Genomic DNA, 72,089 nt, shown 5'->3' on the forward strand with positions numbered 1-72,089 from the left:
CCAAAATAACATCTAGCTGACTTAGAGGCAAACAAATTAAGTCAACCATGAAATCTCTACCATCAATAATCAAAGGACACTTCGAACAGACATCAAAAGTAGACATTGAACCACTAGTTGGTGTCTCTACTATTAATTTAAAAGACAAGGAAGAAACAGATAATTTTAATTTGGACACAAATGCATGTGATATGAAAGAGTGAGTCGCACCAGAATCATACAAATAATTAGAGGAGTTCCATTGATGAAACACATACCCTGGATTAAGTCTTCGGAATGAGTAGCTTCAGCACCACTCAAGGAAAACACCCTTCCTGTCGCTCTAGGTTTGCTAGCGCTCCCTCCAACGTTTGTTGTTTCTTTCCTATTCTGGGGACATTCACTAGCTTTGTGTCCCTTCGCTTGACATTTGAAGCATGTTATAACTCTTTACGTCCGACACTCAACTGCCCTATGACCTGGATGCCCACATTTGAAGCAATTGTTGTGTGGAACAGAACCCATACTTCCTCCTCTAGAAGTTTGGCTAGTCATTGGAGCTTGACTCCTTTGTTGCAAAGAACCTTGGTTATTCACTTTAGAACTCGAATCTCCAACAGACTTGGTGTAAGGCTTACCCTTACTAGATGAACCAAACTTATTATTCCTCATGGGTCCTCCACTCTTATAATGAGTTACCCTAGCACGGTTGTCTTCATTATATACTCGGTACTTGTTTACCAATTCATGATAGTGAGTGATCCCTTGATAATTGAAAACTTGTTTAATCTCAGGGCGAAGACCACTCACAAACTTCACACATTTTTCCTCCTCATTTCCCACACCATCATACATAGGACAAAATCTAACCAAGTCTTCAAACTTAGTCACATACTCAGCCACAAAATTTTCTCCTTGCTTCAACTCAAGGAATTCTACTTGTTTCTTATGTCTCACATCTCGGGGAAAGTATTTCTCCAAGAATATCTACTTGAAATTCTCTCAGTTCACTTGAGTACCTGCAACTATCATTCTTTGCAAAGCACCTTGCCACCAAATGCCAGCCTCTCCAGAAAGCATGAAGGCAGCCAAAGTCACCTTCTGTATCAAAAGACATCCCATAGCTTGGAATATCTTTTCAACTTCAAAAATCCAATCAGCAGCTCCATCAAGATTATAACCCCTACGGAAGCTTGGCAGATTATTTCGCTGGAATCTCTCTAACCAATCTATCTCTGGTCGTTGGTTCAAATTACCAAGAGCTTGAGCCATCGCTTGTAGAGCATCAGTGATTGCACGATTGTTCCTACCTCCTGTCATTACTTTTCTGATCTCCAGAAAAGTTAACAATTATACTATAAGTAAACAACAAACTTAATCAATCATTGCACTAACATATCAACAAATTCCACAATCAAGTCATTCCATCAATTATCTACCAAACAAGCATACTAGACTCATAACTCACGGCCGATTAGATCGACTTGCTCTGATACCACTAAATGTGACACCCTTACTACCCCAACACATATATTATAGTAATGAAAACTTACAAATAAATTTTTCAATTTCGGTAAAAGGGTTCACATGAGAATCTTCAAAATTATTCTTCAATAACCACAATAATAAAAATGAAATGCAAGAGTTTGCAAATTGTTTTCAAAAATAACATTTACAATTCCAAATCCATATAAAAACCTATGTTCTAAAAATCCTCTGCCCCGATGTCACAATATCAGAGCATCCCCACAATTCTACCGTTGGCATTCTAGATGCCACTCGTAGCCAGATCTTCCGCACCTAAAACATCCACAATTTGTACGGTAAGAAAAGAAAACTTCCATATGTAAAGCACATACAAACACACAAAAATGTAATCTCATTACATAATGAAATATTTACAAGCATTTCTATATATCATAACTCTATCAATCATGCATCATTTTCACTTCATAATTCACAATTACACCCATTTATCTCAAATCTTGCAATTAACATTATCATTTTCACATTCATAATTCACATAATCTTACAATTAACACTATGCCAAAGCCATGCCACAACTGACATAAGTGATACGGGTTAATTGTCTCACTCATCCCACACCGTGCCAAGGTCGCGCCCTCCCTATAGCATCACTTACCTAGGGGTCGTGCCATCCCTGGTCATTGATGTGAGGAACCACAAACACATCACAATCCACACAATCTATTACAATTAACCCTATGTCAGGGCTGCCATATTTAACATATATTCATAGTCCTAAATATATACAAAATCACATGAGACCAATAATTCTCCAAACATAAATAGTTATAAAATTACTCATAATCCTAAGGGACTCTTCCTCTACTCAATTCCCTCATGTAACTCTACATCTAAATAATCCCATTTTCCCTCGTACCTGGATATGTAGAAGTTGAACCTACACAAGATCTGGTTAATCTCCCTCGCTGGGTTCCCCTCAGTCTGAAGCAGAAAGTAGAGGAATAGAAAAGAAAGCGGAAGAAAAGAAATCAGAAAATGAGAGGTGTACTTTTTGAGAGTGGCAGAGAGCTTAATTTATAAGAATCAGGCTTCACCGGAACGGCCCGTTCCAATTTCGGAACGACCCGTTCTAGGCCCTTAAATCATGGGTAAAAATCACATCTAGAACGACCCGTTCCCAAACGAGAACGGTCCATTCTGGTGTGCATTAATTACTCACAACGACCATAATTTTGGGAACGGCCCGTTCCAAGCCCGTTCCCATTTAGGATTATAGGCAATTTTTAATAGTCCGGAAAGGCCCGTTCCAACTTGAGAACGGCCCGTTCTGGGCTACTAACTCACATATATTTTGGTAGTTTGGAACGGCCCGATCCAATTCTGAAACAGCCCATTCCAAGCTACTAAATCACCCCTATACATTGATAATAAAATTACCAAAATACCCTCAATTAAAATAAAATAAAAAATGAAATAAAAGTTGGGATGTTATAGCCATTGAAAGAGCTTTAAGGAGTCCAAGAAGTTAAAGATCCATCTAAGAAACTTGAAGGAGGAACTACATCAATCTAGTCTATCTTAAGGTTTCCATTATTTCTCCTACAAAAGTAGGTGAAAAAATTTGTGAAAAGTTTGTTTTGGCTTCCACCTCCACATGTTGTTAGAACCTTGACTCTGGATACCAATGATTGATTATTTTGTAAAGATATATTTTTATCAAATAAGCATGATTTAATTTTATTCATGAGTTCAATATAGATAGAGAAAAATTGTGATACAAGAATCAAATATTGGTATTACCCTATTACAAAAATAAGGGGAAAATCCTAAAATGATATAAACAAATTAACTTTAAATATTTAAAATGTAAATAAAATATTCTTATAAAAAATAATTTATTTTCTTAAAAATATTAAGACATTCCCAACACCTTGATCCTTATAGCTCTAAATTAAACAACAATAGTTACAACAATTCAACAATTAATCAACATATATTATATAATTAAAATCACACAATGTTACAAGAGTAAATATGGTATTCCCTTTATTCATTATTGTTGATTTAGATATATAGATTTATATATATATATATATATATATATATATATATATATATGTATATATATATATATATATAGGTATAGATTATATATAATATAGATATAGATACAATTAAAATAATAAAAGAAATCTAAAATTAAAAAATAAAGAAATTATATAGTAAGATAATAGTGATTTTGTAACATAAGTTATTAAATTACCTATTAGAGATTCAATTTTAAGTATTTTACGTGCCTATCATTCAGGTTAATTAAATTTGAACCTTTCAAAGGGCTTGGTTGAAATGTGTATTTTAATTATAAAATCATTTTACTTTTAAAAAAATAAAAATAATGAAAACAGAAAACACAATCCTATTCCACATATAAACACTTAAAAGCTGAAAATAAATTAAAAATAAGGTGGAATTTTTATAATTAAAACTGAAAATAGAAGAAAAAATGTTGTTTGAAACCAAACCAGTATTTATTTTATTTTTTAAAATGTTTTCTAAGTTGTTCAATAATTAAAGGATGTTTTATAGGTGTTTTTTCTTCTCAAAAAATGTAGGTTTATTAAATGTAAGAAAAAAAATGTAATTCTTTGGAAATAATACCGTAGCCGGGAGTTGAACCCGGAAATTCAACAATCGAATTTAACCAGGTGAGCTACTACGGATGATATGTTCAATTTGAGCAAATAAAATACTTGTTATCTATTGAATCCCAACTTTCCCTTATAAATTAAATTTTACGATTTATTTTATTTTATTTTATTTTATGCTTTATCTAAGTTTGTGTTTTTAATTTTAACAAAAGTAATGGTCATGAGAAAGAAGAAATTTTCAAATTTCAAGTAATATAAAATTGCGCAGAAAATATTCAATAGTCTTATATATAGTACCATGTTTAAAATATTTTAGCATATAAATTGTTCACGGCAATAAAAACAACAATATAGTTCTAGTATTTATACATTTTACAAAGAATGATAAAAATACAATATAAGTCTACAGACCTAGGTTTGTCAAAATCATAACAAATAACCTAGGTTTTTCAAAACCAAAAAAAAAAATGGACATCCTACATTCTATTCAAATGATGATAAATATGATATGATGGGATGGAAACAGAAAAATCAATAAAAATTGATGATAAAATGTTTATAGAGTGATATTCAAATAATATAATATTTAATATGATTTACACATCACTCTTATTTTTTTTAAAATAAAATTAAAAAAATTAATAACATTTGATGTAATATTAAAGAGTAATGTTTGCACCAAAAATTAAATAAAAAAATTATTGTGGGTTAAATTGGATATAAAATTATTGTGTATGATTTGAAAAAGAAATGTTAGTCATTTTGTAGGGTGAGATGTGTTAGTTAATGTTGCAATGTAACAAAAACGTAGTGTTTTAAATCATATTTGGACAAAATCATAGTATAAAAGTGGGAATAAGTTATTAAAATGATAATGTTGTGATTTTATTTAGTGAGATAAGATAATTATCTAATAGTGATTATTATTAGAGAAGATAATATACGGTTATTAAAAGATATTATGTAGTTAGAATGACAAAATATGGTTCAAAATAAAAATATTATAATCGAATATAGATATGGATAATTAAGTTAAGGGAGTGAAAACTAAAATGTAGAGACCAAACATGGTTAGAAAATAAGAAATGGAGACCATAGATGATTACAAAATAAGTGGATAATTATTTTTGATAGAGTGAACGATTAATTTTTTGTATGCATGTTTATGTTTTTTTCTTCTATTTTACCCTTAAGAGATACATGATTGGGAAGATATTAAAATATAATAAATGGTATAAATGTCTAAAAAATAGTGGAGACCAAAGGGAGTTATCCTCTTCATATATGGTATTGATTTACCTTTAAGAGATATGTTATTGAGAAAAGATTAAAATATAATAAATAGGTACAGATGTCTAAAAAAAAGTGGAGAGGAAAAAAGGAACATATCTCCTTTATATAATTATATACAATATAGATATAAATTTAGATTGTACTTGCCAAAAATTATGAGTATGAGGTTATCAATCCGAAGTCCTCAATGATCTTCAGCCTTCATGTTGCGAGCGATGGTGGTATCTATAAAAGAGACTTTGATCAATGTCAAAGTTAGTAAGTGTTAGGTGAAAAGACAATCATATATTCCTCTAGTTTAAAGTTTTGCTATTAACAAAAAATAGGTTTTTGATCAATAGAAGTTTTTTTGTAAGACACAACTTCTCAATAAGATACAAGTTTTCATAGGACGAATCCTTGTATAAGAAAAAAGCTGCACTAAGACAAAACTTTAGATATAAAGAGAGATATTATTAAATCTTTATCATTTATGATCTCTAAATAAGGAAGTGGCTATGTTTGAAAGTTTCCTTAACAGATCGAATTTGAAAAGTTCTTCCTCAGTACCTAAACTTTACAAAGAGGAAAGAAAGACATGCTTTGTGTCAGAAAAGGAAAAGTTGGTCCCTGGAAATGGAAAGATGCAGTTAAAATTTGTTTCAACATTGCACCAACTTGATACACACATAATTCTATCCACTTGGTGCTTAAGGGTGATAAGTAACTTCTTTGATCAAATAAGAAGTGACAATTCGATTAAAGCATTTCATGCAAACATTTATTACACCAATGGACACTTCTCTCCTCAAGAAGCAAAATATGAAGATAGATGAAGCAAGTCATGAGAGATAAGCCCAAGTATTTCTAACGGTCATCTTCATTGGAAACCCTTCAAAAGGAAGTTTGAAATTCAGAAGGAAAAAATATCGATCATTGTAAACACTATCTCCTAGTATTTCATCTTGAGGATGATAGTTGATGAAATTCTAGTCTCCGTGAGATTTGGATGCATCGTCTAACTGATTCGTTTACCCCTCAGATTGAGCAACCATTTGCTCTGACTCAATAGCTTTCTTAGGCTTAATCTAAAAATCAAGAAATTCCTCTTCTAGATCTTATAGTTTCCTATGAATCGTTAAGGCATCATTAATTTTAACATGAATCGATTCTTCAACAATAGAGGTTGTAGAGTTAAAAATCCTATATGCCTTTGATGTATCAAAATATCCAAGGAAAATACACTTGTCTTTTTTGGAATCGAACTTTTCAAGTTGATCCTTAGTTTTGAAGATATAGCATTTACATCCAAATGGATGGAAATATGATATGTTGGATCTTCTTCCTCTCCATGATTCATAAGGAGTCTTATTCAACAATGGTTTTATCAATACTTTGTCTTGGATGTAGCAAGTTGTATTTATTGCTTATTCCTAGAAGTGTTTTGGAAAAAAGTTTTTAAAAAGAAGAGATCTAACCATTTCTTATAAAGTTTGATTCTTCCTTTCAACTATTCATTTTGTTGACGTGTTCTCAGTGAAAAGAAGTTGTGAAAGATATCAAATATTTTAAAATCTAAGTTTTCAACTTCAATCCCATGATCATTTATAATGGAAGTTATGCAAAAACCTTTTTCATTTAGAATCCTTTTACAAAATAGTTCAAAGACATTCAAAAACTCGTGTTTGTGGGTTAGGGAGTAAGGGTGGGTATCGGATTGGTTCGACTTGTTTAAGGCTTGGTTCGTGAAATTCGCATTTTTAATGGACTAGATAAATTCGAACCACAAAATAAATGTGTCGGAACCTAAAAAATTATGATCTTGCTCATAGATGGTTTTGACTTCCATTTGAAAGTCTTATTAGTTTAGGAATGCCTGAGAATTGGACTAATCCCTCCCTAATGGTTTTTGAAAAGATTCGAAGGAGTTGCCACCAATATTTTACTCAAAATATTGAAAAAAGAAAAGGGTTTCAAAAATTAATAATAGCCTTCATAGTCAGAATAAGGTTCAAGGGTCGGTTACGCATGAGGAAGGTATTAGGCATACTACAACACCCTAATTTGGTATCTTATGATGAATTTAGCGTAATAATGAACATAATTAAATATTTACCCCTTTTATTATGCACACAATAATTTATATTATATGTTATTTACAGGATAAAACACCTATTGTCTACATGCACTACAAGAAAAATGCAAATTACCGACAAATAATTTTCAACGTACAAATCCATCGAAAAATTTATATTTCTGACAGATTTTACCGACGAAAAAAAATCCGTCAAAAAATTTATATTTCCAACGGATAGAAATTTGTCGAAAAATTTATATTTTTGATGGATATATCCATCGGTAATTTTTGACGGATACAAATTCGTCGAAAAATTTATAATTCTGATGGTTAATTTTTGATGGATACAAATTCGTCGAAAAATTTATATTTCTGACAGATATATCTGTCGGTAATTTCTTATGGATACAAATCCGTTAGAAAATTTATATTTATATTTCCGACGGTATAATTTTTGACAGATATAAATCTATCAAAAGATTTATATTTCTTATAAAAAAATTTGTAAGAAAAGTTATATTACTGATGGAATATTTTTGACAAATTATTATTTGTTGACAAAAATTGACAATCATATATTAAAAAAGATCATCAATAAAATTATATATATATATATATATATATATAGAGAGAGAGAGAGAGAGTGAGTGAGGAGGAGGAGGAGGAGGAATCAAATGACTCACAAAGTAACTCTTAGTAAAGTTACTCCGCTCAATAACTCATAGTGTGTTTGAATTTCATCGATCTAATTATTAAATTAAAAGTTATTAAATTTTACTAATAATCAATATAGAAAAAAATGATTAGCTTTAGATTAAATTATTTGCAAACAATATAGTTGAAAAATTAATTATTTTAAATTATTTAACTAGACTCTTATTGAAAATTTACTATATGATCTTGATATTTTTATATAACTAATATCTTATTCTAAATTTGATATGAAAATATTATGATATAATTAGATAAAATTTTAAATCAGTATTTCATTAATGGTTGATAATTAGAAAATAAAACAAGGATAAATACATTTTTTGAATTTTATATCTTAGATTTAAGATGAATAAATATATTAAGTTAATTAATAATTTATTTAAAATGTTAAAATTTAATTTATAAAAATCATATTTTAAAAGAGAAGGGTTATAATAACATCGGTGTAATTTTTACTAAGTAGTACACCGCTCAATAACTTTATATTAAATGTGAATTTTATATTAATTCAAGATGATTTGATACTTCATTCTTGTAAAACAAAATTGACGTAATATATACATTTCAAAATATACTAAAATATGAATACTTTGATTATCTTCAAGTTATTCTTCAATTTTAATAAAATTTGATATAAACATATAAAGTGATATGAACTTTCAATCTAACAGTTGGATTTACAAAATTCACATTTAATATAAAGTTATTGAGTGGTGTAATACTTAGTAAAAGTTACACCAGTATTATTATAACCCTTCTCATTTTAAAATATATAAATTATTATTTAAACTTTTAAATTTATAATAAATAATTTAAATCGTATCATAATATTAATTTTAAATAGAAATAAGTAGATTGTTAATTATAAAAGTAAGTATATATATAAATAAAGATTAATTAAATAAAATATAATTATTATTATTGATAATATAATTATTATATATATTATATTTTTATAACGGTCCGGATACACCAAAATGCGAGAGATCCAAAGATAGTATAAGTATGAGATTGTATAGTTGAGGATGACTTAAATGAATTAATTTGTATTACTTATACTAACAACATGCATCTGCCTTTCTATAGCTTATCTCATCAAAACTCCACAGTTAAGCGTGCTTGACTTGGAGTAATATAGGGATGGTGATCTTTTAGGAAGTTTCTCAGAAACTGCGCAATAAGGGCAAAATACGTTGAAAAGTAAAGTATCGAACGGATATATCCGACGGTACTTTTCGACGGATGTATCGAACAGATATATCCATCAAAAAATTTTGACAAATTAAATTTTTTTCGACGAATTTTTTTTCAAGGCCCATTTTTCTGACAGATTTGCATCTGTCCGAAAGAGAATTTTCGATGGATTTTCCTTCTTTCTGATGGATTATGTCCGTCAAAAATTTGCATTTTTCTTCTAGTGATGATTATTTATTTATTTATTGCATATAAGAAAAATAAATAAGACAATAAATAAAAGAATAAACAAAATAATAAATAAATAATAAATAAAATAATAAATAGAAGAGAAGAAATTGGAACCTCTGAAGCAAGCCTTTTATAAGAGAATCTTTCCAAATGCGTATAAGGGCGCATTTTGGCAGCCTTTCACTTTATAAAAAGTCTCACTATCACTCAGAAATATAGAGAGGGGGGAGCTATGCAACTTGAGGTGTGTCTATTCCCTTGGCCAAGAGGTTTCTTATATAGCCATCTAGGAGGCAAAAAAATAAAAGAGTTGTTCGATGTGAGACTTACTCCTTTGAATTTCTTAGAAGTGGGACTAAATCTACAAAAAAAAATCTTTTTTAGACACCAACAAACGCATCAAACTCTACATTATCTTCATTATACACCATATTATTTTGCATTCCATCATCCTCTAAAGGCCCTTCAAAATCATTTACACCATGCCCCACAAGCCCAAATGCATCATTCAACATGTCTTCCATTGGATTTTGAGGTTCTAAAGAATCTTGTATGACATGTGGACTTTGAGAGGCCCTAGATTCACTTACACTTGGTCCTTCACCATGCAAATACCACATTTTGTAGTTTTCAGGGAAAGGTCTACATGTTAGGTGTTCTTGAACTACATCCCTAGTTTGCCACTTTTTAAAGCCACACTTTGAACATGGACACTTAATAACATGACCATTAGCATGTTCATAAGCAAAGTCCAAAAACACGTTCAACTCATTTGCATATTCAATTGCGTTTCATGGTTTAGTAATCCATGTTTTATCCATTGACATGACTAAAAAACAATACAAAATGTAGCATTGTTAAAATGCATAATGGCTGCAATTTTATTTATGATTAAAGGGATAAAAGAATAAACTTTGCAAATTTACAACACATGGAAAAAAGAAGAAGAATATGTAAGATCCAAAGGTCCATAAAATGAGATGTCAAATTAAGCAAATAAAGAAAAATCAGAATGAAAAACTAGAGGATAAATTTCTCATTCTTTTCACATGGTAGTAAAATAATTTACTATATTTTTTTTCTCATTCCTCTTAAATATAATTAAACCTATTTTTTTCTTATTCCTCTTAATTAACTAGTTGTGACACCCTTTACCCCAACATACATATACAGTAATTATAAAAAAAATAAAATATTTCATCATTAAAAATCAAATTTTCAACCACGTAAGGGTAAAGAGTTCACATTCATAAACTTAATACAAATAACATGTCGGTAAAATTACAAAGAAATAAAACTAAATTTTCCAAAATAATTTAATAAAAACATCTTAATACTAATCATATCTATGTCCCGATGTCACATGTCCTATCAGAGCAAAACCCAACATAGAAGCCTAAGCTTCATCATCAACATCCTCAGCCTCACGCTGATGATCACCTGTATAACAGTCAAAACAAAACAACACGAGAAAAGGGAGTGAGAAACATCTCACTCTGGCTCACAGTGTAGAAATACACACCGGATAGCCAAACACAAACAATACAGATATAGCATAGACATGTTAACACAATATTACATCTTACTCATCCAAGACATAAAAATATCAATTTATTATATAACATTGAAAATGCACATGTATGGACACGGACTACATATTATCATGCATGTGGCGTCAGTAAAACATCACATGGCATATTGCCGCTAGCAATACACGAAGAGTAGTCTAGGAGTACATGCCGGGTCACACCCTCTGCGCACTCTCACTAGAAGGATATACTACCAGAGTCTCGTCGGGATAGCTAAGCCGCGCAAGATACATCCCATGCACACAATGGGCGAGACTGGGACTTCCAAACCGAGCTATCCCCAAGGACTAATCCCCAAAGCTTTTACACTAGGGGCCTTCTCTGGCGGTGTATTCCATATCGTACCCTTAAAACACTTATACAAATGATGCATGTCAATCAAGACTCTATGCATTCTCATATCACATTATCATTTCTCATTCCCATATCACATTATCATGTCTCATTATCACTTTTCACATCATCTCATCATATTCACATAATCATCATTTTTCACATCATCTCATCATATTCACATAGTGTCTACAGAGCACTCAAAATCATATCAAAACTGATATATTTTCAAGATTATATACATATTTACACATCTCATTCAACAAGGAATACATCAGAACAATCAGAAAACAAAACAGAAAACATTCATATTTTGCCTGTTTCTCATAGGGTTCCCACAGGAACCCACAGAGCACTCTAATTCATATCAAAACTTGTTTATTTTCAAGATTATATACATATTTACACTCAGCAAATATCAAGAAACACAACAGAAAACTCAGAAGGTAAAACAGAAAACATTTAAAATTTGCCTCTTACAATTATTAATGCATTCCCTTAGGGTTTCCCATAGGAACCCATAGAAATCTCAATTCATACGATTAATTACATATAAGAAAACAATAGGCAAAACAGATACAATTGGGAAAAACTCCTCATACATAAGCATACAAAAAATGCAACAAACACAGGATTGGGGGCCAATCCCACTACCCAGCATACAATCCCACACCCAGAGCAAGATTTCTCACTCCCCCCTTACCTCGATAAGCAGGAGCCGAATCTTGTTGGTCGCCCCCTCTAGGTTCCCCTTCGTCTTCAGAGAGAAAGGAGGAAGAAGATTAGAAAATGAAAAAATGAGTTTTAGAGAGTGCAAAACGCTTTATTTATAGGCATCAGGTCGCGGCCAGAACGGCCCGTTCCGAATCTGGAACGGCCCGTTCTGGGCACACGGAATAGGTACAAAAGCCTCTCCCAGAACGGCCCGTTCCAAAACCAGAACGGCCCGTTCTGGGGTTTCTGGAACAACCCGTTTCAACGTGGAACGGCCCGTTCTGAGTCAAACTTTGTTCTTTTAAAATCACATCCGGAACGGCCCGTTCCCAAAGTGGAACGCCCGTTCTGGGTTAAAATTTTACCCATGCATGTCTGATTTGGAACGGCCCGTTCCCAAAGTGGAACGGCCCGTTCCAGAGCTGCAAAAATCCAGGACTGTTAATTAATAAATAATTAATTAACACACACACACACATATATATATATATATATATATATCAAATTAAAATAAAATATCAAAATAATTTAAAACATGATTTTCTTCAAATAATAATTATAACAAAATATCATAATTAATAATATTTATACAAAATAATTTTCATAAATGATTATTATTAAAAACCTTTAAAACTTCAATCAAACTCATTTAATTAATCAAAATAATTATAAGGAAATAATCTTCATAAATACAAAAATAAATAATAATTATTCGTAGTATTAATAGGAAAAATTCGGGGTGTTACACTAGTTGGTTCATATTCTATTGAAATACAAGGTAAAAGGTATATGTATAGTATTATTTATGAAAACAAAAAAGCATATATTACAGCAATTGTATAGAAGTAGAAAAATGGGAAGTGAAATTACCTTTGTCACTAATGTTGTTAATCAAGGAATCAATACGTCCAAAGGCATCCTAGGCCTTATGCACAACCTAAGGAATCAAGGAATCAATATATAGCTAACATATAAAACTGATAGCTATATATGAACACAAAGTTTTCATGAAAGATCTACGCAATATATTCTTTGAACACTCAAGTTACTTAAGAGGATTTGTGTTCATAATTATGCTTAATGCATTGGAAAGTTATGGTCACAACATTTATAATTCAAACACACACTCACTCTTTTATGAGAATGGCTGAGATTGATTTGCTTAACCTAAAATTAATAATCCATAAAAAATTATATACATGTTTGGATACCAGTTGAAAGTCACATTCAACAAAAACAATATGATTAGATGAAAAAAAAACTTGTGAATATAGTTTAAAAAAAAACCAGTTTAGTTCAACTCAACTAGTTTCTGTTGAGTAGAATTCCCAAACACAGTATAAATGGTGGAGACTACTTCCTCCCACTTGATTTGTTACGGCCTATACCTTCAATTTTGTTTCAAATATAAGACGTGATGTTATCTTTATCCAAAACCACATTATTGATGCAAGCATAAGCAAGAAGCAAGGAGGGCAAGTGATTACTTCACACTCAGTTTTTTCGTTGAATAAAAAATTTTTTATGGGAAGGGGAAGGCATGAAAAGAAGAAGAGGAAGAAAAGAATATACATGGCTATCACCTTTTCTACAAGTCTACAACAGTCCAACAACACAGCTCAGATGAAATCTATTTTCCAACCCTCTTAAGTGGTGGCCCAATAACATACACCTACCAACAGAAAGAAAACCTCAAGATAATTAGACACAAGAAATACTAGGCTCCACTGATTAAGCAAAGTGAAGAAAATATTTCTTTTTGTGCTTACAAAATGTTATAAAACCAGAATAAACCGGCCACTTCAACTAGGCACTAGTTCAGTCATCGGTTCAAATAACCCAAAAAATCAGTGAAGAAAAGAAACAGGTTTGAACCAGTTTTTCTAAATGATTTTTTTGTTTACACATAGATTGTTATTATTTAACTATTATTATGAATTCTTTTATCTTGAAGGACATGTAATAACTTATGCTATTATTTTATTATTAAAACATATATTTAATTATTACCGGTTTGACTCATGTTTGAAACATGAACTAGTTTCCTACACTGTTCAGTGATTAGTCAACTCTTGAAAAACATTAATGTATATAATTAATTTTAGAATATGAAATCACTGGGATCTAAGCAAACATTTTAGAAGTGCAATGAGAAAGACATGTGCTGACCAGAAAAGTAGCTTTGCTAGGTAATCACGTGAAGTGGCTACTGTATTACTAAACTCATCACTATTGTCTATGTTTCCTTCTACTGATTGTGTGACTAGGGAGTATTCAGTGATGCAATGTTACATGTAGTTGTCATGATAACAAGGAATTCCCTGTTATTCACGTAATGTCATGTGAAAGATGAGAAGCTAATTTTGCCCGATCAAGCTATGTTTGATTATCCATTTGAAATTTCTAATTGCAGTTAGTTGGTCTCAAACACAGTACTTATATACTTGACAATTTTTTTGTCCCTTTCAGTTGAGTGTGAGTGTAAATTACAAGCTAACTTTAGTTAAACTAAAGCTAAAAAAAATGTTACTTTTATTTGAAAATTTAAACTCAACTCAATTTAACTTTCTAACTATAATTCAAACACACACTCACTCTTTTATGAGAATGGCTGAGATTGGTTTGCTACAGTAAGGACCTCAAGCAACAGTGAAAGAGAGGCATAAGAAGACCAATATTGAGAATATTACCTTTTAAAAGTGCTACAGCAAGGACCTCAAGCAACAGTGAAACCAAAGAAAAACTTCATGATATATCTTTCTTAAATATTGCATCTGGGATAAACTTCATCAACAGATTACTTCAATAGCAACTTCAATAAAATCTTCCTATACAAACCTTCAAATTGGTGGGATATCTTGGTTTAAATTAAAAAATTAATAAAATTAAAATGTGAAGCTTAAAGAAGTTAATATTGATAGAAGAAATTAGGATTTTTTAACAAGTTGGGGAAGTGAGGTCCATCTTAAAGGCATGAAATGAGAGCTGATGCTTGCTTTTGTTATCTCTTTAATCCATTCCATCGATTATTTGACTCTCAGGAATAATGGTGAAAGAGATAAGACAACTGCATTCCTAGAGAACAAAGGGCTTGGACCTCTTGCAGATTTAGGGTCCACGAAATCAACCCTCTGAATGGAGGCGCAAAGAACTGGGGACCAATTTTATTATGGCCACGGATCAGTACTACTGCAACACAATTTCAGTCCTATCTCATGTTGCATCTATGACTAAAGCTATGACTAAAGCTTTTAAAAAATAGATCATGACAAAACAGAGTCCACGACCGCAATTTCGGCCTCATCAACGACATTTGTCCCATAATTTAAAACATGCCCACCAACAATACACCCTTGGAAAACCCATGATATGAATCTATAAATGCACCAAAGAAGCGATTAGCTAGTAAACTTTTACCTGAACTTTACCATTGCTAGTTCCAACAGCAAGGAATGTACCACGTTGAGCCCAGCCAACAGAACAAACGAGGTCATCAATCCCCAAGTCACATAATTTAGTAACCTGCAAGATCAAATCAACACAGGAAATCACAAAAGACAACTCCTTTATTTACCTTTTGAAAACCCCTTTTTGTAGATGGAGATGCGCACCTGTGGGCTCGATCCAAATGGATGAAAGAGAACCTGCACTAAGAGATTGGCATAGGCTTGTGGGCTCGCTGCGGTAGAAGGCCTTTGATGGTGATGAATGGGACGGAGCAGAGATGAATGGGACAACAACTAGGGTTGTTCACAGAGCATTTGGCTTTCCCACTCAAATGTCGAATGTGAATTTTTGATAAGAGGGAGGTGCGGTAGTTTAAGCGGAAAAATAAAATATTTTAGAGAAAAAATATTAATATCCTTCCATATTAATAATTTTAATTAATTATGATTCAATTTAATTTATAGTTTTAAATTTTTAAAATTTCTTAATGAATTTTTTAAATAATTAATAAAATGAATATTTACTTAATAAATAATAAAAGACAAAAAACGGGAATTCAAATTTCGAAATTCATTAAGTCAAATCTAACAGAAAATAAAGTTTAGATTATAAGGGGCATCTTTAAAAATAGAACAATGTTATATTTTACATATATTTTTGTCGTTAAAATGCTGGCACTTATAAATGTCATATTTTGAATGAAAATAATGGCAGTTTTATAACTGTCGTATTATAAAGTAAATAGTGGCAGTTTCTTGAAACTGCCATATTAAAATCGCCATATTTAATTAGTTTTTTTGTAGTGTGTATTTGCTCGTATCCTCACCCTTTAGAGCAGTTGAGTGTTGGTTGCGTACTCTATTGGGTAACAAGGCTGACAAACTGTACACCTGATCTATAGTCTTCGATTAGAAGCTCCATTGTTTCTCTTGTGATAATGTGTTCCTTTATTTGTAGCTTGTTGAAGAGGGAGTATTATTATGGCTAGCCTCTCCAGGATGCTTGTTGAATGGTGAGCATTATTATGTCTGGCCTCTCCAGGCTGCTTGCTGGCTGAATATTATTATGTCTGGCCTCTCCATGCTGCCTGCTGATGTTGAGTATTATTATGCCTGACTTCTCTAGGCTGCCTGCTGATGTTGAGTATTATTATGTCTGGCCTCTCCAAGCTGTCTGTTGATGCTGATGGTGTGATTTCCCCTTTTATTTGGGTAGGACATTTGATGAAGACGATGATTGCTGGTAGGTGGTGCCCTTGTGCTGGTGGACAAAGGAGTAAATGGGTGATAGGTTTTGGTATTGTCCCTGCCATGTGAGTATTGCGATGCCTCTCTAGGCGTCTTTTGTGGAGTCCTTTCAGTTTGTTGATGACTGATTGCTTATGTTTTCCTAATTGATGATTGTTGATGCCCCTAGTTTGGGCTACTTTTGCCTTTTGTCAGGATGCAAAAAATGTTGGATGCTTATTCATGCATGATTTTTATTTATTTATTTTTGAATAATCCCCCTTTGATAAAGAAAACTTTCTAAGTGTGTGAAACGCTTTTGGATGCGTGTAATGCATGTTTTGATTTTAGTTTTTTTTTTAAAGGTGGCTATTCTTTTCTCCTTCCCACGAAGAGACTGCTTTGCTTGATGCACAACTTTAGTTGTATTGGCCATTTGATGTATTGAACCATCTTGGGGCTCCCCTTTTTTATGTTTAGGGACCCTAACTTTTGCGTAGGGTGTATCCTAGTGGGTATTTTTGCTCTTTTTATTTGCCTTAATTTTTGCCTAGGACACCATTTACGGGTTTTTATCCCAGTAGGTCATTTTCATTTTTTTTGTTTCTTTTTTTTGTACTTATTTAAATTTTCACAACTATCACCAATATATGTCATTAGGATTTGACAAGACAAAAAGAAAAGAAAAAGATGATTTAGAATGAATGGGAGGTTGAGGTAGGATGATTTAGAATAAATGGGTAGTTGAGGTAGGTGAGTGTTTAAGTTTTTTAAACAAACATTTCCTTAGATAATTATTATAATCATTCTCCTAATTATCTTGAACTACATGTCTGAGTCTCAGGCACGTTATTTGTTAATTTCGCCTCCTGGAACGGCCCGTTCTAAAACCAAAACGGCCCGTCCAGAGTTGAGTTGAACATATAAATGCTTATGCTGGAATGACCCATTCCAAACTAAGGTTTTAGGCCTTTTTTGTAGCTTGGAACGACCCGTTCCATTTTAGGAACGACCCGTTCCAGTTTTGGGAATGACCCATTCCAAACTTAGGTTTTAGCCTTTTTATGAACTTGGAATGACCTGTTTCAAACTAGGATTTTAGGCCCTTTTTGTAACTTGGAACGGTCTGTTCCAGTTTGCGAACGGCGTAGTCCAGGCTACTAAAATTAACTTGTTTGGGGTTTTAGGTCTTCTGGCGTCATGTCCTGTTATTTCCATGCTTGGGAGCTCCATTTCTTTGATGATGGACATCCATTTCATTGCTTTAGTTGGTCTGGACGAAATTAGGTGTCTACAGTAAGGAATCCCTACATCATATTAGAAACATGAGTTGTACATCCAGAATCAATCCACCAAGTATTATGGGGAACTTTAGTTAAATTAGATTCGAAACATACATAAGCATTATGCTCACCTTTCTTTTCAAACCAACCTAAGTCTCATTTCGACTAAAGATAAAACAATTAAATAGTATATAAGTGGATAACAACACAACAATCCTCACCTTACAATAAATCGATTTTGTATGGTTGAAATAAGCTCAAATCCACTATTCTAAGAGTTTAGTCAAGTAACACCAAACATAATTATGTATTTGAAAGGTCACAATTTCAAGTCCTCACTCATTTTTTTTTTAAGGAGGTAAATACAAATTACTCTAAGAGTGCTCCATTAAAAAAAATAAAAAAAAATCAAGAAGAATTGCTCACTTATTTTAAAATCAAGTAATTAAGAAATTTCGAATTGAACATGCACGACCAAATATTTTTGTAACAAACTAATTTAATTTCATTTATCTTAATTAGCTCAGGAGCTAATGTGATTTTGATAAATAACGGAAATAAATAAGCCAAAATGATTAGAAGTTCTAAGGTGCTAAAAGACACTGACAAGAGCATATGATCCTTTGAAAATAATAACATTCGTTCCGAATGGAATATTGTAAAATTTTCAAAAACAAAACAAAAGGATTAAAAGTTTGTACAAGAACTAGTGTTTTTGAAAAATATTTTTTTCCCATGCGTTTTCTTAATAAATCAATAATTTTTTTGAATAAATAAATAAATTAGACTATACACACTTTAAATCATTTTTAGAAAAGAACTAATTTTAAGGAGAGTTTTGCTTGATTTAAGGATTCTCCTATGACTGGTCAAACATTTTAATTGCAATTTGCTGGTGTTATGTTTTATTATTATTATTATTTTTTTTTTTTTGTTCTTTTTTGACTTTGATCTTCGTTGCTTGTAATGCAACGCTCTTATTAGATTTTTTTTTGTTGACTTTGAAAAGAGGAGCAAACAGTAAAAAATACTATAATTTGAATATTTTAAAGTACTAAAAGAATATTTGTCTATAACACATGCCAATGCCAAATTGTTTGTTTAACTAGTTTGGTAAAATCAGCTTTGCCGTAGTAAAATATATGATAAATAACCATCAAAATTATTGTATAATAACATGTATTTTATAATAACAAAAAAATTATTATTAAAATTTACTTTTATTTATATTCTCTCTCTCTTTATATATATATATATATATATATATATATATATATTTGATATATGATTAAAAATGTAGATATAAATTATAATGATACATAAAATATATTATTAAATTTTATTTAAAATTAATCATAAAATTATGTGTAACTTTATGTTAAAGAGATATATACTTACATATATTATTTATAATGATATTTTTTTATATATTAGTATATAAGTAATATTTTTTGTAGTAAATATAATATGTATTTGTATTTTACTCCCATACTTGAGAGGGATATATGCATGTTAAATTAAAAAAATTAGTTTTTTTTATTCTATGTAGTTGCCTAGTATTTATTAAAAGAGAATTAGAGATTAATTTCTTAAAATATAAAATTATATTTAAGAGATTGATACTCTTTAATATACATGAATTAAAATTTTTACCTTGATTACATAGTAGAGGAACATTAGTTATCTGCTAAATTACTGTATATATCATGTTGGATTTTGAGATTTTAGATATACAAATATGTTAAATAATAATAAAAAATATTCATAATAATCTTAATTCACTCAAATAGTCTTGCTTAAATAGTATTATAAAAAATTAGTTTAAAAATTTAAGTTAAGATCCCGTACATAAAAAATAGTCTTGTATATTAACTTCAGTGACAACCTCTTCAGTTAGTCTAATGGAAATAAGAAGGATAAGAAAATCCAACCCTTTATAAGACTAGCCAATTGCATCTTCCTATTGTTAGTATTGGAGTCCTACCGACACATATTTTAATATATTCTTTTTAACACATTTATATTTATATTTAAAACTTTTAATACATAAATCAAATTTGTAAATTTTTTTAAAAAGTAAAAATTATTTGATATTTCTTTTTATTAATTCAAATCAACGTATAAAATGATTTTATGATTATTCATCAATTTGAATTAATAAAACAAAGTATCAAATAATTTTTAAAATTTATGTACACACGCGCGCGCACACACGCACGCACGCACACACACACACATATATATATATATATATATATTTATATATATATATATATATATATATATATATATATATATATATATATATATATATATATGGAGAGAGAGAGAGACAGGGATCCACATATTCTAAAAATAGTCATATATTCTTTTTAATAACTTATATTCTGCATCAAATTTTAGCAATTTAACAGTTAAATTAAGAATTTTTAATGCATAGATCAAGGTTTGCAAATTTTTTAAAACTATTTGGTACTCTATTTCATTGATTCAAATTAATAGATAATCATAAAAATATTTTTATATGTTGATTTGAATTAATGAAATAGGGTATCAAATAATTTTCAAATTTTATAAAATTTTGCAAAGTTAATTTATACATTAAGTGAATTCCTTCTCATATCTACTTACTCCAAGAGTAAGTTACTTCACTCAATAACTCATATTTTACATTAAATTTTAAAAATCTCTTCATTAAATTAAAAGTTCTTTATGATACTTCATTTCATTAATTTAAATTGAGAGATAATTATTATAATATTTTATATCTTGATTTAAATCTATACAATAAAGTATCATATGATTTTTAAATTTGTTAAGAAATTACATAATTGGTATATGCATTAAGAACTTTTAATTTAATAATTGGATTGTTGAAATTTGATCTAAAATATGAGTTATTAAATTAAAATGAGTTATATGTTGATTTGAATCTATATAACGAAGTATCATATGAATTTCAATTTTCTTTAAAAAATGTAGACTTGATCTATATATTAAAAATATTCATTTGAATAATTAGATCGTTGAGATTCAATATAAACATCATGAATTATTGAATGAAATAAATCTATTAAGATTTACTCTCAAGATAAGTAGATGTGTCCTCCATAACCAATATATATATAGCCATTATAAAGTTCAATATCTAACTTCTATGTGAAGATTAAAAACCCTAAAATATGTCATCAAAGAAAAAGAAAAAGAAGTCGTAGGTAAGCCATTCTTTCATTCTTCTAAGCGCTATCATAACTGCCAACGTTAACCGTTCTTCTTTCATTGTCTTCCCCGGTCATAGCACGACATTGGACTCACCTTCTTTCACACATCTTATAATTAGTGACATGTCAATTGATTTTTTGCTAAATTCTTTGAGAGGACTCCTATACACATGAAGGAAAAAAACTATATATATGTGGGGTCACGTTTTCAATGGCTTTTTGAATATATATTCTTTTCAATCTATTAGATGCTTCTAAGTCTAAAATGCTCGAAACCCCATTAATCCTTGAGAAAAATTCAAACAATATTAAGTAGCTAGCTATTTTGAAAAATAACTATTATTTAAGACAAATTAGTTGAGCATCCAACTTTTGCTTTGCATGGGAAGCTAGTAATGACACATGAAGTGTAATTGAGACATTATCTTGTTGGGATTTCATTCTATTTCTTTATCACTTCTGGCTCAATTGCTTGCATTGTTTTTCGCCCCTTTGGAATGTGTAAGTAACTTGTAGGGTGATTATTTTGACCATGAACTAGTTTTCCAACTTGTCTTGTAAGAGTCCTTAAAAGATGTCACTTGGCTTCAAAGAGTTCCCTAGGTGGATATCAAATGAGAATTAATAGTTGGCATGTGTGACTAAAAAATTGTTTAAGCATGTGATGGTTTATTGGGCTGAGAGTCATAAGAACACGCTCTCTAATATTTTTTTTATTAGCTTAAATTTATTAAAAATTACAAGATAAAAAAAGGAAGTTCATTAAAAGTATGTTTAAATAAATTTCTTTATAAATTCTTATAAGAAAAATATATTAAAAGAATGAAATGATTTTTCTTCTATAAACTTAAATTAACTTATATACAAATTAGTTTTAGAGTTTTTCATAGTGTGTTTTTGACAAGATATTTACTGAACTTATAAATTTTTTTTGACAAACTTGTAAGTTGATTTGACTAAATTAAATTTGTTTGGTAAAATAGCTTATTTAAGGGAACTTATAGTTTATTTTCATAAATTACTTGAAGTACCTTATAAGTTATAAGATTTTTTATTTTTATCTTTATTAATTTATTTGAAATCATTTTTTATATATCCATTTTAATTTAGAAACTTTTTTTCCTACTATATCATTTTCTCACTTTCATTATCAAATAAATAAATGTTATTTTATATTTATCAACTATTCTTATCAAATACTTTCAATTCATTTAGTTAGTTTATAAATTTACAACCTTTTAACTCCTAACTTATAACTTATAAGCTTTTAGCTAATTTTATCAAATTCACTCATACTAGCTTTTTCAAAATCTTTTTTTAGCTTATTCATAAGTCAATTTTAGCTTATGGAGAAATTAATATTACATTTTCTTTCTTATTCTCTTTTGTTATTATAAGTGTTCATGGAGAAATTTAACCAAATAGACCCTAATCATGATGTAACTCACAAAATTATGTGATTTTCAATAAATTTCAAATAATCATAATTTTTTCTTTCATTTGCTTTCCTCTCACTTTCTTTCCTTTCACTTACTATCTTGTTCCAAATAAAATTTTAAGTCAAAAGATGATCTTAGATCCCTCAGCTATAAAGTTTTAATGATAACAAATACAAACATTTTTAGAGAATGAGTACACGTAGGATGACTTGAACACCTTACAAATCAACACCAAAGCTAAATACATCTTGGCTTGATCTAGAATAGAATATAATAAATTATATAGTTGTAAAATGGCCAAAGAGATGTGGGAAGTTGTTAAAGTAACTCATGAAGGTACAAAAGATGTTAGGCTCAAACGAACTACTACTTTTCAAAGGCAGTGTGAGTTGTTCTTTATGAAAAAGAACGAAACCATTGATAAGATGTTTGGAAGATTCCAAACAATTCTTAATGAATTAAAATCCACGGGAAATGAATTTTTAAAAGCTGAGAACAATCTTAAGATCTTGGATAGCCTTCCAAAGATCTAGGAACCAAAGGCCACCGCTATATCAAAGGCACTCGATCTAAAGACTCTCATTCTTGATGAAATTTTAGGAGCTTTTAGAGTTCATGAAGTCTATTTGAACAACATAGATCATCTTAAAACAAATGACTCTATTGCCCTATAAACTGGTGAAACTAGCAAGAGAAAATACAAAGGCAAAACAATAAAGGTGGAATATGAGCACAACAACTCAGAGGAAATTTCTGAAAACTCCATAGACAATGAGATACCTCTCATGTCTAAAAAGTTCAAGAATCATGTTCAAGATAAGAACGAAAAAAGTCATCTATTATGAATGTGAAAAACCTGGGCATACGAGAAGTGGATTTTCTACGCTCATAAAATATTGGATCAGCAAAAAGAAGGCCAAGAAAAGTCTGATGGCTACATAGGAAGAACTGGACAACAACATCAACAATAGTTTAGACGATGAAAAAGGCAATATCTATCTCATGGCTAATGTAGACAATGCAAGAATAAAGGTAACTTTTCACTTTGATTATTGTCCTTTTCATAATTTTGTTGATGAGGAAATGTCCTATGAAACTCTTTTAGCTAACTCTCATATGATTAAAGAAAAACTTAAGCTTGATATATCAGATACTACCAAAGAAATTTATACTCTCGAATAAAAGATCCTTAGTAATGAATCACCAAAGGTTACAACATTGTAAGATGAAAACGTACAACTTATGAAAGATCTCACTAAGTTTGTAAATGAATCTTCTAAGATGAACATATGCTATTAAAGCATAAAAAGACTTTCATTTAAGAAAAATGGTTTTGGTTTTAACTTAGAGTGTATAACATCACATTTATATACACAACATAAATACATCTTATGTACATTAAATTTGATGTTGAAAAAATAATCCAACCAGCCTACAACTTTTACAAGTTTAACTCTCTTCACTTTAATTTTGAGGACATAAGAGAGTACACAATCCACCTTATGGTGTTCAAGACAAGTACTTGTTCAGTTGTCCTAGTAACATTCAAGAAAACATGAAAATGCTATTTAATGTGTTAGATATATAGACTACATAACCTTGCTAAGATGGTTGTTCTTATGCTATATAAATTACCTTGGTTCACCAATGAATTGATTGTTACAATATTTTGAAAAAGTTGAGACTATTATATTTAAAAAGGTACCACTAGCCCTCTTAGCATCATCTTCCTTCGTATTTCATTACAATGACAAACCAAAATTAGAAAAAAATGGAATAAGAAATTGATTTGAAAAGTAGAAAAGTACATGAGAATCAAACTCATTCTGAATCAAAAGAAGAACATGTGTCGCTACTGAACGCAACATCGGCATTGCCATGGCTTTCACTAAGCAAGAGCCTCAATAGCTTTACGACCTTGCTCTACTCCTTGCCGCTACCACCATCGTTAATGTCAGCGACATCGTCGAGCATGGCGAATGCGATAGTGTTTCTCCTTGGTGCACATCAAATTAAGGAGGGTGGAGATGACACTCTCCTTGATGCGCATGGTGGTAGCAGTGGAGGGGTCGAGGAGGTCGACGAGGACGTGGAGGGCAACAGAACCCTACTCCTACTCCTATTATGTTTATGTATTTGGTCAAAATGCACATACCTCTTTGTGAACACGAATAGAGAGCAACAAAAACACAAATAGAGGATGTTGCCGAGGGAACACAAATGAAGGAGGTCACCACCGGAACACGAACGAAGGAGGTCACCAAGGGAACACAAATAGAGGAGGTCGCCAATAGAACACAAACGGAGGAGGTTGTTGAGGTAACACGAACAAAGGCGATGGCCACTAAAGCATGATGATAATAAGCCTCAACAAAGGTGTGGCAACCACAATGGCGAGCCTGGACGGAAGCACGAGAGAGTGGAGGCTGAAAATGCGAGAAAGAAAATAATAGAGACGTGAAAAAGAATACAAAAGGGGAACGCAAAAGAAAATGAGACTCATCTTAGTTACAGGATAGTTAAGATCGGTTATCAAAGAACCAATTTTGTATACTACATAAAAAAATTGATTCTTAGATAATTGACCTTAAAAATAGGAACATGACATACCTTTTTAAATCAGTTATTTAAGAACTAATTTTGAATACTATATACAAAATCGATTCTAAAATAATCAATCTTAAAAGTAGTAACAAAGACACCTTTTAAAATTAGTTAAATGTAAACCAATTTTAAAATATCTCTTAAAATCGGTTAAAATTTAATCAATTTTAAAAGTGGTGACATTAATTACAAAAATGTCACCACGTCACTTTTAAAATTTATTTTTACACTGATGCTAAGGCTATTCTCTACAGCATTTTTAGAAAGACAAATCATCCCACTAGTAGATGCAAAAATAAAGGAAAACTAGGAAGTCAATCTAAGGTCAAGGGTATTAACAAAAAAGGACCCAAAAATAGTTGGGTATTAAAATATCTAATAATTCTTGTCGTAGATATCGTTGGTGGAAAAGGAAGTATTCACAACGATATCTAGACAATAGCACATGACAGGAGAAAAGTCTATGTTCCTAGACCTTTAACCTCATGAAAGATCAGTCTCGTATGGAGGAAATGACAAAGGAAAAAATCAGAGGTATAGGTAAGATAAGTAAAAGCTATATACCTACTGTAAATAATGTTTTATATGTTGAAGGAATAAAGTATAATATGCTTAACATAAGTCAATTTTGTAACAATAAGTATATTGTAGCCTTTAATAAAGATACATGTATAATTAAGCAAAAATGATGGATATGTGCTTTTTACTGCCTATAAAAAGAGTAATCTCTATGAGATTAATTTAAAAGATTTGGGTAAATAGAATGTAGTTTCTAAAGAAAGTGAAAGATGAATTTGGCATAAAAAGCTTGGGCATATTAATTTGGAACACATTTCTAAACTAAACAAAAATGGTTTAGTAAGAGGACTGCCTGAAATTTCTTGAAAAACTCATATTCTCTATGAGGCTTGTCAAAAGGGAAAACAAATTAAAACCTCTTTGAAATCCAAAAGGATTGTTTCAACTTCTTGACCTTTGGAATTGTTACATATAGATCCATTTGGTCCCATAGGAAAACTACTTTTGGGAGGTAAAAAATATGGGTTTAAAATTGTACATGATTATTCTAGATATACATGTGTATACTTGGTGGCTCCACAAACGTAAGTCTTTCAAGGTCTTTGAAATATTTTGCAAGAGTTCAAAATGAAAAGACTTTTTCATTACTGTCATGTTAAGTGATCACCATCTAGATAAGACTCCCTATGAATTGTGGAGAGAAAGAAGATCCAATATTTCATACTTCTATTGTAACGCCATGGAAATATCGAGCTATTTAGTAGATGTACTTTATGTATACATATATATATATATATATGTATGTGTTGTATATATGGATTTGGATTGGATTCTAGAGGTGTGGATTTGAAATGTACTTATCTTTGTGCATATTATATATTTATGTGGTTTTGATTAGTTGTTTGGACATAGAAGTGATTTTGCAGTATGGAACGAGATATCGTTGTTCTGAGGTGTTTATATAGGCATGTGTACGCATGAGTGTGGTGAATGATGCATTGTACACCATTCTACTGATATGGTACTAAGAGAGAAGAAGACTGGTCACCTTCCTTCTCATCTTAGTTAAGTGAAGTATTATGACATGCAACTCATTATTCCAAGAATATGTATATGAATGTGATGTTTGTTTTCATGTTAATACATGTTGCATTTCATATGGTGGTGAATTGTGAGTATTGCATGGAAAAGAATAAGACTGGTAGGAGATTGAAAGATAGGAATATAAGATAAATCTGGTCTTTCAGAGTGAATTTGAGGTTGTTTTAGAGCTTAGGAAGTTGAAATACTACAAGGATAGGATATTTGAGGTGAATAGGTGCTAAGGGTGAAATTTGGAAATTTTGGAAAATGGCTATATATAGGGACTTAGGACCGGAGGATTTCATTTGTCAGACATAGACAGTTCTAGAGAGAGAAAGTAGATAGAGAAGCTCTGGTTCAGAGGGAAGCCAAGGATATATTTGGGAAGTTTATCAAGCTGGGAACAAATCTTCACAACTAGAGTTTCAAGAGATTTAGCCTCTAAAAGCTTGAAAAGTGAGATTGAAGTTTGAGTTGGGATTTGAGGATCTAGTGGAATCTTGCATTTTGAGATTTCTAAGGTAAGGGTAGTACTTAATCTAGTATGTATGGGTTTGAAATATCAAATTGATTCCATGATTTATGCATCATTAAGGCTGGATTGAGTGGAAAGGGTTTTGGTTGGTTTTCTTCATGATTTTCATGGATTTATGATTAAGACTTGATTTTATCGCTTAATATGTTGTTTTTGGATAGTGTTTATGCTTTATAATGGTTTGAACTCGTGTAGTTTGGATTGGGTTCATGTTGGGAAGGAATTTTCAAAGTTTTTGGGGGTTTCTGGTTCATGCGCTAGACGCAGTTCTTGGCACCGGGCATGCATTCATCAGGGATCACCATTATCAAATCACGTCGGGCGTGAGGTTAGTTGAGCTGGGCGCGATTTGAAGTGGGAAGTCTCTACATAGAGCATGCTGGGCGCGAGGGGAATCAAGTCGGGCGTGCTAGCAAATGTGGGCCTTATGTTTTTGGTTGGTGATATGGCGTCGGGCGTGATCTGAGCATGCCAGGCGTGGAGACTCATTGGGAGTCTCTATCTGGAATTACGCCGGGCGTAGGATAAGTGCGCTGGGCGCAGAGACCTCTGTAGGTCTCTGTGTAGACTATGCCAGGCATAGAGTGAGTGTGTTGGGCGTGAAGTCTCTATTTGAGTTTACGCCAAGCGTGATCTGAATACGCTAGGCGTGTGATCTATTTGAGGAAACCCTTTTATAATTGAGTTTTTATGAAACTTTTAAATGTTGAATTATATCATCTTTTGATGTTATATATTTGGTATGGAAGGTGGCATGGTTATGGAAAAGATTGCATGTAATTATGGAATATGCTATGTGTGTTTGGTTTGGAAAGCTAATAGGACTTAGATGAGTAAGGTTAGGTGATGGAAGGTGACTTAGTTCCATGCACGCCCTTGATCTTGGTTCAACAAGGGGACTCCAAAATGGTGGAAAGATGGTGGTGATGTTGGCGGAAGCACAAAGTGAGGATGGTTTGCTCAAGGTTGTTTCATCCAAGTGTAGGATGAAACCTATTTAGGGTTTTGCTCTCTTAGGGTGGAGATGGGAGGAGGTTAGCCAAAGGCAACCTAGAAACTAAGGGAGAGTTGGTGTTTAGGGTGGTGGTGGTCACGCTCAAAGGGAGGAAGGTGTTTGGTGGGGGTGTTGCTCCTTTTGGCTAGCTCACTTCACTAAGGTGGGTGAAGGCCAACCAAGGAAGGCCAAGCTCAACTCACTCATGGTGGTTTAGGGAGGAGGAGAAAGGAGGGGCCGTGGAGTTCCTAGAGACTATGGAAGAGAAGTTGAGGCAAAAATGCACACTCAAATTCAATATGATCCAAAGTATGTACAAGGTGATAGGCTAGGGTATAAATAGGAGTGCTAGCATCTAGGGTTTCATTTGGTGTTGCATTGGCCGAAATTCACCAAGCCAAATGCACACTAAATGAGATGCAAATTAACCCTAGATGCTACTTGGTGGCCAAGTTTGGCATCTAAGGGTTTAGGTTGGCTACAACAAGATGCATGATAAGTTTATGCACCTTGGCCCTCCAATTGGGCCTAAGCCTACCTAACACCAAAAATGTCCAAACAACTCCACTAAATGTGCGTCACCCTCCTAATGGACACACCTAGCCCATTTTGAAATTAACCTAAGCATCTAAACACCCCAAAATACAAGGGTAAAATTGGAAATACAAGTAAAATAAATTGTATGACTAAAATACCCCAAAATACAAGGGTAAAATAGGAAATTAAAGACAAGGGCAAAATAGGAATAAAGAAATAAATGCTATAAAACCTAGGAGCTAAGGTCCAAAAATGGCCTTACTATCCCATTCCTCTTGCCTCCTTTAGTATATCACCTCTTGGTCTTCTCGACCTTAGTGTTATTCCATCATTCCCTCCCTCTTGAAAAGGATTTGACCTCAAATCAAGAGGTTCTTTATGGTGGACGTCATGACCAACAAAAACATAAAAGTAAGCATGAGAGGTAATAGTATATGATATAGATGGAAAGTGCATCCTAAGAGGAGTGCCACTAAAAATGCTAGAAAGATTTTCTAAACTAAAAAGACTAGACTCCCTAATGCTAAGGATAGGATCCTCCCCATGATGAAGTCTAGGTGTATAACTAAAACCTAAAAAGGTAAAAAGACTAAAACTATAGCACACTAATGCATTAGTCCTAAAAACTAGAACATCTTGCCTAAAGTACCCTATGTGGTAACCTAGGCATTTCCTAGAAAACAAAGGAAATACAACTAGAAAATTTCCTAAGCAATTTTGGATTATATTATTTGTTGGATAGTTATGAAAAGAGTTTGTCACAAGGAACCTTGAAGGTTTATATGTTATATCCAACAAATAATATATTCCATAAATTGGGTGCATTATTGACACAACTAAGGTAGGAAAAGTCCTACACAAAGGAAGGCTATCTACCTTGGGCACCACCAAGGAAGTAGCACAAGAAGTGGAACTAAGTGAAGTCCATTTCTTCTTCACTAAATCTTGAAGTTGAGATTCTTTTTCTTTAAAAAGGGTTTGTTTTTGAATCTCCACTTCATGACTAGTGGCAACATGGGAGAAAGAGTTGAGGTCTTGATGAATAAAGAGAGTTTCTTTTAAATCATTTTCAATGGGAAAGTGACTCTCTTCAAGCATAAGCCCTTTGGAGGAAACATTATCTTCCTTACTCTTTTCTAAGAGTGTTTGTTGTTTTTCATTTTCTAACCACTCTTGAACTTTTTCTATGCTTTTCTTCATTTTTTCTTTCTTTTCTATTTTCTTTTCTTTTTCTTTTCTTCTAAGTTCTTCCTCTCTTTTTGTATTTTCCTCCTCATGCATACTCCTAGGGACTCTAACTTCTTTTCCTATTTGAGATCTAGTTGGAACAATCCTAGGTTTGGATCCACTAGTTTCTACCAACTTTGCAAGTAAATTTCTTATTTCCTCATTATTCTTTTCAAACTCTTTTTCTTTTTGTCTTAATTCTTCCTCTCTTTTTATATTTTTTTTTAGGTACTCCTTGAGTTGCCTAAGTTCATCCCTAACACTATACCTAGTACTACAAGAATTATGACCATGTACACTAGAATGCTCACTCATCTTTGATCAAAAGGTTTTCACAAAATTTTCACAAAGAGTTAAAAAGGTTTTCACAAAGATTGAGTGATAAAAAGGTTTTCACAAAAAAATTTTTAAAGGTGCAAGATAAGTAGAAAAGGCCTAAGTATACAAATTGAACCTTCAAGGGGAGGTGGACTACAAAGAATCACTTAATAACCAAGCCCTTTTCAAGTAAAAATTACTAAGCCCTTTTTACCTTTCTTACAAAAAACAATTTTGACACTACCAAGTGTGTGTGTGCACGCACCCCTAGTAGGCAAAAGAATTAAGCCTTCTAAACGTTTTGGAAGCAAAAGTAAAAAAATCCTAGACAATTATACTAGTAAAGCTATAAAGCATGCTATGGAAAGCAATTTAGAACATACACTAGTCGAGGTCCTAGTGAAGGTTTTCAAATCACCTTCTCTACACGCTCTAAAACCCAAGTTGAAGAGGTTTAAAATGGCCAAAATTACAAACCAAATGGAAGAAATGAATGGCCTAAAACAAAGAGGCCGAAAGCAAGTAAAACAAGGTAAACAAGAAATTAAGTCTTCAACTCCTCCTCTTGTGGTTCCTTCACAATGAGCAAACGTATTAGCACCTCTCCAAAGTGTTTACTCTCCTTTGGTTTAGTGAAAACCCTTCCAAAGGCTAGGTTGGGTTTTGGTTCACTCCTCCACTCAATCCACCAAAGGATTGCTACTTTGCTAGATAGGTGCTTCACCTACAATCAATGAAAACCAACCAAGAGCAAGAGTTCCAAAAAGATAAAACTGAAAAGGCACAATTAGGAAAGCTAAACTCAAAGAGAATTTATGGAGACAAACAAAAGAGGCCAAAAGAAAGACAAGCAAAAATTAAGACTCAATCAATAAAAGATAGCACTCAAAAGAATAAACCTAGAATGGCACTAGAATGGGTTTGTGTTTAAGTTTCACTTGCTTAAGTCCTTTAATGTTTTTGGTCCAGCCAAGGTATAAGTCCCAAAATATGTCCAAATTGTCAAATGTCCAACTCCAAATGCAAAGGTAATGGTCCAAGTCCACAAGTCTAGCAACAAGTCCTTTTTGTCCAATAAATTTTTTTTTTTTTTTGTCCAAGATTTTGTTCTTGTTCTTTTTGGTCACGGCAATTGGCTTTTTAATTGTCCTTGGGTCCAATTTTCTTTTAAATTTTCAGCCCAATTTGTTGCTTAGGTTTTGCACTTGTGGTGGCACAAAAATTAGGTCAAATTCTTAGGAGAAGGAGACAAAGACAAGTGGCGTTTTCTTAGAGGTTTATAGGGAATATTTTTGAGTGGAAATGGTTTTGTACTATTAGGTCAAGTTGTTTAGCACAAAATGTCCAGCACACCTCTTAGATTCTTTTAGGGTTCTTGGCAAACAAGAAATCAACTTAAACAAGTGAAAATGCAAGGGTAAGGTGGGCGGTTTTTTTAGCATGTGCAAGAAGTTCACACATGGAAAATCATGGCAACATATAGAACATGCTAGAAGCTAATAGCATGCATGAATGACCTAGATAGTATTCTATATGGCACGCCCACTTAAGATGTATGCATCATGGTATTTTTCATGTTTTCATGCAAGGTGTTTGGGCACATACAAGGATATAATGGAAGACAAAATATAGGAGGTAAAAATGACAAAACTATAGGTAGATTCCAAAAACAAAATGCATGAACATGTGATACTCAACCTATCATGGAATATGACAACCCTAAAAAAAAACAAGGAAACCTAAAGCATCAAGGAAGGTTCAAGGAAGCAAAATATGAACCAAAAACACAAAGAAAATATTCGGTCACAAGGAGAAGGAGAAGAAATGACCGAATCAAAAGAGAGAACCAAGAAGACTCAAAGAAAGACAAAGAAAGAAAACGTTTACCCTTGAAGAACCATGGCTCTAGATACCACTTGATGGAAGGTGACTTAGTTCCATGCACGCCCTTGATCTTGGTTCAACAAGGGGACTCCAAAATGGTGGAAAGATGGTGGTGATGTTGGCGGAAGCACAAAGTGAGGATGGTTTGCTCAAGGTTGTTTCATCCAAGTGTAGGATGAAACCTATTTAGGGTTTTGCTCTCTTAGGGTGGAGATGGGAGGAGGTTAGCCAAAGGCAACCTAGAAACTAAGGGAGAGTTGGTGTTTAGGGTGGTGGTGGTCACGCTCAAAGGGAGGAAGGTGTTTGGTGGGGGTGTTGCTCCTTTTGGCTAGCTCACTTCACTAAGGTGGGTGAAGGCCAACCAAGGAAGGCCAAGCTCAACTCACTCATGGTGGTTTAGGGAGGAGGAGAAAGGAGGGGCCGTGGAGTTCCTAGAGACTATGGAAGAGAAGTTGAGGCAAAAATGCACACTCAAATTCAATATGATCCAAAGTATGTACAAGGTGATAGGCTAGGGTATAAATAGGAGTGCTAGCATCTAGGGTTTCATTTGGTGTTGCATTGGCCGAAATTCACCAAGCCAAATGCACACTAAATGAGATGCAAATTAACCCTAGATGCTACTTGGTGGCCAAGTTTGGCATCTAAGGGTTTAGGTTGGCTACAACAAGATGCATGATAAGTTTATGCACCTTGGCCCTCCAATTGGGCCTAAGCCTACCTAACACCAAAAATGTCCAAACAACTCCACTAAATGTGCGTCACCCTCCTAATGGACACACCTAGCCCATTTTGAAATTAACCTAAGCATCTAAACACCCCAAAATACAAGGGTAAAATTGGAAATACAAGTAAAATAAATTGTATGACTAAAATACCCCAAAATACAAGGGTAAAATAGGAAATTAAAGACAAGGGCAAAATAGGAATAAAGAAATAAATGCTATAAAACCTAGGAGCTAAGGTCCAAAAATGGCCTTACTATCCCATTCCTCTTGCCTCCTTTAGTATATCACCTCTTGGTCTTCTCGACCTTAGTGTTATTCCATCATTCCCTCCCTCTTGAAAAGGATTTGACCTCAAATCAAGAGGTTCTTTATGGTGGACGTCATGACCAACAAAAACATAAAAGTAAGCATGAGAGGTAATAGTATATGATATAGATGGAAAGTGCATCCTAAGAGGAGTGCCACTAAAAATGCTAGAAAGATTTTCTAAACTAAAAAGACTAGACTCCCTAATGCTAAGGATAGGATCCTCCCCATGATGAAGTCTAGGTGTATAACTAAAACCTAAAAAGGTAAAAAGACTAAAACTATAGCACACTAATGCATTAGTCCTAAAAACTAGAACATCTTGCCTAAAGTACCCTATGTGGTAACCTAGGCATTTCCTAGAAAACAAAGGAAATACAACTAGAAAATTTCCTAAGCAATTTTGGATTATATTATTTGTTGGATAGTTATGAAAAGAGTTTGTCACAAGGAACCTTGAAGGTTTATATGTTATATCCAACAAATAATATATTCCATAAATTGGGTGCATTATTGACACAACTAAGGTAGGAAAAGTCCTACACAAAGGAAGGCTATCTACCTTGGGCACCACCAAGGAAGTAGCACAAGAAGTGGAACTAAGTGAAGTCCATTTCTTCTTCACTAAATCTTGAAGTTGAGATTCTTTTTCTTTAAAAAGGGTTTGTTTTTGAATCTCCACTTCATGACTAGTGGCAACATGGGAGAAAGAGTTGAGGTCTTGATGAATAAAGAGAGTTTCTTTTAAATCATTTTCAATGGGAAAGTGACTCTCTTCAAGCATAAGCCCTTTGGAGGAAACATTATCTTCCTTACTCTTTTCTAAGAGTGTTTGTTGTTTTTCATTTTCTAACCACTCTTGAACTTTTTCTATGCTTTTCTTCATTTTTTCTTTCTTTTCTATTTTCTTTTCTTTTTCTTTTCTTCTAAGTTCTTCCTCTCTTTTTGTATTTTCCTCCTCATGCATACTCCTAGGGACTCTAACTTCTTTTCCTATTTGAGATCTAGTTGGAACAATCCTAGGTTTGGATCCACTAGTTTCTACCAACTTTGCAAGTAAATTTCTTATTTCCTCATTATTCTTTTCAAACTCTTTTTCTTTTTGTCTTAATTCTTCCTCTCTTTTTATATTTTTTTTTAGGTACTCCTTGAGTTGCCTAAGTTCATCCCTAACACTATACCTAGTACTACAAGAATTATGACCATGTACACTAGAATGCTCACTCATCTTTGATCAAAAGGTTTTCACAAAATTTTCACAAAGAGTTAAAAAGGTTTTCACAAAGATTGAGTGATAAAAAGGTTTTCACAAAAAAATTTTTAAAGGTGCAAGATAAGTAGAAAAGGCCTAAGTATACAAATTGAACCTTCAAGGGGAGGTGGACTACAAAGAATCACTTAATAACCAAGCCCTTTTCAAGTAAAAATTACTAAGCCCTTTTTACCTTTCTTACAAAAAACAATTTTGACACTACCAAGTGTGTGTGTGCACGCACCCCTAGTAGGCAAAAGAATTAAGCCTTCTAAACGTTTTGGAAGCAAAAGTAAAAAAATCCTAGACAATTATACTAGTAAAGCTATAAAGCATGCTATGGAAAGCAATTTAGAACATACACTAGTCGAGGTCCTAGTGAAGGTTTTCAAATCACCTTCTCTACACGCTCTAAAACCCAAGTTGAAGAGGTTTAAAATGGCCAAAATTACAAACCAAATGGAAGAAATGAATGGCCTAAAACAAAGAGGCCGAAAGCAAGTAAAACAAGGTAAACAAGAAATTAAGTCTTCAACTCCTCCTCTTGTGGTTCCTTCACAATGAGCAAACGTATTAGCACCTCTCCAAAGTGTTTACTCTCCTTTGGTTTAGTGAAAACCCTTCCAAAGGCTAGGTTGGGTTTTGGTTCACTCCTCCACTCAATCCACCAAAGGATTGCTACTTTGCTAGATAGGTGCTTCACCTACAATCAATGAAAACCAACCAAGAGCAAGAGTTCCAAAAAGATAAAACTGAAAAGGCACAATTAGGAAAGCTAAACTCAAAGAGAATTTATGGAGACAAACAAAAGAGGCCAAAAGAAAGACAAGCAAAAATTAAGACTCAATCAATAAAAGATAGCACTCAAAAGAATAAACCTAGAATGGCACTAGAATGGGTTTGTGTTTAAGTTTCACTTGCTTAAGTCCTTTAATGTTTTTGGTCCAGCCAAGGTATAAGTCCCAAAATATGTCCAAATTGTCAAATGTCCAACTCCAAATGCAAAGGTAATGGTCCAAGTCCACAAGTCTAGCAACAAGTCCTTTTTGTCCAATAAATTTTTTTTTTTTTTTGTCCAAGATTTTGTTCTTGTTCTTTTTGGTCACGGCAATTGGCTTTTTAATTGTCCTTGGGTCCAATTTTCTTTTAAATTTTCAGCCCAATTTGTTGCTTAGGTTTTGCACTTGTGGTGGCACAAAAATTAGGTCAAATTCTTAGGAGAAGGAGACAAAGACAAGTGGCGTTTTCTTAGAGGTTTATAGGGAATATTTTTGAGTGGAAATGGTTTTGTACTATTAGGTCAAGTTGTTTAGCACAAAATGTCCAGCACACCTCTTAGATTCTTTTAGGGTTCTTGGCAAACAAGAAATCAACTTAAACAAGTGAAAATGCAAGGGTAAGGTGGGCGGTTTTTTTAGCATGTGCAAGAAGTTCACACATGGAAAATCATGGCAACATATAGAACATGCTAGAAGCTAATAGCATGCATGAATGACCTAGATAGTATTCTATATGGCACGCCCACTTAAGATGTATGCATCATGGTATTTTTCATGTTTTCATGCAAGGTGTTTGGGCACATACAAGGATATAATGGAAGACAAAATATAGGAGGTAAAAATGACAAAACTATAGGTAGATTCCAAAAACAAAATGCATGAACATGTGATACTCAACCTATCATGGAATATGACAACCCTAAAAAAAAACAAGGAAACCTAAAGCATCAAGGAAGGTTCAAGGAAGCAAAATATGAACCAAAAACACAAAGAAAATATTCGGTCACAAGGAGAAGGAGAAGAAATGACCGAATCAAAAGAGAGAACCAAGAAGACTCAAAGAAAGACAAAGAAAGAAAACGTTTACCCTTGAAGAACCATGGCTCTAGATACCACTTGATGGAAGGTGACTTAGTTCCATGCACGCCCTTGATCTTGGTTCAACAAGGGGACTCCAAAATGGTGGAAAGATGGTGGTGATGTTGGCGGAAGCACAAAGTGAGGATGGTTTGCTCAAGGTTGTTTCATCCAAGTGTAGGATGAAACCTATTTAGGGTTTTGCTCTCTTAGGGTGGAGATGGGAGGAGGTTAGCCAAAGGCAACCTAGAAACTAAGGGAGAGTTGGTGTTTAGGGTGGTGGTGGTCACGCTCAAAGGGAGGAAGGTGTTTGGTGGGGGTGTTGCTCCTTTTGGCTAGCTCACTTCACTAAGGTGGGTGAAGGCCAACCAAGGAAGGCCAAGCTCAACTCACTCATGGTGGTTTAGGGAGGAGGAGAAAGGAGGGGCCGTGGAGTTCCTAGAGACTATGGAAGAGAAGTTGAGGCAAAAATGCACACTCAAATTCAATATGATCCAAAGTATGTACAAGGTGATAGGCTAGGGTATAAATAGGAGTGCTAGCATCTAGGGTTTCATTTGGTGTTGCATTGGCCGAAATTCACCAAGCCAAATGCACACTAAATGAGATGCAAATTAACCCTAGATGCTACTTGGTGGCCAAGTTTGGCATCTAAGGGTTTAGGTTGGCTACAACAAGATGCATGATAAGTTTATGCACCTTGGCCCTCCAATTGGGCCTAAGCCTACCTAACACCAAAAATGTCCAAACAACTCCACTAAATGTGCGTCACCCTCCTAATGGACACACCTAGCCCATTTTGAAATTAACCTAAGCATCTAAACACCCCAAAATACAAGGGTAAAATTGGAAATACAAGTAAAATAAATTGTATGACTAAAATACCCCAAAATACAAGGGTAAAATAGGAAATTAAAGACAAGGGCAAAATAGGAATAAAGAAATAAATGCTATAAAACCTAGGAGCTAAGGTCCAAAAATGGCCTTACTATCCCATTCCTCTTGCCTCCTTTAGTATATCACCTCTTGGTCTTCTCGACCTTAGTGTTATTCCATCATTAGGTATGGATTGGGAGATCTCTTGGTGAGATCTGGATATAATCTTTGGAAAATATGGAATTTGGGAGTCCCATGGTGAGGATTCCAATATAGAACTTTTCCAAAGATTATATAATAAACCATTTCAGATGTTAGGTGGATTCTGAAGTACTCTTCTAAGTATTCTATTTGCTACCGGTATGACGGCAAAGTCGAGTCATACCGATGGATGAAGTGGCTAGGATCACCAGGGTTACGTGACAACATAACCCAACTGTATATTTTCCATGAGAGGTTAGGTGTATGACATGGGCAGGTGACATGTTCACTAATTCAACACTTGGTTTGGATGTGTTGAGGCTAACATTTGGTTTGGATGTGTTTGCTACTTCATGGGTTTATACAGCGATGTGACGTTCATTTGGATATGAAATATGTATGCATGGATTGTATACATTGGTTATGAATTCTTCATTATTATAGATTATGTATGCATTGGTATGGATATGTATACGTTGAATTTTGGATTTGGTTTATATTGGCATGGAGATAGACATGTAATAATGTTGTCATTCCCTTGGCATGGATAAATGTTGTTGATGAATATTAGTTTTGATGATATCTCATTATGTTGTACTATGGTTGGTTTTATACGTACTAACCCTTATATTTTCATGATGTGGACTGTGATGAACTCACTATGTGGGGGAGCAGATCAGGTGTGAGGCTTGGGATGGCAGGAGTCTTTTGGTAGCTACTTTGAGAAGTGGCTAGACTTAGAGCTTGACCAGCACCTAGGGTGTCTTATTTTGATGTCTTCATGATGTTGTATACATATTATCTTTTTGGATGACTGTATAACCTTACTGATAATGACTCTTTTAAAAAATATTATTTTATATGATGAAAACAATTTATACGTTTTTGTATATTTTCACTCTAGTGTAGCTGGCCTTTGTTCTCTTTTCTTTATTATATATTATTCTTATGTGTTGTTCAGTTGTTTGTTGATGTGGCGACCTAAGGCGGGTCGTTACATCTATCCTTTTGGATATGAATGTTATGTCTTAAGCACTAATGATCAACTTAGAAAGTTTGACTCTAAAGTGCATAAAGGCATCTTCCTTGAATACTCAGATACTTCAAAAGACTATAGTCTATAACTCAAAAACCTCTGTAATTGAAGAATCAATCCATGTAAAATATTTTATTTGGGTTTTCTTGAACCCAATTAGGAAAATTAGTCTAGTCTAATACTAATAAATTATTGTGTGGAGAAAGACACACATTAGAAGGGGGTTGAATAGTATATATCAAAAACTCGCATTTTTGCACAACGTAGAGAAAATAACTTTACAGATGAAACGCTAAAGAAGAGTCAAATGAAGTACAAAATATTTTTATACTGGTTCGTCTCAACCACCGAGACTACTTCTAATTCTCAATCCAACCAAATTGAGTTTTGATGTAACGTCTAGTCGTATTACTATTAACCTTAGTAATATATATATATATATATATATATATATATATATATAATATGTAGCTAGAAAACACATGTATAATAATATTATACATTATACCATACCATAAGTACTTACCATTACATATTTTTTTAAACATTACGATACGTGCCTATTTACATATCATATTTTTTTTCTTTTTCTACTTCTATAATAATTACATGGGTGGTTGAAACAAATTTACAATTGGGTTCACATGGTTCGCGGGCGGTAAAAAGAAGGTGACTATTATGGGACCGTCGATCACGGTAGGGACTTCTTGGTTTGGAGAGAAGGTAAAACTCGACACTGCTACTCCATTAAATGTGACTGCGTTTGCTACCGCATCTACACTCCACGTAGTCCCAGAAAAGACTGCAGAAATGATTGAAGGAAAAGGTGCGGGGATCGCTGGAACATCCGTCTCTATTTATTTAATTATTATATTACATAAGAAACATAAGGAGTGAGAACATTTTTCAAAGAAATATTTATAATCATAAAGCATGCGTAACAATAGTTAATATTAAACAATATATATAAAATTTGAATTACACTTGCAGTGACTAGTCAAGATAAATGAGCATTATAATATCAACCAGCGAAATGATTTTTGATCATAGCTTCTTACTCATTTAAATCCCCAAGGTCAAACCTCCAGCTACAAATAATTCAAATTTTATCTTCTATGGCCATAGAGTAATATTTATCTTTAAAATGAGTCAAAAACATTTTAACAAAATTATATTATAATCAATCATAAAAACAATCACGCTAGATAAATTTGAGAATTTATCATTATTTAAGTTTTAATTAAATAACATATACTTAAATAAAATATATTAAGAGCACCAATTAATTAAATGACAATGATAATTATTATAAATTAATTAAACAATATAAAATATGAACATATTAATAATTCCTATGGATAAAAAAAATCATAGAATAAGCAAATAAATAAGGTTAGGGACACCTCACTAGATAAATGTAGCAAGAAAATAACATAAATAAATAAACATAGTAGTAAATAAAATTTTAAGGTAACAAAGTTCTCCTCCCCCTTACCTTAGTAGATATAAAATTGTTTCTAACACAGTCTCTTTCTTTTTCACGTACTTCCCTTTCTACGTTCTTGTTTTTTTTTTCACAATGCTGAACGATTCAATAAATAGGGGTGTAATACTCCTTGGATTACGTAAGGTCATGCGTAACCTCTATGCTCTTCAATTAATTACACTACACATTTACCTTATCTACTGCGGTACTTACCTTTCTTCTCCACCTTACGTTTAAATTCATCATTTCACTGTCCTTATATTCTTTTTTTTTATCTATCCCTATTTCACATGCCATGTATTCACTGCACACACATTTTTATCTATTCCTATACACGTATAGCATTCTCCCCCCATCATTCACTGCACACACATTACACGTACCCCATTCACCTTATCTACACTTAAGCACACACGTAATACATATTACATCACTTGCCTTTTATTTATTTATTTTAATTATACCAATACATTTACTTCCTTATTAATATATAAGTTATCATATACATTATAATAGATAATCTTATTTATAATTATAATATTATAAATATTTATATTATTGGATGTCATCTATATATATATATATATATATTGTTCTTACCAGAATTTGACCGTAGGGATGATCCTTCTAGTAAGATCGATGAGCCTCCTCTACTAGTGAATTGGTGCTCCAAGATGGGGGAGGTACCTGCAAAAGAGACTCTGATGCCAAAGTTAGGGTTTGCATGAATAATAGTCTCATATATATAATGCACGTACCTTGAGGTGGTTTAGGGTTGCCTTAGGCCTTGGGCCTGAGATAATATATGCTATAATATAATATATCGTGATATGATATGGTATATTTGGAGGACGGTTTCGGTTTGGGACGAGATCCCCGGGTTCGGGTGTGATCTGCCCAAGTCTCGGGCTGGCATTGTTCAGTGCGTGCCCGGGGTAGCTTTTATGTCGCTAATCCGGGCTCGGAGCCCGGGTGCGAAATACGGTTAGTACACTAGCCCCCGAGCTCTGAAGGCCGTTGGTCAAGGAGTTAAGACCGGGCTCGTTAGAGGGGAAAGTGGCTTCGCGCGTACGCTAACTGGAGGTTCGCGACGTGTCGCGACTTTTCGTGTTCTGGAGACGTTTGATTGACGCGTTAAGGGCAGTGACGGTTGTGTAATGATTATTTCGTAATAAATGTGTCGTCAGGTGCGTCCTTTGATTGACACGTGTCGTGTCAATTTTGAATTTTGGAGAGAGTTTTTGCTTTTCTTTTTCTCGCGCCTCTTCGCCTTTACTTCTTTGTTTTCCTGTTGGCTTCTCGAGTGCGAGAGGGTTTTCTTTGCTTTCTTGCTTCTTTTTGTCTTCCCTCATCTTCGTGTTTTCGGCGTCGCTTCCGGTAACCCTTTTCTTGCTAGGCTCATTTTTTGGGGAGGAGTACCAGGTACTTCCTTTTATTCATTTCTTTTCTCCTTTTTTTGAATCCTTTCTGGGCGTCCCTCTCTCTTTCTCTTTCTTTTTCTCTCTTCCAATGGCTGGTGGAAGTGGCGTAGGGTCTTCTAGGCCTGCCGGGGGCAAGGCGCGTGATAGGGTGGTGGCCGTCGGAAGGGTTACTGCCCAGAAGTCGGACCCACCGCCGTAGAGGGGCCCGGAGCCAGGTATTCCTGGTTATGACTGGGTTAAGCCCGAGGTGGCTGATGTTCGGAGCATTTTCCGCTCCTTTCTTGAAGTGAATGCACTTCAGAGGATGCATAGGGTTTGCGATCCTTCAATCTCCCACATGATTCGACTGGAGCCCTGTCAGGCCGATGAGGTGTGTACATGGGGAGGATTACTGATCCCCCCATTTCTATGTGTATCAGTGTTTTTTTCAGGGATTTGGGTGTCTGTCTTCCTTTCACTCAGTTCGAGTGTGAGTTTTTGAATTTTATCAACTCGGCTCCTTGCCAGTTGCATCCCAATAGCTGGGGTTTTCTGAGGGCTTTTCAGGTCCTGTGTACAGTTCTTGGTATAAAGGTGTCTCTCCGCGTCTTTCTCCATTTCTATCAGTTGAAGATGGGCGCTCCGCCCTACGGTATTCTGTCCTTGAGTGGGAGCAGGGATGGGGGTTTATTTACTCCCTACTCCCACTCGTATAAGAATTTCAAGCAGGAGTTTTTCCGGGTCGCCCTCGCGGGTGTTGATCCTCCAGAGGACGAGGTGTTCTACTTCGGCGGTTTGCCGAGGTTTCCATTCTATTGGTGTCCCAAACCTTCTAGGTTTCACGGTTTGGGGGATTTGAAGGTGACGGCCACGGAGGCGGCGACCATCAAAAATCTTGCCACGCTCCCTCGCCCGTTGGATTCCAAGCTCGTTTTATCGCTTGCGAATTCGCCTTACAGGGAGAGGGGCCTAGAGAGTGAGTATCATGTGCTCTGGCGGGTTATTAGGGCTTTGTGTGGTTGCCCTTTACTAACATGTTTCTATTTTTTTTCTGCAGGCATTATGGGTAAAAATTTGTGGCGTCAGCTTAAGCACCGCTACAATGTTACTGAGCTCGAGGTTCCTAAGCCCCCGGAGGGGGATGCTCCCCTCCGGCAGGTTTCCCGAAAGAGGAAGAAAGGGGAGGAGGAAATCGGAGGGACTTCCGCCTCCCGCGATGCCGAGGAGGTAGTCTCCAGGGTGGTGGAGGCTGTGGACCTCACCGTTAGTCCTCCGGCCGAGGAGGTCTCTTCGGTGGCCATGGCGGAGGCGGCGCAGAGTGCTGAGCCTTCTGCATTGGACGCCGAGGTGAGTAGTTTATCTTTTGTTCACGTTTTCCGTGTTAGCTCCATTTTTGTTTTCTGAGGCGTTACGGATCCCTTGGCAGGGCATGGTTGGCGTGGCTGAGGTGGAGGACCGCGCTGCTGGGCAGGCCGTCCGGGTTGCCGAGGTGGTGAGTAGTGTCTTTCTCGACCATTCACTTTGCCTTTTGTTATGTTGTCCGGTTGTTTGATTTGGGTGATTTTTTGTAGGCAGGAAACGCCTCTGGGCCTGAGGTGCGGGCGGAGAATGCCGCTAAGCTTGAGGTACAGGCTTCCGGGCTGGACATCCAAGCTGCTGGGGTGAGTTTGGTCATTTCGTTTTCGTGGCTTTCTCGTATGTCACCTTATCTGTTTTTGACGTGGGACTGGTTTTTTTCAGGTGGAGTCGGGAGTCCCTAAAGTGGACTCTCCAGGTGCTGAGTAGGGAGCACCGCCTTCTGCTGCGGGTTCGATGCCGCAGGCAGGCTCGTCACAAGGGCCGGTCTAGACCCAATATTTGTCCCATCGCTTCGGGAAGGGGATAGATACGGTGCGGCTGGATCATGTGAGCACGTCCGCCGACATGGACTTACTGTGGAGCGCGGGGTGATCGCGGAGGGGTTCTTCCCTCCGGGTTCGCTGAGCTCCGATGACCAGGGATTGATTGACAGGATTGGTCCCGTGGATAGTTTTGATGCTACCCAGGTCATGCTGCAGAGGGTGATGGGCATAATGAGCCATTGGAAACCCAAGTGGGGCCAGCAGCAGCAGGAGCTTGCTAAGCAAGAGCAGGAGCTGGCGAAGCAGGCGCAGGAGTTGGCCAAGGTGAGGGGCTGGCTTCAGCCATGGAAGGAAGCGAACAAGTTCCTGAGGGAAGATAATAAGACCCTCAGCGCGGCTCTTGATGAGGCGAAGCGGCGGGAGGCCGAATTCTGGACTGTGCGCAGCGACCTTGCACGGGTTCAGAAATCTCTTGGGATTGCCTTGCGGTCCAATGAGACGTATGCTTCCCGGGTGGGGGAGTTGAAGGAACTCGCCGCCTTTTCCCGGGCCCGGGCCCGCTCTTTGGAGGATGAAGTGACGTCCTCGCGTGACCAAGTGCGGGTCTTGGAGGATGTTGTAGCCTCCCTCAAGGGTGAGCTGGCGGCGGTAGCTGAGGAGCGTCTCCGCAGTGAGGCCGTTCTAGGCGGCCGGGAGGACGAGATCGCCGCCTTGAGGGAAGAGCTTACAGAGCTGGCGGCGGGGAACGCGGCCGTGGAAGAGCAGCTCGCCAAGGTGGAGCGTTCCTTCGTGGCGGAGCACAAGAGGGGCTTTCAGAAGGCTGCTCGCCAAGCTCGGCTTCTTGCTCCTGGGTTCGACTTCTCTTCCATGCATGTGGAGAAGGTGGTCCACTTTGGGAGGCTGGTTCGGGAGGATGATGTCAACGACAGCTCTAGTGAAAATGCCTCTGCCTAGGCTGTCTCTTGAAATTTTGTTTCTTTTTCTTTGGTTCATGTATTGGATTAATTGTAAATTTGCATTTATATATTCGTGTTTTGCTTCTTTTGCGGTTGTGTTTGGTTTTTCTACACTCATGTGTTCTACGGTGCATGTCCGATGCGTCTCGTGTTTTACTTGTTTGCCTACTTTGAGGTCTTCGTTTGGGTTTGTTGTGTGTTTTTGGTGCATGGTGATCAGGTCCGTTCTCGGCTTTGGTTGCTCTTATGGTTTGTGTTTGCGTCCGAATTTTGAGCGAAATGACTTTATTGAGATTTGTATTCGATTCTTAACGCGTTCGCCAGGGTTCGTACTCGATCCCGGCTTTATGTATTTGCGTGGATGATTCGAGGTTCGGACTTAGTTTCTCACGAGAATGTTGAGGTCCGTGTGCGACCTCGGGTTTGGTTCGCATTTGGCCTGGAAGTTGAGCGCATTGCAGTTTGGCTGGGGTGCACATTTGCCTTAAAATGATGGTGCCGAGGCCGGCTTGGCCTTAGGTGGTGGAGCTTAGGGTTTGTATTTGGAATCCTAGTGAGACAGTTTGATTAAGTGTCGGGATTCGCATCCCAACGTCGATCTCATGTGTCCGAGGTTCGTGTCCAGCCCTGGGTTTGTTCATTGAGGTTCGCGTTTGACCTCGAATTGGCGTGCTCGGGGTTTGCGTTTGGCCTCAACCCCGGGCGTTTGAGCAAGTTGGCTCGGTGATGGTTTAGGTTGTATCTTTGAGTGAGAGTAGTGAGGTTCGTACTTGACCTCGGGTTTGCGCGTTTGAGGTTCGTGCTCGACCTCTCACGAGAGTACCGGGGTTCGTGTTCGACTTCAGGTTTTTGTGGGAGAATAGATTAGGGTACGAACTCGACCGTTAGCAAGGAGACTGGGTTCGTGTTCGACCTCGGGTTTTTGCGGATGAATAGATTAGGGTTCGAACTCGACCTTTATTGAGGAGACCGGGGTTCGTGGTCGACCTCGGATTTTCATGGACGAATAGATTAGGGTTCAAACTCGACGTTTATTGAGGGGACCGGGGTTCGTGTTCGACCTAGGATTTACGCGTTTAAGGTTCGAACTAGACCTTTATTGAGGATACCAGGGTTCGCATTCGACCTTGAATTTACGCGTTTGCGGTTCGAACTCGACCTTTAGCGAGAGTACAGGGGTTCGTATTCGACTCCGGGTTTACATGAACGATTAAATTAAGGTTCAAACTCGACCTTTAGTGAGAGACCGGGGTTTGTATTCGACTCCGGGTTTAAATGAACGATTAAGGTTCGGAATCGACCTTTTACTGAGAGTACTGGGGTTTGTGTTCGACTCCGGGTTTAGATGAACGATTAAATTAAGGTTCGAACTTGACCTTTAGTGAGGAGACCGGGGTTCGTATTCGACTCCGGGTTTAAATAAACGATTAAGGTTCGGATTCGACCTTTAGCGAGAGTACCGGGGTTCGTGTTCGACTCCGGGTTTAAATGAACGATTAAGGTTCGGACTCGACCTTTTAGTGAGAGTACCGGGGTTCGTGTTCGACTCCGGGTTTAGATGAACGATTAAATTAAGGTTCGAACTCGACCTTTAGTGAGGAGACCGGGGTTCGTATTCGACTCCGGGTTTAAATGAACGATTAAGGTTCGGACTTGACCTTTTAGTGAGAGTATCGGGGTTCGTGTTCGACTCCGGGTTTAGATGAACGATTACATTAAGGTTCGAACTCGACCTTTAGTGAGGAGACCGGGGTTCGTGTTCGACTCCGGGTTTAAATGAACGATTAAGGTTCGGATTCGAGCTTTAGCGAGAGTACCGGGGTTCGTGTTCGACTCCGGGTTTAGATGAGCGATTAAATTAAGGTTCGGACTCGACCTTTAGTGAGGAGACCGGGGTTCGTATTCGACTCCGGGTTTAAATGAACGATTAAGGTTCGGACTTAACCTTTTAGTGAGAGTACCGGGGTTCGTATTCGACTCCGGGTTTAGATGAACGATTAAATTAAGCTTCGAACTCGACCTTTAGTGAGGAGACTGGGGTTCGTGTTCGACTTCAGGTTTAAATGAACGATTAAGGTTCGGATTCGACCTTTAGCGAGAGTACGGGGTTCGTGTTCGACTCTGAGTTTAGTTGAGCGATTAAATTAAGGTTCGGACTCGACCTTTAGTGAGGAGACCGGGGTTCGTATTCGACTCCGGGTTTAAATGAACGATTAAGGTTCAGACTTGACCTTCATTAAGGATACCGGGATTCGTATTCGACCTCGGATTTGTGCGCATGACTGGATTAGGGTGGTTCAATTTTGGTTCTTAGAGTGGTTAATAAAGCGATAGTTAAAGAAATGAAATGAGTGAGCGAAAAGGAGAGTATTATTAAATAATTCTGCGTGCCTCGTTAAAAACCCTCTCAGTTTAGGACTGAGGCAGGAAAAGAGTGCACGGTTTCGCTTGTACAAACGGGAAATCAGAATCTAAGGGCATGTGGTGAGGGGACTCTTCTTGCCTTCCTTGTCGGACGCAGAGATCCTCAGGCTTTCGGCGTAGCATTGCCGAGCTGTCTTCTGATTTGCTCTGACGGAGATAATTTTTCCGTTGTTTCCTGGGAACTTCATGGTGAGGTGCGGGGTGGACACCACCGCACCGAGATGGTTTAAGGTCAGCCTCCCGATTATGATGTTATAGGAGGTGTTGGCCTCCACGAGGAGGTACCGAGCCATGACTCTTCTTGTATCCGGAGGCGTTCCGAAGGTTGTCAGCAGGTCCACGTATCCGCGGGTGTGGACCCGTTCACCGGCAAAACCAACCAGGGGCCCTATATGCGGCTGGATGAGAGAGTGAGGGACGTCGAGCTTGAGGAATGTTGGCCAGTACAGGACGTCTGCCGAGCTTCCCTGGTCGATTAGTGTCTTTTGGACTTCCTAGTTGGCAATTTCTACCACGATGACCATGGGGTCATCCTGGTTAGGGCTGATTCTCGCGTAGTCCTCGTCGGAGAAAGAGATCGGTGGCGAGCTCTTGTGGGAGATCGAGGCAGTGGAGTGGGCGTAGTTGATGCTTCGGAGGTGTCTTTTTTGGGCCGAGCTGCTTGCACCTCCTCCGGCGAAGCCGCCTGCAATTGTGTTGATTATTCCCCACAGGGGGCTGATTCTGTCTCCTGGCTTATTTCAGCCTGTACGGCGCCATTGACGTTTTGCTGGGGCCCTGTGGGTAGGTCTGCACGAGCTCCTGTCTCGCGGCCTCTTCCGCGTCCCCGGCCTCCGAAGCCACCTCGAGAGCCTGGCTGTCGCTGGATGTAGTGGCCGAGGTGGCCTGCCTAGATGAGTTCCTCGATGCGATCCCGGAGTGTGTGGCACTCATCTATGGTATGACCGTAGTTCTTGTGGTACCGGTAGTGCTTGGACTTGTCAGCACTGTTCGGGGTATGGCCGGGTGGTGGGAGGGATAGCAGGTTGTTGTTGCTGGCTTCCTCCAGGATGTGGACTCTTGGGGCGTTCAGGGGAGTGTAGAAGTCATACCTCCCGCCTCTGTTTGTCCTGGCCGACTTCTTGAATTGGTTGTCATTGTTGACTTTCACCTTATCTTTGTGGCCCTGTTCTGGTTTGGCAGGGCCCTTCCCGCGAACCTGGTCGCGGAAGGCCGAGTGCTCCTCCATCTGAATGTAGCCGGCGGCGCGGGCACGCAGTTCGTCCATATCACGGGGGGCGTCGCGGCATAGGCTGTGAACGATCCAGGTTTCAGTGCCATGAGCATGGCGTGTAGGGCGACCTCCGGGTTTAGATTTCGGATCCGGAATGAAATGTTGGAGAAGCGTTCCATAAAGGCCCGTAGGGGCTCGTCGTCGTTCTACCTGAGATTGGCCAAGGCGGCCGAGGTTGTGTGGTGAGGTTGGCTGGTGGCGTATTGTGCCGTGAATCGCCACACCAGGGTGGCGAAACTGTCGATGGACCCGGCTGGTAGTTGGGTGTACCAATGGAGTGCGGGTCCTTTGAGCGAGGTCGGGAAAACCCTACACAGTATAGCGTCACTATTAGTGTAAAGGTTTACCTGAGTCGTGTACGCGTCGATGTGCTCGTCAGGGTCTGTAGTGTCGTCGTAGCGGTCGAGGTGGAGGGGCTTCCACCCGCGGGGTAGTGGAGTTTCCATGATGCCGTCCACAAAGGGATGACGGCGGAAGGGCTCTTAGCCCTCGGAGACATGAGTGGGGGCCCTGCTGGTACCCTGTCCCGATCCGTGCATTGATGCATGAGACCGGTGCGTGGCGGGTCGTGAGTTTGGTACCTTGGTCGTTGCTTGGGATTGGGAGGCTGAATGTGCCTCCTCCTCATGGTCATCACTGTCGTGTGGAGGTTGGTTGGAGTGATGTCGAGGGAGCTGGGCGCGGATGCGCTCGTTCTCGGCACGTAGCGCCGCGAGGTCTGCTTCGTTAGCGGTTCGCATTGCTGCGAGGTCATTCTCATGCTGGGCACGCATATTCTGGAGGTCGGTGTCGTGTTGTCGTCGCATCTGCTGGACTTGGTCGATCAACCGCCTCAGGGTTGCAGCGTCACTGTCCATGGTAGTTGAGTTGCTTGTGTTGTCTGTTGCTCGTCTAATGTGGCTTCTGGTAGAAACCATGCAGGTGGTCGATAAGAGCTGGTCTGGTCGGCCCCACGGTGGGCGCCAAATGTTCTTACCAGAATTTGACCGTAGGGATGATCCTTCCAGTAAGATCGATGAGCCTCCTCTACTAGTGAATTGGTGCTCCAAGATGGGGGAGGTACCTGCAAAAGAGACTCTGATGCCAAAGTTAGGGTTTGCATGAATAATAGTCTCATATATATAATGCACGTACCTTGAGGTGGTTTAGGGTTGCCTTGGGCCTTGGGCCTGAGATAATATATGCTATAATATAATATATCATGATATGATATGGTATATTTGGAGGACGGTTCCGATCTGGGACGAGATCCCCGGGTTCGGGTGTGATCTGCCCAAGTCCCGGGCTGGCATTGTTCAGTGCATGCCCGGGGTAGCTTTTATGTCGCTAATCCGGGCTCGGAGCCCGGGTGCGAAATACGGTCAGTACATATATATATATATATATATATTTAAATATGACTATTTATATATATATATATATATATATATATATATGATGATTTAAAATATTATTCTAAAAATATAAATTATAACTATCTAAAAAAATAATAGTACCACCAAATTTGTTTATATAGGATAACTAAAATTTAAAAAGAAATATTATTATTATTATTTTTTATTTTTTATTTTTGAATATATATATATATAAGATAATATTGTATCATAAATTTAGAATATTACATTTGCTAGCTTTTACAAAGTTACAAGTATTCTTTTACCAAGCCACTTCAAGCTCAAACCTATGTAGTCTTTGACTTGCATCTTCAAGCAACTATTCAAGTATTCTTTCAACAAGTCTTTCCAAGCTCAACACCAAGTATTCTTTCAAGAAGCCTCTCTAGGCTCAATCAGTAAGTATTATTTTGCACAAGTCTCTCTAGACTCAACCACTAAGTATTCTTTTGCAATAAGCCTCTCCGAGCTCAACCCTTTTAACAAAAGTAATGAATGATTACAAATTAATTCATCTCTTTTAGACGTGATATAATCTACAATGAAAACACAAGTAATCTACAAAGAAATATGTATAAGATTTACAAATAAAAGCTTCTTTGTAATGCTTCAACTTTGTATGTTTTAGTATGCTTCTTAATTCAAACTTCTAAATGCTTATCACTTTTGCTCAATATGTGTTGCTTTTTCTATGTACAACACTTCCTCTTTTGTTTAAAGGTATCACCCTTTTATAGTAACTTTAGAGAAGATGACCGTTACAATAACTTTGAAAACCCTAGAGATTACCATTGATGCATTTAATGCAAACATTAAATGCCTTTCAGCAAATCGTGTATCTCTTATATGATCTAGTAGGATACTTATCATAATTTTCTTCTAAATTGAGAAAAATAGAAGTAATGTCAACACAAAGTAGTTGAAGTTAGTGTAGAACAGTCTTTTGCATAGTCTTTTTTGTGATATTCAGGATTTTGCTTTGTTCGATCTATTAAGAAATAATACATTTAATGAAATTAAATGTTGGTCTCATTTGGAAGTATTCATTTAATGCATAGAGATAAATTGTATGCTTCATCTGATTTCCTTCATCTTACAAATGATACATATTTTTCACATTTCGTCTGATATAGAGTTTCTCACAGATATTTGACTTTGTTCAAAAGAAAATCTTTTGTTTGTTAACATTAAAAATTAAGGGATCCAAGATTATCTTTTTAACTTAACATAAGATCGTCTTTTGACTTAACACACTGCTAAAAAAAACTAAAATATAAATCATATTTACAATAAAAATATATATACAAAAAGAAAATCTAAAAAAGGACAAGGAAAGAAAAAGAAGAGAAAAACTCCTTCTATTCCAATTTTTTGCTAACTAACTCCTTCTTGTCAACATTGTTCTTCCCCTAGTTAGTAGGGGTGGCAAAATGGGTTACACCCTCCAGGTTGGCTCGCTGGCTTGCTAAAAATTGGCAGTTCAGACTAGATAATTTGGCCTGCTAGCCTGCCTAACCTACCAATCCATTAGGCCAAATGGCAGAGCGGGGCAGGCTGGCCTACCTACCCACTTTTAATTTTTATTTTTATGTTTTTTTGTTTATTTATTATATTATTTTTAATGTAAATTCAATTAATCGACTTTATATTTATTTTATATATAATCTGTATTATGCAACAAATCTATTACACATTTCATTTATTTTATTATATGTAATTTGAGATTTGTTATGCAATAAATTTGTGATTTGTTGTACAATAAATCAAATCAAATTATATGTAATTTGATATTTTTATTTTTTATTTTTAGGTACATTGATTTATGTAGGCCCTTTAGATATTGAGAAAAAAATATGTTGAAAGAGTAACTTAAAATAAATATACAAACCTTTCTTTCCTTTTTTTGTTTTGTGCAAGCTGGCCCACTAGCCCACCCTTAGGTGAGGTGGGTAAAAGTTTGTAGTCCATTTTTTTGGTGGGTCTATCCTACCTATTTTTGGCGAACAATGTAACACCCTTTAGATTTGACGTCTTAGTGACTCCACTCCATGACAATTCACATAACTCATTGTTAGTCAAAAACCTTCACCTGTTAGAACCCTCCGTGGGTAACTATTTCTGAGATGTTTGTCCACTTTAAAGATTAACGACTAACCCCCACAAATCAACATGATACTTTTCAACATGTTTTGTCCTCACACAATTTTTTAGAAACTTTCCAAAGTCATTCATCCCTAAATTACTCCAAGCTAAGCATGTTTAACTATGGAGTTCTTATGTTATGAGGTACTAAAAACTAAATGCATCTTGTTGGTATAAGTAGTGCAAATTAATTCCTTAAATTCATCCTCAACTATATAATCTCATACTCATATAATCCCTCTCATTCCAATGTGTTTGGGCTGTTACAAGCCTACCAACTTTCGCATCCTCGAACCACATCATACTAGGAGGGAGGACCTAATCTGATAACATTTGTAACACCCCTCAGATTTGAAGTCTTAGTGACTTCACTCTATGACACTTTATACAATGACATTTCACACAACTTTTTACTAGTTAGAACCCTTTACTGATCATAACCCTTCATGGATAGCCATTTTTGAGATGTCTGGCCATTTTTTGGATCAATGACTAATCCCACAAACCAGCATAAGAATTTTTTGATGTGTTTTGTCTTCACTGACACACTTTCTAGGAAACTTCCCTAAAGGTCACTCTTTTCTAAATTGCTTCAAGTCAAGCATGCTTAACTATAGATGCATCTTGTTGGTATAAGTAGTATAAATTAATTCTTGTAAGTCATCCTGTGACACCCTCTACCCCAACATACATATACAATAATTATAAAAACATTCTTGGAGTAAATAAAATCTTTTGAATTAAAACAATGGCTCCACTAATATAAGAGTAGAGAATTCACATTCGTAAATGTAAATCATGGTCAAATGCTGAATTTACAAGAAAATGAAACATGGGTTTGTCCAAAACAAAATAACAGTAATGAAATCCTAAACTAAGCCTAGCTATGCCCCAATGTCACATATCCTATCAGAGCACGCCCAATTGAAGCCTAAGCCTCTTCACCAACATCCTCATGTCGATGATCACCTACAACACAATTTAAACACATACAAAGAGTAATAGGGGATTGAGATATATCTCACTTAGGTTCAGCTGCAGAAATAAATGTTAGACAACACACACACAACAAACATAATACAAGTCACAAGCACAAATCACATATAAACAATACATATACACAATCAGTATCACATGCACATTCATTATCATGCAATGATGTCATTGACTCAACTTATAAATGCATGCATGTGGTGTCAGTCACATGTCTCATAATCACATATCACGTGGTATGTTGCCGAAGCAACATACCTAGAGTAGTCTAGGAGTACATGCTGGCTCAATCGCGCACTCTAAACTAGAAGAATGTATTGCTAGGGTCTCGTCGGGATAGCGAAGCTGCACAAGATACGTCTCATGCACACAAATAGGCAGAACTAGGCCTTCCCAACCGTGTTATCCCCTAGGACTCCTTCAAGATGTTTCACCCGATGGGCCTTCCCTAACGGTGTGCTCCATATCATACCCCATCACATAGATGCATATGATGTATGTCACACATTCACATGTTCATGGACTCAACAATTCACTTGTCATATCTCATCATGTCACTTATTCTCATATCATATTATCACACTCACAATCACAAGGTCACATATAAGAGATTCTCACCCTCGCCATGATCATAAAAAATACACCACTTGCACCAACACCATAATTAGAAAATTCTCACACCATTAGCACCTTCAAACGTAGCTTAAAATTTATCTGTTTTCAAAATTATTTGTTCCTCATAGGGTTTTCCTTATAGGGTTTCCCATAGGAACCCAAAGAGTACCCTAATTTATATCAAAACTTGTCTGTTTTCGAAATTAAACACATATTCACACTCAGCAAACATCAAGGAACACAACAGAAAACTCAAATATCAAAACATATCCAATCTTAAAATTAAACATACATTCATGTTCAGTAATCATTAGGCACTACTAGAATTTCTCTTATTACATGCAACTTTTCCTGCAAATTTTTATGAAAAATTCATAGGAAACGTTGTTCCTTCAAATTTTTCTGCTAAATTTTATCTGCAAGTAATATACCTTCGTGGATAATATATTTTTGCGAATTTTAAAAATCGCAGGAAAATTTTCTGGGAAAAAAATTTGCAGGAAAGTTTCCTGCAAAAAAATTGCAAGAAAGTTTCCTACAAAAAAAATCGAAGGAAAATTTGCAGGAAAATTTCCTTCAAATTTTGTTGCAAGAAATTCTGCAACAATATTTTTTATGAAAATAATTAAAGAAATTACTATAAATTTATCAATAATTCTTCAACTTTCATATGCTCATAATGAATTCATCTGAAACATTTGTTTCCATGCCTCTAACATGTGATACATAATCTTTTAAATTCTAAGATTTTATATTATAAGCCTAACACTCAACCATACAAGGTAAGTGTTGTCCCAACTTATATACTCTTTAATTGTTTTATTTTGAATCGATGTGGGACTTGAAGTTTTTTTAAAATATTAAACTTATAAATTTAAATATTTTTTTTTATTTTTCCTGCGGATTAAAATTTGCAAGAAAATTTGCAGGAAAAGTTTTCTGCAAATGTTTTCTATGGAAAAAAATTTCTATGATCATTAAAATTGTAGCAAAATTTGTAAGAAATATCTGTAAATTATTTTTCGCAAAAAATTTCTGCAAATATTTTTTCGTAGGAAAATTCACAAAAAAATTTCTACGAATATTTTTTTGCAGGAAAATTCGTAGGAAAATGACTCTTATCTAGTAGTTGTAACATCCCAAATTTTATACAATGGTTAATTATTATATTTATGAAAATTACTTTCCTATAGTTATTAATTAATAAAAAGGGGTCTTTTATGTAGAATATTTTAGAGATTTTAATAATTGATTATTATGTATTTTAAATATTTATGGGGATTATTAAAGAGTATTTTATAATTAAAAATAATAAAATAATATTATGATATTTTGAAGGCTCAGAACGGGCCGTTCTCAAAAGTGGAACAGGCCGTTCTAAATTTCTAAAAAAATATTGTGTTTGTTGGCCCGGAACGGGCCGTTTCAAATTAGTAAAGAGACCTATTTTGAAGGCCCAGAATGGTCGTTCCAAATTTTCAAAGAGAGCTATATTTGTTAGACCAAAATGGGTCATTCCCAAAGCGGTACGAGCTGTTCCAAGCTTAAAAAAATGCCTAAAGATCTTAGTTAGAAACAGGTCGTTCCAGTTATGGTTTTTGTGAGAAAATTTTAACCCCAAAACGGGTCGTTCCAATTATAAATTTTACAGGATGAATGAGTCCAGAATGGGCCGTTCCAGTTTCAGAACGGGCCATTCTGGCCACTCCAAATTTCTATAAATAGGAGGGAGGGGGGCTGTGAAAAATTATAACAGCTAGAGGTGAAAAATTAGAGAGAGAAAGAGAAAGAGGGAAAGAGAAGAAAAATGAGTAGGAAAAGGATCTTGAAGTTTTTACGTAGATAAACCGATGTTCTAAGGTAAGGGGAGGAGAACTTTATCTCTTTAAAATTTTATATTTTTTATGTATATTTATTTAGTGGGGTGTCCCTAACCTCATTTATTTGCTTAACCTATGATTACTTTTATCCATAATAATTATTAAGGTGTTCATATTTTATATTGTTTAATTATTTTATAATAATTTTCATTTTTTATTTATATCATTGGTACTCTTAATATATTCATTTTACGTAAATATATTTATTGTAAATATATTTTATAATCAAGTATAATATAGTTGTGATATCTTGGACTTGTCTTATTGTTATTTCTTCATGTATTTATGAAGATAAATATTGTTCTATGGCCATAGAAGATAAAATTTGAATTATTTGTAGTTAGAGGTTTGACCTTGGAGATTTAAATGAGTAAGGAATGAAAGTGAAATATCCTCTTGTTGGTTAAGGTGAAATATCCTTTTGTTGGTTGGTATTATGATGATGCTCATTTATCCTGACTAGTCACTACAAATATAATTCAAATTTTATTGTATCATGAAAATCTAATATATGATATGTATATATATATATATATATATATATATATATATATATATATATATATATATTTTATGTTTAATATTGATTATAAATAATTTTGTATATTCTTTTGAATTATTGTATTTATTGGATATTGTTCTCACTTCTCTTTTTTTTTTTTTAAATTAAATATATTATAAAATAGATGGATCTACTTGGGATTCCAGATCATTTTGCAGTTGTTATTACTGCTGTCCTACTTGGAAGAAATTGGAGTATGAAAACTATTTGATGGATCTGTTATAATTTTATTTTCCAACCATATTATTTCAATTGTAATTTTCTTTCCACTATCAATATAAATATTGTAATAGAAGTAGAAGAAAGAAATAATATGTAAAATGTACATTATTGTAAATATTTTAAAACGATATGTCATGTAATAAATGCACAAAATATTCTTTTTCTTTATCTTTATCTTCATTAAAAAATATTGTTAATGAAAATATTATATAAGAAAATATATAATTATTATTATATAAATCGGGCGTTACAATAGTGAGGGAACACAACAGAAAACTCAAAAGCCAAAACTGAAAATATTCAAAGTTTTCCTGTTTCTCATAGGGTTTCTCGTAGGAACCCACAGAGCACTCTAATCCATATCAAAATATATTCAAACTCAAAATTAAACATACATTCATGCTCAATAATCATTAGAGAATACAACTCAAAACTCAAAACAGAAAATATTTAAAATTTGTCTGTTTCTCATAGAGTTTCACGTAGGAACCCATAAAACACTTTAATTCATATCAAAATTTATTTATTCTCAAAATTGAACACATATTCACACTTAGAATCACACAAGAAACGCAACAAAATAATCTAAAAACAAAATAGAAAACTTTTATAAAGTGTTTATTCCTATACGCATACATCAGGCAAGGGATTGGGGTCAATCTGACTACCCAACAATTATTTCCACACCTACGAGTGAGATTTCTCACTCCTTCCTTACCTTGGTCAGTAAAAGACAAAGCGCGTATGGTTCCCCGGTGACCTCCTCCTCATGGTTCTCGTGAGTATTCAGAACACAATGCGTAAAAAGAAAGAGAATGTGAGGAGCTTGAAAATAACTCCTAACAACCTCCTTTCTTAAAAATAATAAAAATAAATAATAATAATAATAATAATAATAATAATAATAATAATAATAATAATATTTAGTAAAAGATCACTAGGTCCCTCCTTCCCTTCTCAAAAAATAATTAAAATAATTAAACATCTTTCCTCCTTTTAATAAATAACATAAACATAATTCTTGATAAAAAAAAATATTTTCATAAAAATAGTCTTATAACAAATAATTCAAATATTAATTAAAAATTATTTTTATATTAAAATAGAGCTCACATAAAATAGATAAATAATATAAAATATATTTCTCCTTTTAGTGAAAATAACATATGTTTATATAAAAATAGAACTCATATCTACTAACTAAATAATATTAAAAATCTTTCTAATAAACACATTAAAATATTAAAATAAATACAGACATATTATTAATAAAATACATTCATAAAAATTACCTATATCACTAATCAAAATAATCGTCATAAATCATATCTCATAAATAAAATAGAGCTCATATAATTAATTAAATAATATTAAAACTCTAAAATAATTATATTAAATATCAAAATAATTTCAAAACTTTATTTATATGAAGTATAAAAAAATCGGGATGTTACACATCCTCAATTATACAATTTCACACTTGTACAATCTCTAAATCTCTCTCATTTCAATGTATGCGAGTTGTTACAGGGTAGGCCGAAATAGGTTCATCTAATATGTTTTACCACCCCTACTTTTATATTTTAAAATGATGATGTGTCACAAGAAAAGTTAAACGAATGATAATTATCCAATCACATCACACACTATAAATTAATTTCTCTTGTGAATTCTTCCACCATGGCACTAGAACCCTCATTCCTAAACCTTAGCCAAGGGTTTTTCTATCAACAAATGAAAATCCAACCCCAATAGGAAAATAAAATGATAATGAAAAAAAAGGGGAGTGAATGGCACCAAGGGAACACAACAAAGGGATTGTTCCCATGAAGATCATCGCATGTTGCTAGTAGAGGCGATTTTCGGCGGGGGTGATGCCATTTTTTCTTCTTCCCCTTTTATGTACCATTTTTGTGTGGACTCGATCGTTGCTACGTTACTATGATGAACCACCAAACGAACCATACCTCCAACAACCCTTTTTCTCTCTTCCTCAATTCATCTTCCCTTTTTCACTTTGCATGTCATGGCCAATGATTGTTGTTCATGCCACTCCATTTCTTTCTTCTTCTTTTTCTTAACTGTGCCATCTGAATCTCCGTACTCCATCTACTCCAATTGTCAAGCTTCACATGCACAACCTTCTTTTTTTGGTCGCCTCACTCTTGTCTTATTCAAGGCTCTATACATTAGAGTATAAGAATGGGAAAACAAACATTTTTACCTTCCCATGAAACTTTCATAAAATTACTTAACTTTCTCTTTCTTAACCTTTATTTTCTTTTCCAATTTGTTTTTTCTCTTTTTTGCTTATATTATGTGTGGGCTACACTTTTCATTTGATCACACATAGGATTTCCTTTTTGGTCTTTTGCAATTAAGCCTTTAGATTTTATTATGTTTTGTTTGTTTTAATATATTAGCATAAGAATTATGATAATAATCAATTTTTATAAAAACACAAATAAGATTATCATTAGATATAAGTATAACATTGAAAGTTTTAATATAATAATTATTATTATTATTCATAACTTAATATTAATGAAATAAAAATACATGTTTTAAAGTAGGGATTTTTTTGAATATGACATTCTCTTAATCCTAAAGTTTTTTTTTTTTTTTTGTAAAGTTCTTAATCTTAAAGTTTAAGGATGCAAGTTGTGACAACATTATTTTAAAATTTTTCACTAAATTAAAATGTTATAATTAATAAATTGGTTTTGGTATATACACACTTTTATCAATTTTATACTTTAGGACGTATGAGTTATGAAAGTTTAAAAGTCCTATATTTAATTAAGAAAAATAAAACAAAATAAAAACAAAAATTTATTAGAAAATTCCAACTCAAAAATATTTTCTACAATAACTTTGTAACTTTGATTTTATGGAGATATATGTTAAGCCAAAAAATAAAAATAAAACATTAACTTTTTTTATTATTAACAACAATAATATTGATAATTTTATTCTTCATTAAAATAAATATACTCACTTATTATATAAATAATTTGAATTTTTGTCACAATTAATTTTAGTTTTTAGAGTGAGATAAATATTTTATATGTTATAAATAATTTGGTTAATTAATTAAAAATAATCGTCTTATTATAAATTGTTGTAAAGTATTAATATTTTTTATATCCATGATTCACTTCCAAACTCAAAATTTGATTTCAAAGGTCATTTTATTTTAAAATATTTTTAATATTTTTTTAAAATAAATGTTGATGGTGACTTCATTGTTTTAATTTATTTTCACTATCCTTATGCGACCTTGTTGCTACATTCTTGTATTGTCTTCACCTTTTAAGTTTGCATGTTTAAATTCACTACTTGCAGAAAATATTTATGATTTTTTATATATAAAGTTTAACATCCTTTTTCGTGTTCAATTACAACAATTTCAAAGCAATTTCAAAGCCTTGTTTTTATATGCATATCTTTGAAATTAGGAGTGTTTATAGGACGGTTTGTACTGAGTTTCAAAAACCTGTCACATGACCTAATTAAATATAAAATGGGTTGAATTAAGTTAAATTTGTGTATAGTTTCTATCAAATCTGAACTGAACTAATATGATTAATAATGAGTTAGATTAGGACATTGGGTATTAAAAATTAAAAAATATTTTAACAAAATACTAATACTCAAATAAATGCCGAAAATCATACACATCTAATTATATATGTATAAATAAGAACCAATGAATCAATATTTTTTTAATCATTTTTTTTCATGTTATAAAAAATTAAAGAAATATATCAACAATAATATAAAAATAATGTTCTTTGCATTAAAACTTTTCATCATATTAAATAAACTTGTTATAAACTCATAAGTGTTTGGCTTGAAATTCAATTATGCTTCACAAAGACACAATGAAGCACATCCCACCAAAAGAGATTTGTTAACATTATCCATACATTAAAGGTAAATAATAAGTCCAAATGAGTCAATAAGGTAATGAAATTTATTATTTAAATAAATAATATTTATATACTCAAAAATATACTAATATGAAAATCTTTAATTCTTGAAAATCTTCTATAAATATTATCAAAATTTTTATGAGTAATTAAATATATTTTAATTATTATCAAGAATTATTCTCAGGAAAACTTTTTCTTTACCAAATATATATATATGGAGAGAAATAGACGATTCACTTACTTTAAGAACAAGTTTATTTAAATTTACTCTATTTAATAACTCAAATTGTACATTAAATTTCAACGATCTAACTGTTAAATTATAAATTCTTAATACATAAATTGAGTTTGCAAATTCTTAAAAAAAATTAAAAAATATTTGATAATTCATTTTATTAATTCAAATTAATAGATACATTTTATATGTTGATTTAAATTAATAAAATGTCAAATAATTTTTGTTTGTAGACTTAATTTATATATTTAAAATTTTTAATTTAATAATTGAATTATTGAAATTTAATATAGAATTTAAATTAATGAGTAGGATAAATCTAAGTAATTTTATTTTTTAAAATAAATAGATTTCTCTTTTTACATATATATAATATAAATATAAATGTTATCATACTTTTACCATATTTTTAGTTAGAATACGTTACGATGTTTACCAAAAAATATTTGGACGAGAATCCCAACAAACTTTTATGATTTATTAAACTCATGTTAACAATGTTATTGTAACTTAACATTTATTTATTTTTTATTAAAAACTTATTTCTCTCCCCTCTTCAACTCTTAGTTATTTAATGACTTTCATTTTTCTAACAGTTATTTATGTAGTCATTTAATGACTTTCATAGTTTATTTAAACGCAAGGGCAATGTATCAATTTTTGTCCTCATCGATATTCCCTTAACTTTATTTCACTGCAATATTATTTTCTTTTTCATTTTTCATCTAATTTTTTTTTCTTTTGTTTGATCTTATTTTATTTATATCTCGTTATTCTTAACTTATACACTCCCATGTTACACTTCTTAATTTTGGATTCGGAAAAAAGAAAAAAAGAAAAAAAAAGAGGCAGTTTTCTTTATTTTCTTCTCAAAATAAAAAACAAAAAGGAGTAGTAATTATTTATTTATTTATGAAAGAAATCCTAACATATTCGAGAGATTTCGTATTTCTATATTTATTAAAAAAATACCTAGAAATTATTAACTCATGTTATATTTATTTCTTAAACATCATAACATTATAATCATGTTTTTTTTAAATAAGAAATAGTATAAAAATAGTTATAATAGAGATTGAATTTAAGCTTTATACTTCTAATTATTTTAACTCTTTTTCATCATATCGAAATCTCATGTTTTAATTTTAGCTTTTTTTTTGTTCGTCCTTAGAGTATTCACCGCCGATAGAAGTGACTAATTTTTTTGTTATGTTAGAGACACTTTAAAAAGTGGGATAGCTGGTCCCAAAATTTAAAAAGACTGTATACACAAGGCAGGATTCAAATCCCTAACATTCCTTAAGCGTGAATCAACCCCGACCGAATCTTGGCTTTTTTAATTAATTTTTAATATTATTTTTTATTATCGTAAAATTATTTAAATAATAAGAAAATAGGAAAAAAAAAAAAAGAAGAGGTTTCATTTGATTGAGTCTTACATTTGGTCTCTCTCACTCAGTGTCTCTCCACTGCCACTAGAAGTGAACCTTGATTGCCATTTCTGTGCCATGAACCTAACCTTTACCTTCATCACCACACCCATCACTCTCCACCCCATCTTCCTGGGGTGCCCCATTCCCTGAGAGCCATGCCTTCCTCCCCCAAGTCCTTCGCCGCCTCCCACACGCGCCACCCCTTCGCCACCCGCAGATCCACCCTCTTCCTCCTCCTCTCCGCCCTCCTCCTCCTCCTCCTCGGAATCGCCGCCCTCGCCGCCCAGATTCGCGCCTCCCGCTGCGTCCCCGCGCCGCCCCGATCGGTGCGCGTCGTCTGGGAGCACGCCGGCGCCGGCGCCACCGGCGGAGGCGGCGATGGGGACAGGCACAAGGTGATGGGGTTTGTGGGAATTCAGACCGGGTTCGGATCCACCAGGAGGAGAGAGGCCTTAAGGAAGACGTGGTTTCCCTCTGATCGCCAAGGACTTCAACGGTATTGATTGTATTTCTCTCTTATGTGTCCCCCAATTCTCTTTTTTTATGTCTTTTGTGCGAGATTTCGCTCCTCTTAAGTGGGTAAAGATGAAGTGAGTAATGTCAATTGTAGATGAGAATATCTTAGTTAGCAATGTTATTTATTTATGATTTGTCATGAGTGTATGCATGCTATTTACTATTTTTATTAGTAATTGAGATTGTTTTTACTTTAACTGATTAACTGTGTGCTACCGAGCATGTGGATCAACTGATAAGAGGTTGTTTCAGCTAGATCAGTGGTCTTAAGTTCGAGTTCTGAATATGCAATTGTGTAAATACTCAAGGGAGAACTTTGCTGGTTATAGTGATCTTATCCAATTCAAACAGGATTGTCTCTAATGGATGACACTTGTCCGATGGAAGATACCTGTGGTCTAAAAATCATTAAACTGTGTTTCTTAGTTTTGGAGGAGATGAATTATTGGGTGTTAATGAAAATTTTGGACATGGGTTTTTGAAGAAAGCGAATGATTTTACTGGCATTTTGTTTTTCTTTGGGTTTTGATATTAGAAGGAAGAGCGTTTTTAGAGTGATGTTACGGATTCTCTTTAGGGTAATTGTTTAGCGACTCCAAAACTTAAACATTCAGACATGTGAAGACTAATATGACACGAATTTGTGGTTGGAGTAGGAGTAGGGTGAGATTTTTGCTTTGTTTAGGTGGACCATCAAATTTGGGAATTCACTCTGTTGCTTTTAATGGATGCATTGTTTTTATGTTTTTTCAAAAAATGTATAATGTATAAATCTAAAAGAAATGTATTTTTATTGGGTGAAAATGTTACCATAGATGTGTTTCTATGTTTGTTTATGGTTTAAATATGCTTAGGTCATTGAAAAAATATATTTTTTTTATAAAAATTTATTCATTTTTAATTCTGACGTTAAGATCGGCCTAGTGGTAGGAGATTGTGGTAGATGTATGAGAACTTAGATTTGATCCTTATTGTTATCATTGTAATTTTTTCTATTGATACAAATAGTTACAAAAATAACATGATTTTGGACCCTCATGAAGGACTAGGGGCATTTGGTTTTTGTAGGGTTAAATACAAATAATTGTTTTTAGAGACTAAAACAAAAAGATTTTTTTAGGAATTAAAACTATATTTAAGCTTTTTTTTTGAATTATATATACACAGCTATAGTTTGGGAAATGTACTTTAATCATCATGGACATGTTGGAGAGTGAAACTCTCAATTTATGTCTAGATTTTGCAACATTGATATTAAGAGGTGTGCTAGCAACACACTTGCTAACATATTCATTTTAACACATTAAAATTTATTGAAAACTTCAAGATCAAGAAAATGACTCATTAAACAAGATGTCAGACCTACAAAATTTTGTGATTTTCAGTACATTTCATCCAATAGTAGAGTGTGTTAGAAGTGTATTGCTAGTATTTTTCTTGATATTAATGTATAAAAGGGAAATGAGAGAAAAAGAAAGGTACATTATTGATTAGCATTCTGCAAAGCTTGTTGTGGAGCTGTTTCTGAATGCTCCACTTCTTCCATATGAATTGGATACAGCTTACATGATAGATTGGTTCATGAGTAATTTTAGGTTCTGGACTGTGTTTACCTGGCTTGTCTTTGGTTCTATTTAATATCTAAATGTAGATTGCAGTGTGTGAAGTTGTGTAAAGTGGGTAGTAGTATTTTGTTGATGGGTTGGATATTTTTGGGGAAGCTGGGTTTGAGAATGGTGCAAGTTGTTACTGTCATTTTTAATAATTGACTGTTACTTGCAGGTTGGAAGATGCCACTGGGTTGGCTTTTAGGTTTATCATTGGTAGAACAAGTGATAGATCAAAGATGTCTGCGCTTCAGAAGGAAATAGCAGAATATGATGATTTTATTCAGTTGGATATCCAAGAGGAGTACAGTAAGCTCCCATACAAAACGTGTGTGCTGAGAATGACTAAATTTCTGCATTTTATCTGTAGTATGTTGCTAAATTGAATATTCTTTTATCACAGGTTAGCTTTCTTCAAAGCTGCTTATGCACTTTTTGATGCTGAGTTTTATGTCAAAGCTGATGATGACATATATTTAAGGCCAGGTGACTAGATCTTTCAATGCTTCTTGTGATGAAATACATTGATGAACTTCCTTTATGAGATTACTTTTTGCACCTCTAATTATGATTTATGCACATATTTTCAATTTATTGTCAGATCGTCTATCATTACTACTGGCCAAAGAGCGATCTCACCCTCAGACATACATAGGATGCATGAAAAAGGGACCTGTTTTCACTGATCCAAAGCTCAAATGGTTAGTATTGTTTTGATGAGTTTAGATCTGAGATTTTAGTTTGATCTTGTTGAGTATTAATTTTCCCAACTCCATGCTATCAGCATGCCACAATTTTTTTCAGCGAGAAAAAAAATGCCATTAATAAATTGCTCCAGTGATGGGGATAGATTAATATATAGAACTTGATGTTGGTTTTAAATATTTAATCATAGTTATTAGAATCTTATGGTTTGCTATTCAAATTTTACAATTTGTGTAGCTAGCGAATTGTATAGTGTAATGAATCGTTGCAGATGACCTTGAATTGTTTGATACATGGATAAATCAATGCAATTCCATATCATAGAGCCCAATCATTCAATCCAGTGATTTGTTATTTTTACTTTTCTTTCCACCATTTCTCATTAAAGAAATTGAAAAGGAAGATAAGTTTAAATTGATGAACATAAAGGAACTGAAGAAGAACTAATAAAAGCAACCTATTTGATTATTTGATTCCTCTGTTTTCATTCTTTGAAATAGGGTCTCACATCATATCTCATTTTATGTACTCTATTTGACTGTTCCATTGCTCTCTTGTTTTCTGAAATAATTTTGTTTTGTGACACAGTGACACTTGTCTTGTTTTCTCAATTTCTAATATAAATTATTACATTAAGCACTATTTCATATATATGAATCATATGATGTATTTCAAGTTATTTTTTTCATTGTGTCTTTGAATCTTACAATTTGATATGATTTATGATTCGCAATTAGTTTGGTAGTTTATGATTTAAATTGAGAGTTGATAACCTTGTATTTCAAGTAATCAAACAGGCCTGAAATTTCTCTACAATTTTGTTTCTAGTTTTTCTTTTTCTCTTGATTTCTTTTTGTTGGGTGTGGAGTTCTACTTCTAAGAAACAGGTTGAAGAATGAGACCATAGGCTCTATACTTAATGAAATGCATAAACACTCGTGCAAAACTTGAAGCTGTGATTGAATCAAAATAAATATATAATTGTGGTTTAAATCACAAAATGTTGTTAAAATTATTATAGAATTCTAAATGACATCTTCAACTATTATTTGTTTTCATCTTTAATATTCATTTGATTATTACAGATAAAATTTCTTAAACAGTAATATCCACCAAAAATGAAAATTATCTTTCATGAACCTATATACAATGTATACTTAAATATTTGTACAATGGCTCTTTTATGGTTTATGGTAGAGTCTGAAGTTGTGGATTGATTTTTTTTGTACTCAATCCCTCTTAGTGGAATAAGGCTCAGTTGTTGTTGGATAGAAACAAGATCCCCAAGTTATTTTCACAAAGGACTAAATTGAAACAATGTCACACCTTTTAATGTGTCACCTCGTTGCCAATATTTAGGTCCTAACTATTGTTACCCTTTTATTTTTCTGTTTGAAAATGCTAGTGTAGTGTGCTATCTAGCCTCACCAATTTTGTTACATTTTAGGACTTTGAAATATAACCAGCATATTAACTATTTTGTGTACTCCTCTTTATAAAATCTTGTAGGTATGAGCCACTGTCATATTTGCTTGGAAAGGAGTATTTTCTTCATGCTTATGGTCCAATATATGTTCTTTCGGCTGATGTTGTCTCAAGCTTGGTTGCTCTAAGGAATGACAGGCAAGTTTCCTTTCCTCCATAACTTGCATGGCCACATGACCTTCAGTGGACAGTAGGATCACAAATCTCATGTAATTTATTGGAAGCTGCAGGAAGTAATACTTGATACACTTGGTGTTTAGATATAGAACTTTTGTTCTTTTTGGGGTGATCCATATGTAATGGTATTGTGTTTTCTTTGTGTATTGTTACATATCTGCCTTTTCTTTATCTCATTTATTGCATTTTGTTTATTTGTGTGCTTGGGTTGGATAATTTCTGTTTCTTGCCTTAATTAAAATAAAATAGGGGTTGAGATAATGCTCTAAACTTTGCTTAGTCATGTTCAGTTGTGTCATTGGTGCAAATGGATTGAGAGCTATGCTCTTATTGTTGTCCACTCAATATCATATTTTGGAGGTTGAGGTCTTAGAATTTATTTCAATGGTGAAGATTACACTGGACAAACATGATGATTTTGGACCTTGTTCATTACCTATCCTCTTTCCCACTTCAATATAATTCTTGCATTGCTTCACAGTTTTCGGATGTTCAGCAATGAGGATGTTACTATTGGAGCTTGGATGCTTGCGATGAATGTCAATCATGAGAATAACCATGAACTTTGTGCGACAGACTGTACAGCCACATCTATTGCTGTGTGGGATCTTCCTAAGTGTTCAGGTTGGTGTTTCTCTTTGCACATAGATGTTACCGAATCAGTATTTGGGAGTTTGTACGTTGTATGATAGAAGCTCCTTGGAAAATCTTAAAAATACATTAAATTCATGAATTCGGATCCCTAAAAATAATTATTCATAGGTATTACTGGGGTACCGCATGGTGAAATGCTTTTCAATGTCTTGTATCTTTCTGTCCAACAATGGATGGGAGGAGTTGTGGGGGGAGGCCGGGATAATTTTTAATTTCTGAATTAAGAGTTTTTATAAAAATGAAGTAAGGGATGTTAAGGTATTATTTGAAAGGCTACATCACAATGTCATTTTATTCCCTTCATTTAGTATAATCTCAAATAAGGGATGTCTAGTTAAAATGAAAATTTTCAGTTCCCTCTCCTCAAGGGTGTCAAACTCAAGAGTCTATGTAAACTCGTGGAGCTTTTGTAGACTCGATTCATAGCCTTGGCTTGTAAACTCATTAGAGTTCACTTATTATAAAAAAAATCATATTTAAAAACCTATTAATGACATATATACATAATATTATATTCTTAACACAACAATAATTCAATATATTTCAACTCCATAAAAAGGAAAAGTGGTAAAATAAAATAATAAGGTGTTTTAGTATATTAGTACTAAAAATTAAACTACATAGATGATCAAATTATATATAATTTCATAAAAATACAAGTTCCTAAAGTGAAAATATTTCAAAAAGGAATTGATTTCTTCAAATCATTCATGTCGTAGTAAAACACTAACACTATGGAGTTGGTGGGGGCAAAAAGTACATATGATTTCAAATTTGCTAACTTGCCTCTTTACACAAGAGTTTATTAGAAGTTTACATGAGCTTATCCAGAAAAAAGTCTGATATAGAGTGAACTCATTTCTCTACTTAGGATTTTAAACTCTTTCTAGTTAACTCGAGAGTTTGATAACCTTGTCTCCCCATATTCCTTTAAAATCCTCCATTTTATTTTAGAGTAGAATGCATGGGCTGCTAAAGTTTCTTGTATCAAGATAAACGGTCAAATGTGTTAGTGTTATGTATATCAGGTGTCAGCTGTGTTAGAACAAAAGATTTAAGAACGATCTTTACTCATTTTGAGTCATGAATATGATCCATAAAATAGGAATCTGCTTTTGGCAAGGTTCTTTTATATCCAGACTTTTGTATGATTGAATCTTTACGGAGGTTCTTTTAGATGTTTCTAGTCAGCATTTTATTTCTTGTTAAATGTGTGTTTGTCCATATATACACCAAAGAAAAGGATTCTATGTTAGTGATCTGGTTGTTGTTCACCTACAGGCCTCTGTAATCCCGAAAAGAAAATGTTGGAACTCCATCAAAAGGAGACCTGTTCTAAGAGCCCAACTCTGGAATCGGATGATGAATAGAATTTGTGGGTATAATACAAAGCAAAGTAGGCTCAGAAGGTAGTGAAGGAATTATTGCTCTTGTTATTGCTTACTGCCACGGGATGCTACCACGCCATTCTTTTGATTTTGCTAGTTCTCCTTTCTTCCAGTCATTAGAAGAGAGGTGGTTGTGTTTTATTATTTCCTTAGTTTTCTTTCTCTTTCAGTCGTAATTTGCCCCCTTGTATACTTGGAGAGGTTAGCATTGTCCCATATTAAGAAGGTTCCTTAGGGAAGGTTTTTATATATACCACATGAGAGAATAGATAGACTTCACAGATGATGAGATCAAGAGAATTGTTAATTTACTGATATCCTTATATTAGTGTCATTCTTTTTGGGGATTATACATATTCTGATTCATGTTGTACTAAAAAAATGGGAGTTTTGAATGAGTGTACACTCCAGCATGTGTCATATTTTACTTAAAGGTTTATGGGTCCATCATTTATATCTATCCTTACCTCTTAAGTTCAAGGAGGATAGGAATTAGGAACCAAATTAAACTTAAATCAAGTGGTGTTCTTGTTTTGGGTGGAAAAAATTGTATTGAATAGATAAGACTGAAGAAAAAATTAGAGGGTAATTGAAGTAAAATATGAACATCTTGCACTGATTAAACACATCAGAGAATTGCATTAACTGTAAGATTGTAAAAAAATATGTCCTTTTGATACTTTAAATCCGGAGGAATTTCGCTACATTGCTTGCAATACCAGTTGAATGAATCCTAGGCAAAGAATCAATGTCGATTTAGCTTCAATATAAAATTGGTTCAGCTATGCTTTTAATTTTCTGAAATTGATAACCAGTTTTATTTTTGTATTCTTTTAGAAGCTCTCAACCGACCTGTCTAAAGTGGAAAACTACTGGTTGGTATCAATATCATTCTGTAAACTTTGTAACCAACTTTTTGGTTGCCAAAAGAACTATGATGCAATACAAGCACCGAAAATAGTGGTGGAATACATCAAAAACCCTTAAATGTCACGTATCTATAATTGTTACTTTCATTAAATTTCAGTCCATTTTCTAAGCAAACAATGCGGTGCAACACAGTATATTACATTGACAAGACAAATAACCAATAACTTTAGCTCAACTGCAATTTCGTATTTTTCAAGATTACTTGATTTTAGCTTGCATCCAAAAATACATGTTCTTTGGTTAGCTTTTCCTCTCTTTATTAACTACACTTTACTTGTAACAGAACAAGAGCCTCGCAAATAATAATAATAATATAACAAGATAACCTTTTTGTCAGTTAGCTTTATGAAATGTAATGGAAACACTAATGTGAAACGTTAATATATACTATTTCTATTTTTTATTCATAGTTGTTTAAAGTTTTGCACGGAACTTAGAAAAATGATTGATATTTTAGTTTTTAAAAATATTTATTATTTACTTTTCTATTCTACCCTCTATTTTTTTATAGTATTTCGTTGGAAATATATTGTCTTTTTAAATGTAACATTAACTTTTCATAGATAACTGGAGAAAAAATAGGTAGACATTAAAAATAAATAAGGACATTATTCAGTGAATATACATTAATTATCAAGGATAAAAATGAGAAAAAAAATTAATAAATCATTGATTTTAGTAAAATAACAATGAAAAAAATGATAAATTCTGACAAAATAACTATAAATAAAAAACGTAGGGAGTATAACACTATTTATTAAATAAATTACATAAAATCACTAATGGGCCTTGTCTTTAAAAACGTTGACAAAAACTGAAATTTTCCTACCATCCTGTTCCCCAAAATAAATGTCTCTGGATTTTAGCCTTTTTCAGTGTTCAGGAGATGACATCATTTAACTATCATGTATGTATTTAGTTGACAAATATTGTTATATGTATATAAACATTTCGCATCAATATTTCTATCACGCCTTACCAATGTTGATGAAAGGACTAAAATCACTTTAAACAGAAAAACTAAGAAGAAAAAAAATGAGTGTAACTTTTTTTTTTCAACTCCAAGTTTCCAAACACACCAAACTTATTATGAAGTTACTTTTGGAGATATACACTTAATATACGTTTAATGAGACATTGGAAAAATAAAAGGATACATATATTTGTAGAAGAATAGCAATCTTCTATCTCCTCACAAAGTATTTTAGTTTGTATTAAAATATTTTTATTTTAAAAAATTAAGTATTTATCATTACTTTTCAATAATACAAGTTTATTGGTAATTCACCTAAATACTTAAATGGATTCATAGTTATATTTTAACTCGTTTCGTAATTTTTTTTTTGTAAAAAAAATCATTTATGAATAGTAATTTTCTGAAAGATGAGGTAGCAGCAGAAAAGAAAGAATCTCTTGATTTATCCACAATATCCACAGTCACTAGCAAAGCTAGAAAACAAAATTCATAACAAGACAAACCTGTCATGATATGAACCTGTTTTTGCTTCGTTGGTTTGCATGTGTTTTTGAGCGCTCCAAGCCCGAAATGCTGAAAATTGAAACACCTAATAAGAAGATAACAAAGACACTGATAAAAAAGATGAAGAATTATGCAAAATCATTGAGTTATCATGCATTTTTATTTTCCTTTTTGTGTGTGGCTGAATTCAAATGAGCATCCATTATTTTTCAATAAACCAAAGAAGAAAATTCTTTTGGGGTTATCATGGATCCAAGTTCACGCTCATTCAAATTTGTTTATTATTCTTTAAAAGTTATGGTTCATCCAATGAAATTGAATGGTGCTAATTGGTAATGGGTCTATAATGATGGACCCATAATTGGGTTATGATAAGTCAACCATGCTGGCCCATTGTCTTATTTAGCCTAGCTTTTCGACCAATCACACTATAGAGGGACCCATGTGGTGTAAGTATAACACATGACATGAAGCTTCTTCATTTCTTATTCCAAACAATTATTGAGTGAAAACTAAAATATGTTGATCTCATCTGAATTCCACTCACATTTGCTACCCTACATTAAGTCATTAATAAATACTCATGATAGTTGCACTCAAATTGTTTACACATTTATTATGTTTATAGTTGTGTAAACTATATCTATCTTTATTTGATTCAACATAAGGGAAAATTTTATGTGAGATCAACTTCCTTGTTTAGAATAAGTAATTTATCCAAACAGATTTTTATTTTTAAAAGGCTATATAATTGTGTATTTGTTTTCGAGTTTGATAAAATGAAAAATTAGTAAAATCATTTGAACCCATATCCAGATAAATAGTATGATGGTGTGAAAAAAAATATATTAAAAGTGTATAGTAATTTACCTTACGGAAAAATTATTAAAATTATTCTACCTAGATGTATATAAATGATATTAGATCATCCTTACTTTAAAAAGTGATATCGGATCAAAGATTGTTAGTACAAATAATTTTAACACTTGTAACTTAGTATAAAATTCAATTATGATGGGACATGAAATCATAACTATGATAAGACGAAGTTATACCTCATTAAAAAATAATTTAAAACAGACAATTAAATTATATCATAATTATCAAATAATTTTTAAACCATACATCTTAAATAAGAATAAAGTATAATAAATTATGCTTTTATTGTCAAAATAAAATATTTTATTTTATTATCTATAACTATCTATAATTACACACATGCGCACCTATATATATATATAAAGATAATTTCTTAATTTTACATATAAATTGTTTTTGACAATTTTAACATTTTTAAAAAAATTGTTTAATAGAGATCATTAAAAGTTATAAAAGTCTTTTAATGTACAAGTTTTATTCTTAGAACACTACAGGAAATGTTACGACATAAACTATAGATACAATATATATATATATATATATATATATATTTATATATAATTACACATAATTTAAGTATTAATTTTAAATGGGATACAAGTTCAACAACATATTTTGTTTCACTATAACTTATACCTATATTTTTTTAATAATATATTAACATAT

At 33.9% G+C, this 72,089-nt stretch overlaps 1 protein-coding gene and 1 long non-coding RNA gene across 6 annotated transcripts; one reads left to right on the forward strand and one right to left on the reverse strand.

Moving 5' to 3' along the window:
- Window positions 1-5,489: 5,489 nt before the first annotated feature.
- LOC109818675 (uncharacterized) lies at window positions 5,490-16,062 on the reverse strand. 5 transcript variants are annotated; one of them, XR_014428558.1, is made up of 8 exons: window positions 15,851-16,062; window positions 15,657-15,761; window positions 14,930-15,013; window positions 13,823-13,911; window positions 13,110-13,176; window positions 12,229-12,282; window positions 9,718-11,043; window positions 5,490-5,633 (listed from the first exon to the last, which is right to left on the reverse strand). It is a non-coding gene; the product is annotated as an uncharacterized LOC109818675 (long non-coding RNA). The 5 variants fall into 5 exon arrangements; XR_014428557.1 differs by having other exon boundaries at window positions 14,930-15,023; XR_014428556.1 differs by having other exon boundaries at window positions 14,930-15,077.
- A 45,527-nt stretch (window positions 16,063-61,589) lies between these two features.
- LOC109818678 (putative beta-1,3-galactosyltransferase 14) lies at window positions 61,590-68,488 on the forward strand. Its single transcript, XM_020384212.3, has 7 exons — window positions 61,590-62,098; window positions 63,901-64,053; window positions 64,129-64,211; window positions 64,327-64,426; window positions 65,940-66,053; window positions 66,574-66,716; window positions 68,028-68,488. The coding sequence occupies exons 1-7, from the start codon at window positions 61,758-61,760 to the stop codon at window positions 68,114-68,116; spliced, it is 1,023 nt and encodes a 340-aa protein (XP_020239801.2). The 5' UTR covers window positions 61,590-61,757; the 3' UTR covers window positions 68,117-68,488.
- Window positions 68,489-72,089: the final 3,601 nt, after the last annotated feature.

Source organism: Cajanus cajan, chromosome 8, assembly GCF_000230855.2.
Source record: "Cajanus cajan strain Asha chromosome 8, NIPB_CcT2T_4, whole genome shotgun sequence".
In the NCBI taxonomy this organism is placed as follows: Eukaryota; Viridiplantae; Streptophyta; class Magnoliopsida; order Fabales; family Fabaceae; genus Cajanus; species Cajanus cajan.

Bases quoted from the DNA above. Each gene is read 5' to 3' on its own strand.
- LOC109818678 (XM_020384212.3), top strand. From the start codon at position 61,758: ATGCCTTCCTCCCCCAAGTCCTTCGCCGCCTCCCACACGCGCCACCCC. The intron at 64,054-64,128 runs GTGTGTGCTGAG...CTTTTATCACAG, and splicing joins AGTAAGCTCCCATACAAAAC to GTTAGCTTTCTTCAAAGCTG. The intron at 66,717-68,027 runs GTTGGTGTTTCT...GTTCACCTACAG, and splicing joins GGATCTTCCTAAGTGTTCAG to GCCTCTGTAATCCCGAAAAG.